Source organism: Parasteatoda tepidariorum, chromosome 7, assembly GCF_982258835.1.
Source record: "Parasteatoda tepidariorum strain Cologne lab strain chromosome 7, Ptep-v5.0, whole genome shotgun sequence".
Taxonomy (NCBI): domain Eukaryota; kingdom Metazoa; phylum Arthropoda; class Arachnida; order Araneae; family Theridiidae; genus Parasteatoda; species Parasteatoda tepidariorum.
Window position 1 is genome coordinate 49,507,464 of NC_141761.1, and position 72,089 is coordinate 49,579,552.

General features: G+C 27.2%; 3 protein-coding genes across 7 annotated transcripts in view; 1 reads left to right on the top strand and 2 right to left on the bottom strand.

The window, feature by feature from the left end:
• Positions 1-510: 510 nt before the first annotated feature.
• On the bottom strand, positions 511-23,532 carry PhKgamma (phosphorylase kinase gamma). Of its 4 annotated transcripts, none has more exons than XM_016051892.4 (15): positions 23,304-23,532; positions 18,161-18,199; positions 17,771-17,929; positions 17,043-17,212; positions 16,572-16,626; positions 16,006-16,071; positions 14,167-14,239; positions 12,395-12,485; positions 11,387-11,477; positions 10,521-10,550; positions 9,249-9,372; positions 7,490-7,576; positions 5,166-5,207; positions 2,280-2,396; positions 511-1,291 (listed from the first exon to the last, which is right to left on the bottom strand). In XM_016051892.4, exons 3-15 carry the CDS (start codon positions 17,863-17,865, stop codon positions 1,145-1,147), a joined length of 1,188 nt encoding a protein of 395 aa, XP_015907378.1. In that variant the 5' UTR covers positions 17,866-17,929; positions 18,161-18,199; positions 23,304-23,532; the 3' UTR covers positions 511-1,144. The 4 variants fall into 4 exon arrangements, with proteins under 4 accessions (XP_015907378.1, XP_071039587.1, XP_015907380.1 ...); XM_071183486.2 differs by having other exon boundaries at positions 7,496-7,576; positions 23,328-23,509; XM_016051894.5 differs by having other exon boundaries at positions 7,496-7,576; positions 23,304-23,494.
• A 3-nt stretch (positions 23,533-23,535) lies between these two features.
• On the top strand, positions 23,536-53,889 carry LOC107439333 (TOM1-like protein 2). Its single transcript, XM_016051891.5, has 16 exons — positions 23,536-23,895; positions 27,387-27,471; positions 28,667-28,751; positions 29,830-29,976; positions 31,776-31,910; positions 33,886-33,939; positions 35,604-35,756; positions 37,432-37,510; positions 38,625-38,737; positions 39,631-39,715; positions 42,011-42,104; positions 42,429-42,486; positions 44,618-44,668; positions 46,961-47,000; positions 48,630-48,750; positions 52,261-53,889. Exons 1-16 carry the CDS (start codon positions 23,826-23,828, stop codon positions 52,262-52,264), a joined length of 1,374 nt encoding a protein of 457 aa, XP_015907377.1. The 5' UTR covers positions 23,536-23,825; the 3' UTR covers positions 52,265-53,889.
• Positions 53,890-61,569: 7,680 nt separating this feature from the next.
• The window catches only part of LOC107439331 (fatty acyl-CoA reductase 1), a 34,066-nt gene continuing 23,546 nt past the window's right edge, over positions 61,570-72,089 (bottom strand). For both annotated transcript variants that reach the window (XM_043040131.3, XM_087167824.1), the window contains exons 8-12: positions 70,862-70,980; positions 67,149-67,388; positions 64,922-65,051; positions 63,718-63,842; positions 61,570-61,702 (exon numbers count right to left, since the gene is read on the bottom strand). In XM_043040131.3, the coding sequence (XP_042896065.1) occupies positions 61,612-61,702; positions 63,718-63,842; positions 64,922-65,051; positions 67,149-67,388; positions 70,862-70,980 (705 nt within the window). In that variant the 3' untranslated portion in view covers positions 61,570-61,611. The remainder of the gene's footprint in view (positions 61,703-63,717; positions 63,843-64,921; positions 65,052-67,148; positions 67,389-70,861; positions 70,981-72,089) is intronic.

Sequence of the window (72,089 nt, forward strand, 5' to 3'; positions counted from 1 at the left end):
CAAGGTCAACAGTCAACAAAAGGTGCAAAAAGTGGTCTTAGGAAACATCTCCTTGATTTGAGTTATGATCCTTTATTTTCAACATGAATTATTATTAATTTGGAACACTGATGATGAAATTTGTGTTGATCAATTATTCAATAGTAACACTGATGAAGAAATTTGAACTGTTCAATTGAATATTTCAATGATTTTTTTAGTTCAAATATATTACTCTTACAAAAAAAGAAAACAGTAGTAATTATATTTCAGACTTATGAGCTGATAAGGGCACTATGATCACAGAAGGTTACATCAAAGAAAGCTTTAAAAAAAAAAAAAAAAAAAAAAAAAAAAAAAAAAAAAAAAAAAAAAACTCATAGAATTTAAATAGTTTGTAACATTTGATTTATAACAGAAGCATGTGTTGCAAATAGAAAACAATGAAAAAGTACTTTATTTTTCATTTTATAAAATGTGTAAACATTCAACAATAAGAAAAATTACATTTATAAGTATTTTTGTTTCAAGTTTTAAAAGATTATTTAATTACTTTTATGTAATAGAATCTTAATCATCATATTTTATAAAAATGTGTGTTTGTGTAAACCATTCTGAAACAGAATTTATGTCTAGTGATAAATTCCACCTCAGAGAGAGTTTATTGCATATGATATCTAATAAAATGCAACACTTGAAAAAATGAAGAAATTTTTTTTGTGCAATTCAAATTTTCCTTTATGTTGGAAATGAGTTTGTCCATTATATAAAGCTGAAATATATTAATTTGACTTCAAAACATATGCAAAAATAAATTAATGAAAGAACTTTCAATGGAATTGAATCAGAAAAGTGAAAGAATATTGGGAATAGTAAAATTCCTACTATTTACACTATAAACATTCAGTTGATATTTACAAATACATGAAAATAAGGAAAACAATACATATAGCAATTTGATTTAAGATGTAGTGATAACTACACAAAGTTTGTTCAAGAAAAGGTATCACACTATTCTTTACTAATACTTTATTTTAAGAATAAATTAATAAATATGAACAGAGAAAATTAATAAACACCCCATTTTAAAAGGGATCTAAAACTTTACTTGAAAAATTTAGCTTTCATGGTTCAGTAAATAACGATTCCCTTTTTTTAAGTAGTATCAATTGGCAGCAGCAAGTTTTAAAGCTTCGTTGATCAAAGTTTTCATTTCTGTACGAGGTCTGTTTTCAAAAAGAGCTGCTCTATTCTGCATTTCTCCCTTCTTTACCCAATGACAGTACACTCTAAATGCACAACCATCAATTACCTATAAATAGGTCAAAAATATTTTCACTTATAGACCAAAGGATTTCACATTTATATTTACATAAAAAAGCAATAAAAATTTAGTCATTCATGAAATTTCAAAGCACTAAATTAAAAATGGCTGACAGTATTTTAGCTTATTTGAAGAAACTTTTAACTTAGCAAAAAGTAGACAAACATTCCGAGTTTGAGCAGTACATGGATATATTCTTCATGATTAAATAATAGATAGTTGCTGGAAATATTTTATATATTTTGCATAATTAATGCTTATGATTGATGTAAATCCTTCTATCAGTAATCACATATTCACTTGCTCCTGAGCAATACTCATATAATTGGTTAAGTGATGGAGAATAATCAGACTCAGTAAACACATCCAAGCATCCACGAAGACAAAAAAGTCAGTATAATCATGAACTACAAAAAACGTTTGGAAAATATAAAGAACATTATAGGTATTGAAAATTGCCCACTAGATGCCTTTCCTTCTGCTCGCCTGATTCTGGAAGCCTTAATGCCTTTCTTTGCAGATATCTTAAAGCTTTTAGGCGCTGTGAGCAAGCTTAGTTTGTAATAAACCTCATAGCAAGAATAGCTAAAAGCAAAGAAATTGGTGTGTTTGACTATGTCCGGCATGCATAGTCTTTATGCTACGGTGCAACCTTCGGGCATGTGTTGTAATATTACAAAACTACATTCACTTAGAATGCCATATGTATTACGATGACCAACATAAATTTTCAACTAATCATTCTATTGTCTGTTTTAATTATCTACTCCAGCTACCTTTTTCCTGATGCTTACAGTCATGGATCACTATGCAATCCCTAATCTCTACATGATGTACTCTATCTTAAAAATTTGTTGCAGCATTTTTTTTAATCACTTATGATTAGTAATAAAATTCATTTATATTCATTATAAAGTTATGTTTTTTTTAAAAAATTCTAAAAGAACGATTGAAAGTGAGGAGCAACAATATATACCTTGCGAAGTGTCTTCAATCGGTATGGATCACCTTTGGCAATATCTACAGATAGTGGTTCAGGAGTATATTTCAATCTCTTTAAACGTATCACAGCACGTACACAAAGAATTCCAAACTAAAAATATGAATAAGAAAATATTTCATTGTATTATGTATATTAAACTAAAGAAATAGTATAGTATAAAAGAAATAAACTAAATAAGACCAAAGAATTTTATGTTCAGTAAAAAAAAAAAAAAAAAAAAAACTTTTTTGGTGCACTTGATTAAAATAAATAAATATTTAATACGCACAGAAATTAAAGCTACAATTTCAAATTGTGGCTATCTTACCATAAAATAATACTTTGGAAGTTTTCTATGGTGACCAATAAGTTTTCAAATACAACACAACAAAATTAACACGAGAAGTCAATTTGAACACTATTTTGATCAATGACAAAATATTTGCATGGGACTAAATATGCGAACTCCTTCATCCCTTCCATTAAAAAAAAATTAAGTGTATTACATCATGCATAAAATAATAAGGATAAACCTCTAACTTTTGACATTTAACTCAATTTAGGAATAAGATATTTGGTTGCTTAAATGGAAAATAAACTGGAGTGCATTTTACTAAAAAGAAAAACTCTGTTCTGCAAGAAACTCCACGAAAAAATTTTGATCATTAAAGGATTAAGTAGGCAAATTAATACATCACAAAAAATATTTTTATCATTTGATTCTTTACATAAAATTCAAACTATTCAAATTAATAAAGTTGAACTTAATAAACAAGATTTATCGGACAAACTTCAGCCACTTTTTTTGGCATATGTAAAGTAGTTTTCCTTTTATGAGAGTAGAAATAATGAAGTAAAGAGTATATAATAAATAGAAATAATGATTTGCAGAATTTTATTTTATAGTACAAATAGCATAATAGTTCAAATAAGAGTGTAAGTAAGATGTTTTGATTAATAACTAAATGTTATGAGCTGAAGGCTAAGAGTTTTTAAATTGATAATCAAAATTCCTTTTTTAAAATTTGTCTGCAAATTTTTTTTTCTTAAATTTGTATTCAAAATAATTAAGGAAAATAAAATGATATATTCCATAATGGTTTATTTGAATAATAGCAGCCTTCATAATTTCTGGATTGTAAAGTCGAACAAAAATTTTTAAGATGTTAAAAAAAAGAGAAAAAAAGAAACAAAAAAACCAGAAAATTAACAAAATTAGTAAATGAACTTGTTTGAAAAATTTTTGAACAAGTAACTCATGAAATCCATATACAAATACAAATTTAAGATTATTATCGTTACTTATAGTTTATGTGAACAAAGCTGTTATTTTAAGTAAACATTTTGCAATCAAAATAACTTATGAATATCTGATTAATAAATTAACATTGATTTCAAACAATAATTCAAGACAGTCAACAGTAACATATTTAAACAGAAGAGCACTTTCACAACAATGTTATAAACGTATAATAAATATAGACGAAAACATTAGGCAAAAATAATATCAATATATCAAGTTTAGAAAAATTTCAAAATTTTTATATGCACTATTGAGACAAGTCAGTTTACAAAATACATGACTGAATGAAACTCTTATTTAAAAGTATATGAATGTGCCTAAATGAAGGGCAACGATTCATTTAAAGAAACATCAGGGGTGATTGTGAAGGGAAGTTAAAAACCCTGAAAATTTTATGAGCATAAACTTGATAAGAGGATATCAATTTATTTACTATTCATATTTAATATAATTTATGGAGCTGAGATTTATAATTAAATTACCTTTCAATAAAACAATCTTATAGTAACTAATTTAAGAAAAATTTAGATTGAATTTAGATTAAAATTGAAATATCAGATTTTTAACGCGTAAATACAAATCGGGAATATGATTTTTAGATCCTGTGAATACAACTACCGACATTGGATTTTAAATTTGTGTGAATACAAATTGCAATATTGATTTTAAAAACGTGTAAATACAAATTGCGATGTTGGATATTTAAATCCTGTGAATACAAATCGAGATGTAAGATTTTTCAATAGCCTGAATACGATTCACAATGAATAATTTAAATAAGGTGAACACGAAAATCGATGTTTGATATTAAGATTGCATGAATATGAATCACGATATTAGCGGATTCCAGCGTAGTTTCAAATATTAAAAACAATGAAAATCTGATAAACCAAAAAAAAAAAAAAAAAATTGCGGAAGAGTCACTTGGTTTGTTAACGTGATTTAGCGAAGGTTTCAAAATTTAAATTTTAGGTTGCGGTGAAAATTTCGTTGGATTATAAGTTTTTATTTGCTGAAGTCCAAAACATTTTATTGTCTAATTTTTCTCTCTTAAAAGACAAAACAGTAAAAGGAAACACGAATATTATAGGAACTAATTTAAAATAAACTTCTTTAAATCTTTCTGCTCCACATTAAAACAAATATAAAGTAATTTCTGTCATAGGCAAAATATTTAAACTTGCATGAACTCTATTTGTTTAAACAAAAAGCTAGCCATGTAAAGCAAAAAGTTTTTTTTTTCATTTTTAATTTTACTATTTCTGCTTAATACAAAGCCACTAAACAATTTTCAATCGACAAAAATATCATTTATAGAAACAAGTATTTTAATTAGTTAATAAAACTTCCACTTATTTCAAATAAACTCTAAATTTTTAATTTCAATGTACTATTTATTGCTATTTTTAAGTCAAATAAAATACCATGCATACAAATGTTATGAATAAATTATTTTCAACAGAAAATTTTGAAACATTGGCTTAGTTTTACAAAATAAGGGGGCAGTAAAGTTTTGAATAAATGTACCCAAACCACAATATGTAATATTTACAAAAGAAAAAAAAAAAAGAACTTACTTGAAAAGTCTTTCTTGCATTGAATACTCTGCCTTTTGCAGTCTAAGAATAAAAGATTAATAGTTATGAAATAGAAAAGAATATATACAAAAAATAGTGAAAAAAATAAGATGCCTTCATAATTCAAAATAATACACAAAAAGTATTTAATTGGCTTTTACTTAATAATTATGGAATTTTATGTGATTTGTTAAAACACACATATATTTGAAGGTATAACCTAATTTACTGTCTCATATATTTGCAAAATAAGGTTAGAATTAAGAAGTGGAAAGTTTAGTGCCAAGATGACTTATGACTTAATTAGAGAAAGAATGATAAATTTAAAGGTTAATTTTATATCAATATAGCATTTTTAAAAAATATATCACCGAATGCAAAAATAGCTTCAGTAATGCATATTAATTTTTGAGAAAGCTAAAATGATATAGGGAGCATTTTTTGTGCCAAATGAAATCAAGTGTAGCTAAATTTTCATTTTGATGAGTTGAACTCTTAAAAGCGTGTTTTGTTTAATCTAATAATGCAAAAATATTGGGAAGTATAACTAATAAGTACAAAAAAAAAGGAAACCATCAAAACCTTTTTTTTGCTTTTCAGTTTTGTGCATGATTGTGTAGTGTTAATTCATAGAATTTCAATAATTATGAATAATTTTTTAATTTCCCCATGTGAAATAAGTATTTTCAGCTAGTATAAAATAACAACTAATACATTTACTCGCAATATCTAAGTGCATTATGCTATAGAGCAACTCTGAAAAAAAATTGCACAAACTGCTTTTGTTTGTTTACTAAAAAGTAGCATTACCTTTATTCTAGTAGAACAGCAATGTAAGAAAAAATAACATAAGTAAAAATATATAGGTATTTATATAAAAAAAAAAAATATTTTAGTAATCAATTAAGTAACTCTCATAATATTCTGTGGATCAATTAAATCAAAATTTTAAAATAGGCTGACACTATCCGGCAAATTAGAGTATGTTCACTTCAGACCTTATCTTTATTTACCATTTAGTGGTACTTCATGTTTGGTTAGATAACAAAGTGCAGCTATCTACTTGGTAGCTACTGCAATATAAAGTCTCACTTAGTTACACACATTTTATTTATAATTCTTCAACCATAAATTAAACTTGATTAACATTGAGTACATTGATATTGCTTGAGATATATCAAATCTGTATATCAGTACATGTAGCCAAAGACATTTTTTGAAACATCTTAGATACCAAACTACTTTTGAAAAAGGCAGATGATCAAGAAAAATAACATATAATTTGCATTGTTTAAGGTATAATTTAATCATATAAAGGGCAAATTTATCGTAAAAGAATACTACAAAATACTATTTACAATATCAAAATTACTGTTTCGAACAAAAAGTTTTAAAAGTTCCCAGTATAATTTTATCACTGAAGTACTAAACAACTGAGATTAGTTTGAAACTAAACACAATTTTTTAAAAAAAATATTTTTGCATTAAAAGAAAACAGTTAGTTAATATTCACTCAAACTAATATTTAATTAAAACTAGAAATCTGTCATCATTAAAATCAAATTTATAGAATTCACTATTTCATGAAATCAAATGAAACAGACACATTAATAATTGCTTGAAATAATAAATGAGCACACAGCTAAAGAATTCAATACCATAAAAATTATGAAAAATTGTTTATTGAGTTTCTTCTTCATAAAATGACTGAATTGTCAAAAAGTTGTGAAATAGTAAATCAGAGTCATATAAAGATTTAGGAGATAATTTTACATAGATCATTTCACAATTTACACACAATGCCAGAAAAGTCTTTTTTATATTTCAAACCCCTATTAGTACTAAAAATACAATTACTGTTTTTTTTTTTTTTTTTTTTTTTTTTTTTTTTTTTAACAAAAGTTATGCGGGTAGTTAATGAAAGTAAAAATTATTAATTCAGCTGCTTCTCTAATCAATTATTACCTTTTGTATTTTGTTTCCTTTATAACCAATTAATTTTGGTTTCTTCCGTTTGATATTTTTATATCGAATTTCAAAATAAAATTGAATAACTCAATTGCCAACCAAATGAATATTCTCATAGTGATGTACTTCCCACCACCAAATCAGGAATGAATGGGCTAATTTATTAAACTTAAAATAGTTACAAACTACAAGTGGTTGTCTGTCAGAATGACAGTGTCAAAAGGGCTCATTGTCACAAAAGTTTGCAAAACCCTGCTTTAGAATAATGAATAAATATAATCATTAAAATAACTATAATAATTTTTATAAGGAAATGAAAATATTTTTTTAAATTATAATAATGAATAAGGACTTACACTTACTACTATTTTGAAAAAGTCATGCATTAAAGCTTCAGAAGCTGTTATTCTTTTCTTTGGATCCAAGACTAAAAGTTTTTTGATCTGAAATTAATAAAGAAAAAGAAGCTCAAAAAATAAAAAAAATACACAAAAAATGAATTCAGAGGTAAATTAAAACTTACAGATTTACACAGAAAAAGCATTACAAAGGCATATAATTTAATTGATCAATTCTACATGAGATAGCGATAATAAGTAATAATTAGTAGTAACATAGTTGCGTCAAATCAAATCAAATAATATTTTGACAATGCCACACAACTCTAAGCCTACTGCAATTTTAGGTTTTGTGTTATTATTCAAAAACATGATGAATATACATTGCCTGTTTGATAAGTGATGAGATTGACAAAAAGGTATAATGCAACATAATAAAGATGTAAGCAAAAACACGAATATACATCGCCTGTTTGATAAGTGATGAGATTGACAAAAAGGTAAAAAAGGTATAATGCAACATAATAAAGATGTAAGCAAAAACACGAATATACATCGCCTGTTTGATAAGTGATGAGATTGACAAAAAGGTAAAAAAGGTATAATGCAACATAATAAAGATGTAAGCAAAAACACGAATATACATTGCCTGTTTGATAAGTGATGAGATTGACAAAAAGGTAAAAAAGGTATAATGCAACATAATAAAGATGTAAGCAAAAACACGAATATACATTGCCTGTTTGATAAGTGATGAGATTGACAAAAAGGTAAAAAAAAGCTGAAATTCTCAGTGGGTTATAATATAGGAGTAACAAACAAAATAAAGTTTAAAAAAAGAAATCTTAATTATATGTTACAACTTTGCATGAAAATAATAAATAATTATGAGCTATGTATATAAAAGAGAAATAAGTGATGCTAAAATACAAAAATAAAAACAAAAATTTTGTGTTGAAATTCACTGCACTAATACTGACTCTTAATAAAAATAAACATCTGTAACTCATTTTCTGTGAACTGGAATAAATGTTAACATTAGTCACATCAAGAACAATCCTTAGTATACCACTGTAAGCATTTACAAAACATTTCTCACCCTCTCTTCTTTTTAAAGAAAAAAGGTACAGAAAAAAAAACATATAGAAAATAAAGACTGATTTTTTTTTAAAATTTAATATAATAGTTATTTAAAGTCAACTACAAAAATTGCATTTTTAAAAACTTGAAAAATTTAAGTAGAATTTTTTTAAAGGAAAAGAGCAATAGAATATCTATTAACTTTTAGCAAAATTATTTATTTCAAAGAAAATCTCACCCACTCCCAATGAAAAAACTACTCATCCTTCCTCAAATGTTTAAATGTAGTTTTATATGTATTAACTAAGTAAAAAAATTTGTTTTATCAAAGAAATTTTTTTCATCGTCCAAAACCATTCTGGACAACAAAATTTATATTTTTTTATCCATGGTACTTAACATAATTAGCAAAAGTTTAATTCAAATATAGTAAAATTTTGGGGGAAGGATTCTTATGCAAGGTGGATTACAAGATTGCATTTTAGTAAACTAAAAAAATAAGAATAAAGTAGATAAATGTTAACCTTCAACAAAATATTATTTAGGTACAAAATTATTTTCATAAAAAATATAATCAATCTTTTTTTGTTTTAAAAATTTAAGTACAGTTTTCAACCTATTATAGTAACTGTCACACAATATATTACAATATTTGGAACAAAAATTGAAATAATGTTAATTATTACAATCAACTTACTAAATCCTTTGGTAAATTTGTAATGTCATCCCATTCCGGACTGCAGAATTCATACTTTCCATCCATAATATTTCTTAACATTATCATCTGTTTTTTATGCCAAAATGGTGGAAAACCAACAAGACTATAAAAATAACACATGCCTCAATAAAAAATAAATTATATTGATGGTAAAATGAAAAAGTGAAAATTGTGAATAAGTTTTAAAAAAAAAGGAATATGAGGGGAAAACATAACTAAAAACTATTTTAATTAACATAAAGAAACACACAACAACAAATTATTATAATGAAGAACATTTTAAAATAAAAATTATCTGTTCTTTTTAAAAATGGGTAAATGTTCTCAAGGAAATAATTTCAAACTGGTATCTCTAAATATTACATGGGAAAGATAGTACAGTAAAACCTTGATTACGCCAGTTTCCGTCTTAACTAAGCAATCAAATATTTCTTGAATTTTGTTTCTTTTTCTGTTCAACATTTATCTTTATTAAAACTCCCAAAAGAAATCTGAACTTTATTTCTTATTTATTAAAAAAAATCTAAAACTACCTTTCTTAACTTTTCCTTGTTTCACACAGTTCTCTTTCTCATCAAAGGGGAAAGATATAACATGATGAATTGCAAGTGTATAACTTTAGTACTTGTTAAAATGTACATTTGAACATGCACAATTTATTCAAATAAAACTTCTTGGTTATCTGAGTAAGTTTTGATTCATTTTAACTTAGATAATTACATCTCTACTGTAATTACACAGAGGTATTTAAACAGCACAAATGTTTAAAAACAAGGAATAATAGTATTAAACAAAAAAAAAAGAAAAAGAAAAAAAAAAGAAAGAAAGAATTCCAAATTGAACCATGCAGAAATTAAATAATTTATTTATAACAATAATTTTAATTGTTTTCCTTGTGTTCTTATAGTTTATATTCATAAAAGATCAATTTTTAACAATTGCTCATTATGATTTTACTAGGTAACTAAATAATTTACCTTAAATCAAACAATATTTACAGTCAAAACTGATCTAATGTTTCATGCAAGTAATTTTCTAACCAATATATTTCAACATAACCTGTATTTAAAATTCATTCATTTAAATTCAATGCCAAATTTCAATTGCATTATTTATTATTTTTAAAATAAAATATAACAAACATAAAATTCTGTATATTGATGTTCTAATGTTTTTGAGATTTAATATAGAAAATTCAAATGAAAGCATTTAGTGTTTAGAAAAGAGAAATAATGTTGGGAATTTACTTACAGAGTATACATGATGACACCACATGCCCATCTGTAAATAAATGCAAAGTTTTAAAGTGCAAGTATTTTTTTGTGCACAATCACAAAATTTAATAAATAAATCAAGAAAATTACCAATTATTTATTTAGACAAACTGCTTTTGAAAAGTTCCTTTTAAGTTATTATTTTTTTGATAAATAATTTCTAATTTTTTTAATAATGGACTTATAATATTTTAATTATAATCTAACAATAAAAAAAAATCAATAAAATTTATGCTGCCTTTCATAATTGTGTGTAAATATAGTATTGGGAGTATTTAACTTTTTTTCTGAATAAGCTTTGCTTTGGGGATAAATATATAATTTATATTGTTCATTAATGGTATTTTCCACTGCAAAAATCTCTACATTAGATAAGTTGATTTCATTATTCCAAGTTTGAATTTTTGCATATTTGGTAGTTGAAAAATTTTATGCATATTTGGTAAATAAGTGTACCTCCAACCTGGCACTTATTTAAAATAAAAAGTTATATACATTTGATATTTTGTCATATTTGTGAAGAATCCAAATGTGTCAAAAAAGGCATATTTATTAAAAGTATGGTTTTGTGTCTGCTTTCTTAATTTAATAGTTAACAGTAATCAATTAGTATACTTAAGGGTAGCTTTTTATACAGTTGTACGTGAAAATTCAATCCTTAAAATCGAAGCCATATTAAGTGTACTTTTTATTTTTATTTCATTGTACATGTCAAACAAAATAATATGTATGATCATGAGAACTAGCATTAAAATGAATAATTTATACTAATTTGTTTATGTTTTGTATCAGCATTATTAGAGATAAGTATTACTTTTTTTTCTTCACATATAAAATACTCACATGTCGATTTCCTTGCCATAGCCATCAGCATTTTCATACATGGAAGAGCGGAGTAATTCAGGTGCTAAATAGCCAGGTGTCCCGCATAGTTCTAAAGAATAAGAAAAATATTGTTTAAAAAATTACATAGTAAAATAAAATTATGCATTCATACAACAACAGTTTAAGAGTGCACTATAAAAATATAAAAAAAGCATAGTATAAATGAATAACAAAAAGCTTATTATTAATAAATAAACAATTGAGTTTATAGAGCTCCGAATCCTCTTAATTATACAGATCCAAACAAATATAAAACAGCAAAAACTAAATGCAATCGCTAAATTAAAAAAAAAGATAATATTAAATTAAATAGATATTATTTTATTTTAAAATAGATAGTTTATTTCTTCATATTTTGGCACAACTTTCTTCTTAAAATATAATAAAGGAATTATGTCAGTATGCAAAAAAAGATGGTCAGTTTAGTAAAAAAGGAGTTCATTTGTTTCGACTTACAAATACTTTGAAATAGATTTGCGAGACAGTTAGATGTTAGAGCGGTGAAAAAGTCAATAATTGAGATTAGTAGTCACAGAAAATTGTGGGATTAAAAATAAAATAAAAACCCATTCTTTGTTGTATGCCAAATTTTACACTTAGAAATGATTCACTAATTTTTATGACACATAAATATTAGCAGAATTAAAGTTCATGTCATTATGCTCTACAAGTAAATATTATCACAATTAGTTTTTGAAATAATTGTAGTATTTAACTTTATTAACTGCAATTAAAACTAACTTAAAGTGAATTTTTTTAAAAAAAATCGAATTTTTTTTTTATTACTAAATTGTGCCCAGCTTCGAAAAGAAATTAACTGAATCAAAACACTAAAGACTGCTATTGATTAATATTTTTCTACCATATTCAGATTTAAAATAAATAAGCTAAAATAATCATACCCAAAGTCTTAACTTTTAACACAATAGGGATCATTCTGTTGTTAAAAAAATATTTATCACTTACCATATAATCTTTCATCAGGAGATAGAACTTGTGCAAAGCCAAAGTCTGTCAACTTTACATTAAAAGAATCATCTAATAAAATGTTTTCAGGCTAAAATATAAACATATCAAAAAGATAATTATAATATTACACATAAGTATTAAGAAAATTGTAGAGATCCAGAAATTGTATAGTCATGGGCAGTTTGAGCACTTTTAAATGTAAAATATGTGCTACACCTGTATAATATGCATGCACATTGTGCAAAAAAAAAAAAAAAAAAAAAAAGACCACCCCAAATAACATTTGATCTAATGTTCTGGTCTTCACATTCTAGGACTCAATTTTAACAGCTCGAGAGAGAGAGACTGCAAATATGGCAATTAATAAGTGCAGATGATATTTTAAGTTAGAAAATCAGACACAAAAACGTACTTTTTCAGAATAAACAACCCATTTTTCCCCGACCCATTCGTATTTCTGACCCTCATAATATAGGGAGGGAGTAGCCACAATCTGGTAATTATGGTCCCAATAGTTTGAACAGGAGAGCGCCCCAAAATTTGGATCCTTTAATGTTAATTTTACTTTCTGTATATTTCGCTATATCTTAAGAACTTTGCAAGCAAATTGAAACATTTTTGCACACAATTATAAAATTCATTAAACCACACATAATTCAATGCAAAAAAAATTTTTTTTAAGTAAATATTTATTATTATTTAATTTAAATATTGTCTAAAAACTTTTGAATTGTAAGGTATACAATTTTTGTATTATTTTAAAGAATATAATTTTATACAGTACAAAATTTCAGCAAAATTAGTCGAATAGTTTCTGAGAAATCGAATTCTAAATATCTGACTTTTAATTCAATTTCAAGGGAACTTTTCAACCGATTTCGCTCAAAATTCCTATTGTGCACTCTCCAGATCAAACTATTGGGACCTTATTTTGAGAGTCAGAAGTCCGAATCCCTTGAAAAAAAATGTATGTTTATTCAGAGAAAGTATGTTTTTATGCTTGATTTCGTAACTTAAAATATCGTATGCACTTATTAATTAGCATATTTGAGGTTATCCCTTTGAGCTATTGAGTCCTAGAACGTGAAGATTTGATCATTAGAATAAAAGTTGTTCATTGTGGTCCGTTTTCTTTTTGGCACACTGTACATAATTATAATTCTTTACAGTACTGACTCATTATTTAACCTAATATAATTTTGCGACAAATTTAAAATTCTCTAAAATAATAATAATAATAATATTTTCAAACATTTTTCATATCTTTACTATTTTTTATCACAAAAATAAATAATGTTAACTGAGTATTCCTTTCATTTTTAGAAGAATAAACTTAGTTTACAGTCAGTTCAATTTTAATTTTTAAAGTACTTTTTAACTTTTCCTCAAATACTAAGGTCATGTGAGAAAAAAAATGAAACAGCTGGTTCAGATAATCAAAGTTTCAATTCAAATGATTTAAAATACATCTTTTGTAATAACTGAGAAATACCCAGACAACTTTTTAATATCTTTTAGAATTCTTAAGTTTTGTAATGAAATAATATGCCTTATTTTAAGATATTAAATTTTTTTTTTTATGTATATTAACTGAAAATTATAAAAATTTGCAATTTGGGATATAAAGTGTTCCATAACTGCTCTTTTATCTGGGAACAATACCTTGATTATTTTTTAATTTAAGTTTAAGCATAATATGATGTACAACATAATCCAACATACAACTATTTATAAAGCTGATAAAATATAAATGGGCAAAGGTAAATTACCTTTAAATCTCGATGAACAACATTTTTATCATGAATGAATTCGACTGCTTCAAAAAGCTGCTTCATAACAGTTCTGTAACGAAATTGATAATGTATAAAAACAAAATTTTACAATCATTACATTTTCATTAAATACAAATATATATGACTGTGGAAGAAATAAGAACAAATATAATCACAAATAAAAATTTGTAATCAGTAAACAACTATTGCAGACTTTAAAAAAGAGGAGGGAGTGAGTCAAAAATATTTTCAACTCTGCAATTTTTCTTTTTTTAATATTAAGAATTGTGAATTTTTTAATGTGACATTTTTTAAGGCTTAAGGCTAACAAATTTAAAAATATTATGAATTATTTGTATATAAAGTTTCATACTGAAAATATATATTAAAAACTTTCTTTTCATCAAAAACTTCAAAGTTTCCCCAAAGATAAACTGTAGAAACTACACATACATAACATAATTATACATAAAAGCTCATAAATTGTAGAAAACAAGATAAATATAACACTTTATCTTAATTTAGAAAGAAAATTATCTCAAATTATTAAAAAGTTTTATAGTACACTTTCTTGAGACCTATTTGTTGAAGAAGCATAATACTTTGCTACTAACTACTTTACAGAAAATATTATTCTTTAAAATATAACAATTCTATAATTATCTCTTTTTTGGTTTTATATAAGTTTGAAATGTAATTTGTTTCAATTTTGATCAGTAGAGAGCCGTATATCATTGATAATGTAAGATTTCAGAAAATTAGACCATTATAATTTTCCTTATTTGGTTTATTTAAGATTTTAAATTAGCTCATCAATAAATTTTTTTAATGCATATCAGATAAAAATTTCATTCAGGGTGGATTTTTTTCTATAAATCAAAATGATGACACAGTGAACAAAATGCTCAGTCTCAAAAACGGCAGTTGGCTTTTACCTGACTAAAAGCTATAAAAATCTTTCCTATAACAAAAACTAAATCTGTTATATATTTGCAAAATTTATTTCAAGTAAATGGGACTGTACTAAAATAGCAGCTATCCTTTATATGTTATAGTGTTTTGAGAAAAAGCATTTAAAATTAACAAATGCATATTGTATCCAAACTATAACGAATAAAAATTGCACAGAATCTTGGTAATTTCTAAATGAGCTGTTTAAATAAAAAAGCTGAAAAAAATATTTCTAAAAATGCATACTGTTGTATGTAGAGTAAAAAAATAATAATTTACATACTTAAGAGTGGAAGTTTTCTGATTTTTTAAAAATTAAATGAATCAGACCGTGCAGATAAATTTTATTTTCATTCAAAAGTATATATTTTAAAATATTCTATTATCTGAACATTTCTATTACAATTAAGCTTTGTACCAACAAGTATTATTTTCACAAATCCTTCCATGATAGATGCTGAGCCAATTAACACAAAACTATTAATAATAAACAACCAAGCATTTGCATCTTCATAAATCACATCTTAAGCTACCACAAATTAATTGTTTAAAGAAAAACAAACCTACAGTCACACTCAGGAGTGACAAATACTGTAGTTAGACATTCATAGCATGCTATTATACATTTATTCATAATCATAAATTAGTTGAATAGAGAGATTTTGCATATAATTAGTTTTATATTAAATACAGCACTTATCTTATTTTCTTCATTTTAAAAAATGACATTTTAGAGGAAAATATTCAACCAAGTGCTGTGAAGCTCAAATAGCATTAGCAAGAAACCGTAACCATAATGGAAAATTTCTCAATGCTTGAGAAAGAAATGAGGGAATTTTAAACAGAACAAATGCATGCAGTATTAGTTTATTAACTAATAATTACTTGGTCTTCTTTTCAGATAAGGCAACTACGTTAGTAAGGTAGTCAAAAAGCTCTCCATTTTTGCATCTAAAAAGAAACTAAATTTAATATCTTTCTCAAAATTATAAGTCAAATAATGTTAATAGTTTAGATTAGAGGTGCACAACTATTATTTTCAAAGTATGATCAATTTAGGCAAAGTCACAAAGTTCAATTTTCTGCCGTCATTTAATAATCATTTATTAATTTATTGCATTAATAAGAACATATCATTTTGATTATATGTTCTAAATGATTTTTGTTTCATTAAATGAACTATAGCCTATTTTTTTAATTTTTCTCAACACAAAAGTGAATGTATTTACTTAAATTTTAATTAAAAACCAATTTTCCTAAACTCTTTGGACAAGTAACTCCCTTAAAATGTTATAATTTAAAAGTCATAATGTATTATAATTAATAATATCTATTAGTTCTAATCTATCATTATCTATTCAATAACAACAATTCTATTCAATAAAAACTTTTGGTCTATGGGCTACAAGTTCTGCACCCCTACAATAGGCAGTTTAAAGTTAAAAACTTACATTTCAAAAACTAGGAAAATGAAAGTTGATGACTCAAATACATCATGTAGTTCAACTAAAAACAAAAGAAGAACAATAATATTTTAAATGCAAAAAATTCTAAACTAAATTAAAATGTAAAGTTAGCTAAATGTAAAGTCAATCTTAAGAAACTAACTTTTCCATACAATAGAAACAAAATTTCAAGACATATTTTTAGTTTCATATTTACTACTTTTTAAAATTTATCTTTTTAATCCTGTGTTATACGCTTTCCTAGTCCTTTTGTAAACTGAATAGAACTAATGTGTAAATTGTTAAATATTATTTACTAAAAAAGTATTATTTTCACTTAAAAAAAAAGATATGATCATGTAAATTTGATTTTTGCTGAAAATGACCAGTCTTGTATTGCTAGTTTTTTTTAAAAAAAAATAAAAGTAATTAAAAATGCTATTTCAATAAAAAAATGAATAATTATAAATATTTTACTTATGTAAGGATGTCCAGCTACTAATTTTAAAACTGATATTTCTCTAAGAGTCGCTTCTTTTAAACTACCAGAAGAATCATCCATATCTGCGCTGATGTCAATAATTTTAGCCGCAAATTCTCGTCCAGTATCTTTTTCCACACATCTTCTTACTGTGCTACTCACGCCTCTGCAAGAAAATATCTTCAATTGAAACCTCATTTGCAGTTCAAAATTACAATAAATTGATTCTGACACAAAATAACAAATAACTGCACTTAAAATATCCAGGGTTGAGAGTTCTTTCAGAAAAAAAGAAACTACGGGGGGGGGGGGGACTAAAAATGACAATTAATAAATTTAATTTATCTTTTTTCTTTTAAAAAAGCTGATTTTATTTAAGTTTTGTAAAGAATTTAAAAATCTAACACCCTTTAGGTTTATGCATAAAATATGTCAGATTTTAAATTAATACATAAAATTGCGTATATTTTTTCAAAAGCAGTTCATATAATCGAAATATGCTCCATTTGCTTAAATACACTGTACCCTGTGAGATTTTAATGCATAGATGGCTTCAAACCCAATAATAAAGTCAGCTTCACCAACAAGAAATGTAACTGAGAAGACAGCTCTTCTAGCATATATAATTTATCATTATATATCCATTTAAAGCATAGGTAAATATGATAAATTAAAAACAAAAAATATTTTTTCAGGTTAAATACTAAACAATAAAAAAACATACCTTCCAAGAACTTCTTTGGGTTCATATTTTGCATAGAAATCTCTAGCAACATTCTTGTCCGGCAACTCATCATCTTCTTTGTGTGAAGAAACCATGTTGAAAAACTGATTATTGTATTTTTCTCAGTGCCCAAAGAAGCTCCCTAACTGATGGTGTTATCTGCAAAATTATTAAAAGAAATTTTCTTATTTCTGTTTCTCTTTTGACTTTTATTTATTAACTTTTCTTTTTATCAGTGAATTTTAACCAATTCTGTCTGTATCTATTATGACAGAATTTTTTAAAGAGCATTTCTAATAAATCATTTCAGACATGAAAAACACAGTTAAAATTTTAATGTTTTATCAACGTATCTGTAATTAAAAAAAAAAAAAAAATTATATAACTTACTGTTTATCACAGCCAGCACATTTTCTGATAATTTCAAAACTGAAAAAAGAAAAATATAAATTAGTGATCAAACAAAATTATTAAAATGATTATCAGCAATTAATCAAGAGTAGCATCTAAGTTATTTTATGGTAAACCAAGGAAAATACAATTTGTTTATACCTCTACCTAAAATCAATTTAAGAAATATAGAGAATTCTGGCAGAAATTAATCATTAATCTAAAAATAATTAAAATAAAAAGATGTTCAGCACAAATAATAATCTAAATCTGACTAATAATCTGAAGGAAAAAAAATTAAAAATAAAAATCAAATTTGCAATATACCCTTTAATAATAGACTAATTCCTTATCACAGTAATACTTAGAAAATTTTAGCAAGAAATTTGGAAAAGAATGAACCTTAGAGCATAGATTTTATCTTCGTAAAAATTTTTTGAAAAGGCAAAATAAGTGAGAGATTTTTTATCTTTATATTATGTTATTACATTTAATATCATGAGAAACCTAGTTTTGCACTTTGTGGAGAAAAAATGCAGTTCAAAATAAGACTTTCAATAAGTAGAATTGTCAGAGGGTTAATTTACTACAAGTGTACACAACAAATAATAGACCGATAATTAATAATTTTCCTCAATGTTAACTTTTTAATATTATTTATAAAAACTCAAGATGCAACATTGAATTACTTGACTCCCAAAATACTTCAAATGCAGAATCTTCAATTCACTAACCTATTTTTTCTTCTTTTTAACTGATCAGCATGAAAGAGGCTGTTAGTGGTAATTTATACTTGTACAATTGATGTGAAAATAAAAACTAGTAAAATAAAGAAAGAGATTGATTGATAGAATCATGCAAAAAGGTGAACAAATGATGTTGCAATGTTGAAACTGAAGGAACAAAATAGAAAATCTTATTTTATCTGCTGCAAGGTTCAACTGCCCATTCACTGGAATAAAAATCTTTCTTAGCAGTTTGCTTTGGACTCTAAGTGTGAATTTCGAGCAACAGGGCTGAAACTGTCCAATTTTTACTGAGCCTTAATAGCCATGTGTGTTTTGTCTTCATATAAATTTTTGTAACATTAGAATTATTCTTCTCTGAATGTTTTATTCATCTAATGTTTTATCTACTAAACTAAAACACACTTTTAGTTATTACTGCAATTATGAACTATTCAAAAGTTGATAGACAAAATAACCTCTCTCTATAGCGTTTTTATCTACCGTATTATCACAGCTCAGGATATCATGAAGTTTTAAAATATAATTTCCTAAATGCTTGTTAAAAGTATAACTTTTAGGTTTTTTAACAGTTAATTTGAATGTTTAGAGATTACTTATTATTGCAGCCTAATTTGCTTTCCATTTATACTGTTAAAATATTAAACATGTTAACTTCTAATAAACTTCCTTTTTTACTATAACCTCATAGATATCAACTCTTTGATGTTTTTTTATTAATGTAGGATCAGTTTATTTATTGTACCTTTTGTCCTGAATGAGTTTTCATTTCAATTAGAAACTACCAGGCCTAATTAATCATATGCATAATTAAAGGGCAAAATTAGCAGTGACCACTCACCAACTAAATAAAATAAAGTGGCAACCAAATAAATTATCATCACACACTCACTCGACACCGCCTCTTTTATTCATTTGACATTCCATCCTCACTACTCCTTAGTTCCAGGAAATTCACCCAAAAACGTTTATTTTTATTAACATCTATTTATTTTTTAATTAAATGTTTGACAAGTTGCAATGAATTTTATTTAAGAAATATTCAAATAGGCTAAATTTAAGCACAATAAAGTTTTAACTTTCATTTCAACTTTCAATCAATTCAACTTCCATTAATTCTAACTTTAATTTTAATATATTTGAATGAAAGGATTTTATTTTTTCATTGTCGTCTAATATGATGTTCTTTAATGATCTTTTCTACCCTTTTCTATTGACAGTTTGTATCCATATATTTTCAAAACTGGCTAACTTTATTTTTTATTGAGGTCATAAAGTAGAAATAATCACTGATGAAAAGAAACTCCTCAAAGAGTAGGCTGATATTTTATTTTGTTTCTTTGCTGAAAAATAAAATATTAAAAAAAAAGGTAGGTACTATATTTTGTCTAAAACCCAAACAAAATGACAATAAGGTGGGAAGAGAAATGGCAAAAATAGTTAATACAGTCAATTCGCTATAACTCGAAGTACGATGACTCGAATATTACTATAACTCGATTTTTTTTATGTGGTCCCACCCTTTTATCTTCAATTCCATGTTAATTATTCTCGATTACTCGAATTTTACTCCCTTTAACTCGATTTTTTTTGGATCTTTTAAACAAAGAAAAGAAACCTAGGAGCTGATATCTTGCTCCTTCCCTTGCAACACACACACAATGTCTTTCGCACTCTTCATGGAGAAGCTAAAGCTGTCCCTCTTGAAGTATGTGAACAGTGGTTAAATGAAACGTTACCAAATTTATTTCAAGGATACAGTTAAAATGATGTTTTCAATATTGATGAAATGGGTTTATTTTTTAAATGTCTTCCAAATAAGACTATGATGTTTTAGGATGAAAACTGCTCAGGGGGTAAAATGAGCAAGGAACGTTTGACTGTCCTAGTTAGAGGACAGTCAAGGAACCTAGGATGACATCAGTTTTATTTCAAGACTATGTAAGAAAATTGGATCGGAAATTCTTCGCCAAAAAAAGAAAAGTGATACTCTTTATGGATAAATGCACAGCGTATAGTGATCTACCGAATTTGAAAGCAGTAAACTTGCAATTTCTCCCGCCAAACACAACAGCAAAGTTGCAGCCGATGGACCAGGATATTAGAAAGTGCTTCAAACAGTCTTATCGTAAATGACTTGTCAGAAAAATGATCTTAAATATTGTAAGCATTTAGAAGATTTGTAATTAATAAGAAATAATTAAATAATCCGACAATATTTTGAAAGTCCAAAACCAAAACTAACGGTAAGTCGAACTTCCAATATGTCGAAGTTTTTCGTCAGTCCAGATTCGAGTTATTGCGAATTCACTGTATAAACCACTAAAAGTAATATTTCCAAAAAAAAAAAAGGTTTAAAAATAAAATTAAAAAAAAAAAACAAAACATGACAATAACTGAAGGAGAAGATTAATCTGAAAAGAAAATAGAAATTGAAAAAGGTAAAAAAAAAAAACAAATGCAAAAGAAAGAAATTAAAGATAAAATGAAAGAAACAATGAAAGAATACAGAAATGAAAATGACAGCAGCAGTTGCCGAAAATTTATTCTTAATAATCAAGGTTTAATTGGCCTAATTTCAAGAGCTAGTTATTATATTTATTTTGATACAAAAATTTAAAATTAATTATGAAAAAAAAAGTCTAAAATCGAGTCTACTTTATATTCTTCTTCTTAAAATTAATATTTTTCTTTGAAACATATATTATAAATACAATAAATAATATTCCGTGGAAATGATATCATATAATATTAATAAAGTTTTTTAAATGAAGCATGCGATAATAACTGATACTTACCGCAAAGCACGCGGTAAGCAGAGTTCATTCTAGGCAGGGTAAACAGGGCGCAGCACCCTGCTGCCCTTTCAGTCAAAAGAATCCACCCTGTTGCGCCCCTGAAGTAAATTAGTGCCCTGATATAATAGACTCCATACCCTTTTTTTCCTCAACCCTTCTCTGTTTTTTCCCCAAACTCTACTATGGATTTCTTAAATTTTTGTTATTTTCAACTCTTTTTATTTAGTTTGTCATTGCTGTCAATACATAGATTTACATTGGAAAGGAAAAATAGCCATCACACCCCCTTGTTGCACTTGTCTTTGAAAGTTTGCAGTTACTTCCACTATCATTAAATCATAATTATTTAGAATGTGTAAAGACCATAGAAAGAAATTGCCTTTTTAGAATAATAATGCCCTTTTTTTAAACTTCTGCACCCTGCCCTTTTTTCTGCCTAGAATGAGCTCTGTGGTAAGTATCAGTTATTATAAATTGTTTACCATTTCTTTGAAAGAAAAAAAAAACTTTCCTGAAGTAATTTTTATTTTTATCAGTAGGTATCAATAAAAAGTTAAAATTTTTCATACTAGTTCTCCCTCCCCATATTTTTTAAGATCTTCTATTGTCAACTTCTTTAAGTACATGTTCTCTTTTTTTGTTTTAAATATTCCTTTCTGATCTTTTGACTTATAACTTTATTTTCTCAATACTTTGGGCCATTTGACCTTCTGCAAGAAGTACAATATTTAAAAATGCTATTTTTATTCTAAAGATGAATTTGGCACAATGCATAAATAATCTCATTGATACATGCTTTTTCAAAGATTATTTTGTAACATAACAAAAAGTATTTAAGGTATAACATAATCACAATTTGAAGAAAGCGGAATCTTTGACACCTATGTAGTAACATAGTATGAATAATATTAGTTTGCATACTATATAATGTTACATATTATTTTTTTAATATTAAGATTTTAAAAAAATATAATGAGCTTATATATATTTGTGCTTAATAATTTATCATTTCTGAAGCACATGTAGTACTAAGACGTTTTTACACATATATAATTTATGTTTATGTGATTTATTACACATATTTATAGTCTTAACTGTTCAAAAAGTTATATTAACTTATCTTTAAGACAAATGAAGTTTTCTTTTTTAGTTTCAGATGATGCTTGTGAAATATTGAATTGGAATTGAAAATAATTATAAAATTATGGCTTTGCTCTTTAGAAGTTATTATAGAATAATCGCTAAATTCTACCAAAATGTATGTGCTATTAGATAATAGCTAATTCATATTATTTTTAAAAACTACTAGTAAAAAGTTATTACAAATTTGTATTGTTTGAGAAAAAACTCGAAAATGTCAACTTATCGACATACGTATATTTTTAAACCATAAGTAAAAACAAGATTCAAAGCATTTTAAATGTTAATTTGATGAATATCTCAAAAACTACATTAACAAAGATCTCAAAATACATGCTACAAATATAAACACATTCAGTTCTGTTCAATGAGTAAGAAATTTTTGATCACAATTAGCAATAAATGTACCTGTACAAAACAGGTCAAAATAAAAGTTAAATACAGTAATGGCTTTCTTACGGAAATTGAATTGTAAGTAATTACTTCAGTCTTTTCATATTTGTAGTGAACTACTTTCCTCAATTTAATACGATTAAAAAATAGAATTAAATGTGGTTATAACTACTGAACACTATAAATACATTTGACTTTGAATGTTTTGTTTGTTTATTTCATACGGAACGTTTATGGCTGTCTGTTTCTGTTTGTTTGAAACCTTTTCAACTAACAGCGATTTATAAAATTCTGCACTGGATCAGTTTGCGATGACAGTGACATATACGGAGTATTTTCAAACATAAATTTATTCTTCTTGTATGTCAAATGTTATGTGTTTTTATAGATCTAATACACTATAAACAAAAATTTGACAGTCACACCTGTTTGCGCTTCCGGTTATGACTAATATTAAAGGATGAATTTATAATAATATGACTATTTATGTTTACATGATCGTTATATAACTTTTTCTGTAGTCTCTTCTAGTGATGATATTATAATCTCGTTTTTAATTAGTTCCTTTCATCATTTTTTTAAACAATAATGGCTACTTTGTTATCACAATTAGGTGTGGGAGTTAATCCTTTTAGTACTGCAGTTGGACAGAGAATTGGTAAATTTTTGATTTGGAAATCTGATTTGTTTCAATTATATGTTTTTAGGACCTACTAACGTACTCATGATCTGCCGTTTTATACTCTGCTAGGAAACCAATTTTAACTTAAATAATTAGTATCATTTTATGTATACACCTATATATATCTATTACCTATTTATAGTATCTATAGGTTCTCTTTTTGAAACAAAAATTAGCTATATGGAAATATTATCTACACTATATTATTAATTCATTATCGATTTCATTCTACCTAAAAGGTTTAATTGGAGATAAGTTTATGTACAAGAATTATGATGAAAAGTACAATGTTTAACGTTTGCATAGTTTATTAAAGTGCTAAAATACTGTCTACAATTAAATATGATTAATAGTAGAGCACATGCATTATGTCTAATCTTTTTGCTGTATAAAATTAGGAGAATGCTTCCTTGTTTTTAACTTTTTCTTCCTTGATCCTATTTTTTAAATATTATATTTTCATTTTTGAAATATCAAAAAGTTAATACTCTTATCTCTCACTTGCATGAGTTTATGTTAGTTTCTTTGCAAGTTTTAAGTTTATATGACACCTTGGTTGTACCTGGTGTTCAAAATAAGATGTATGTTGAAAATAAAATGAGTGCATCTACAGTGGGGAGGATATCCTATTCTATTATCAGGGGTCTGTCCAGACCAGGGTTGGCAGGTTTTTGACATGTGACAGTTTTTGACAGTTTAAACCATGGTTTAAACCGTCATGTCAAAAACCTCACTGTCAAAAATGTCGAAAATGTCAAAAACCTATATTCATATGTGAAATTTAATTAATACATAAAATTTATATATTTTTTATAAAGGATAGTGTTTCTAAATATGTTCTAGAAAAAATAAATTTAAAATTTTGAAGAAACACTTATATTTTGAATAGTAACCAAAATCTTGTACTTTTGAAAGCTCACATCTTTTGTAATATTATGTATTCATTTTCATGTGTTATTGAAAATCTGCAGTGATATTATTAAGAAATTTATTTATAACCAAATTTAGTGTATAGTATAGATTATACTAAAAATTAGACATTTTTAAAGATAAACATTAGCAGTTTTGTACATTAGACATCTTTTAAAGAAAAATCTTTTTAATATTCTTTTAAATCTTCTTAATAATCTATTTAACATAAGACAATACAAATTTAAGTGCTTTCTGTTAAATACACAGAGTAGTTAGTGTCGATTTACAGTATATTTAGCCTATTCATTTACTATGCTGAAAATTTAGTCAATCCAAATACTTGTGAATTTCATTTTGCTGAATACTATATAGTTTTGTTGAATATCTAAATATTCAGCTGTTGAATAATTACTTCTTGCTTTCAAGATATGCATTATTTGTATTCTTAATACAAGTGGGGGAAAAAAATTAAGAGGTAAAAATTGTTTTAAAATGATAAGTGTAATAATTATAAATAAATATAATAAACAATATGAGTTATATTTATCATTATTCCCAAATATAACTACTTTTAAATTCAAGTTAACATACTGGATAATAAAGATATTCGGTATAACATTAAGTTTTTTTTTCATACACTTGTATCAAGTTTGTATTTATACAACATAACTTGTAAGTTCCTTATAAATATTAGTTATATGTTCCTTATATGTCAAAAATGCATAGTAATAAACTTTTAATTTTCTTAAGTATCAAAAAAAAAAACTTTTTTTTTCAAAATATAAATATTTAAAAAAATTTTGGGCAAAATTTTTCTGCACATGCATTTGAATATAAATTTCTGAGATTTTAAATCTGTTATTTTACCTTAATTTTAATTAAAAAATATTTTAAAACCTGCTGATTACCTATAGTATAATTAAATTTCAATATAATGCATGGCAACTGTTGGTAGTTTTGAAGTTTATATATTTTCTTGGCAAACTTTAGTTTTTGACATTTTTGACGGGTTTTTGACGGTTTAAACCATTATTATACCCTTGTCATGTCAAAAACCCAACCCTGGTCCAGACATTTTGTAAAAGGTCCGTTTTTGTAAAATTGTGAAAAAATTACTCATAATTTGTGAATATAAAATAAACGTTTAATCACATTTTTTCAACCAGGGTCTGCTTTTGTGAATTTATGCAAATGGGGTCCATTATTTCAAAAAAACTTTTTTAATGAGTTTTTAAATTGTAAAGACATACAAGATTATGCTCAACACTGTAAAATTATAATTATAAAAGTTAAATTTTAAAAAATAATCAGCAATTGCAGCCAGAGCTCATTCTAGGCAGAAAAAAGGGCCGAGTCCAAAAGTTTAAAAAAAGGGCATTATTATTCTAAAAAGGCAATAATTTCTTTCTATGGGCTTTACACATTCTATTAAAAAACATTGTCAATTAGTAAAAGAATTTTTTGTACTTTACTAAAAGTAGCAAAGCAATCATACTAATTACTAATTTTTATAAATAAATTAACTTATATATCGAGTTAATGAGCTAATTAGCTTTTTAATTTGTTTAAAATGCATGCATATATTAATAAAATAATAAATGTATGTTTTTAAGTGTCTGTAGTTATGATTTAATAATTAAAATGATTAATAATAATTATGATTTAATGATAGTGGAAGTAACTGCAAGCTTTCAAAGACAAGTGCAACAGGGGAGTGTGATGGCTATTTTTCCTTTCCCATATAAATCTATGTATTGACAGCAATGACAAACTAAATAAAAAGAGTTGAAAATAACAAAAATTTAAGAAATCCATTGTAGAGTTTGAGGGAAAAATAAAGAAGGGTTGAGGAAAGGAAGGGCAAAAAGGCTATGGAGTGGGAGTCTGTTAAATCAGGGCACTAATTTACTTCAGGGACAACAGGGTCTATTCTTTTGACTAAAAGGGCAGCAGGGTGCTGAGCCCTGTTTACCCTGCCTGGAATGAGCTCTGATTGCAGCTACTAAATTAGCGATGCAACATATAAATATTTGGTATTTAGCCAAAATTAGCAATTATCTGAACGCAGAATATTCATTTCGGATGAATAAAGGAAGAAGCGTCTACCAGAGGCAAAATTTAGTTCGTTTTCATCTGTCTTTCTTCCCCCCCTTCCTGGGAAGGGTTTATTCGATTAATAAAACAATAATGAAGATAAACAAATTTGTGAAGGGTCCGATTAAAAGATATATTGTTTTGCGAAGGGTCCATTTTTAAGTTAAAATATTTTGTGAAGGGTCCGTTTTTGTGAAAAGATATTTTGTGAAGGGTCCGTTAACAGACCCAATTTCTCCTAAACAGACCCCTGATTATGTAATTTAAGAAGTTCATTGTATTAAAAGAGGTATATACACATTTTGGAACAGAGCCTTGCGAAATTTAATATTGTCACTATCCTGTTGTAGAACATAAACAATAATATAATAAAAATTTAATTTAAATAATCTTTATTTTTATAATCATTTAAGTGATAACTCTAATAGCTCTCAATATAAATCCTATTTGTTTGTTTTTAGAGCAAGCCACTGATGCCTCACTTGCTTCAGAAAATTGGGCACTAAATATGGAAATATGTGATATCATCAATGAGACTGATGAAGGGTGAGTATTATTTCATTTATAACTTGTATAAAGTTTATTTCTTTTACATTGAGGTTAGTACCTTTTAAAATTTTATTGAAATTATATTTTTATATATAGTCATTTTAGATCCATACCTTCATAAGTTATGGTCTTTGAATTTATCTATCATAACTAATTTCACATTATGTAATAAAAAACTTACTTTTTTAAAATCATATTAGAAATAATTACAAAAAAAAATAAAGTTAAAAGAAATTAATCTTAAGTGTTAGTGCATTTCATGTTTTTCTTACTTATTTCAAATTTTTTTTATCAGTCTGAAGTAGACTTCTTACTTTTGCCAGTTCCGCAAAGTCAGGATGTTACTATAATGCAGAGTTGTATTTGGATTGTGACTAATTTTAACCATTCAATGCTAGATCAATTTCAACCATTGAAATTCACTATATAATTTATTGGATAGTATACAAATTTGATCTGCATTTAGTCTTTAGGAATTTAAAAATTAGGTATGTAAAGAATATTTGACCACTATTCTGTATTCAGCCTTTTTGCCGAATATTTGACCAAATATTCGGCTGAGTATTAATCGGATAAGTATTTTTGACAACATTTTTCGGGGGGGGAGTCAACTTGAATAGATTTAACTAAGGATAATCTATAAGCTTTAACATATATTTGTTAAGGTCTAAAATTTGTTAATTTATGTTATGTGAGACAAATTGAGAAGAGAAAGTTGACGAATTGTAACTAGATTACTTAACACTGAACTATGAGTTTTGTAATGCTCTTATATTTAGATAAGTCAATTTCGTCTATTTTTCAACACTTTAAGTTTTAAAAATTGAGAATTGTTTTAAAATGTTATTTTCTTATTTTTGCTCGTGTTTCTGTTTTAACTATAGCAAAGCATTTTAACAGAGCATCTATAATAGACTTTATTCTTTTATTGTCACTTTTTTCTTGTATGGTAAGGCAGATAATTAGTAACAGAGAAAACTGTGATTTTCAATGGAGTTATATTTTAGAACTAAGAACAATTTTTTATTCTGTTTTTTTTTTTTAAAAAATTATCTTTCCTATCTATCAGTGTTTTTACTATGACAGCATTTTTTAAAGAGTGTTTCTAAGAAATTTAATTCTTTTATGAACTTTTCTTTTTATATTTTTTCTTCAAAAATTTATGGAAATATATTTTTATTTCATTTATTAGGCCTAAAGATGCATTGAGAGCTATACGAAAACGACTATTGCAAAATGCTGGCAAAAACTACACAGTAGTGATGTATACACTTACAGTAAGTGTTTAAAAATATGGTTGTTACATGTATTCTTTCCGCCAAATCTGCATCATATTCTGAGTTAATGTTTGGCGTGATAAAATAGAAAGAAAAATAACAGTATTTTCTTCCCAAAAAATTAATCTATGCCTTATTATCTTTCAATCATTTTGTAATAGTAAATATCATTTTTACTCAATATTTATGCACGGCCTATTTTATTACCATATTTTTAGGTGTACAAATTGACTTTTTGGACCCCTAAATTGCAATGAAATTTGGGGGAGGGGTCTTACACATTAGTAAAACTTTTGGTTTCTAAGATTTTTATCCAAAAAGTAAACCCAATCTATAGGTTATACACAAATATAATAAAGTAATATAACATAATCAACCTTTTTAGATAAACTTTTCAAAACTTTTTTTTTAAGAATTTTATTTTACCTGTATAACTTCATCTTTCTTTCCTAGTCTTGAGTACCACAAAATATTATTTTAGTTACCAACCAACGGATTGTAAATAGCAAATTTCTTATAAAAGAATTCGTTATTGTGTTTTCGTCATAATTTTTCCATGCGCCCAGAAAGATTTGGCATGAAGTGTCAATCTTTTGAAATTGCGTTAAATATGAATCTGAAGAATTCGTCAGAATAGAAAAGATCAGGGCATCAAAAGATGAGACATCATTATTTGAGTGTGAAAGAGCAAAACTTAATGGGCATTCTTAGGGATACATACCTATTATTCACTCTTTTGTATTGAGATATTTTGCTTTGGCTATATTTATACAATATTAGAAAGCATTCTAATTGGAGGTATAATTATGTGATGAGATTGTATTTTTTCGTTATTTAAGTTTTTGGCTTTTTAATTTTTTTTAAAAAATTTAAAAAAAGGAATTATTTTCTTTTTAAAAAAAAAATTTTTTTTTTTGTATTTTTATCTTATTTTACAGGTTCTATGTACTTGCAGATTATGTGTAGTTAATAAAACATTTTTTTCCTTCTTAATTTTCATTATTAATTTCTCTTTTCTCTACTTTTTTTTTTTTTGCCTCCTTATTTTGTGATATATATATGTATGTATATTTTTTAGGTACTAGAAACTTGTGTTAAAAATTGTGGAAAAAGATTTCAACTGCAAGCTACTCAGAAAGATTTTATTCAAGATTTGGTTAAATTAATTGGACCAAAGAATGATCCTCCTACAGCTGTGCAAGAAAAAGTTCTTAGTCTGATACAGGTTTTACCATTAAAATACCTTTTATTTCATTCACTATTTATGTGCTAATAATTTATGTTTACATCATAATAAATTCTTTGTAGTTTTTTTCAATACTGCGGCTGTCACTACTTTATCTGCATCTCTCTTTAAATTTAACTTTGATTTTTTTTTCTGTCCTCCAATACAAATCATTCAATTTCAGAGATATACAGGAAAAGAAGTGTTTGAGGGCCTTTGGCAAACTCCATAATTAGATGCTCATAAAAAATTAGCATATTCCCGACTTGGGAAAAAAATCAATTAAAAAAAAAAGTAGCATTTAAGGCAAAATTATAAATCTATATTTTGAGTTTCTCTTTTTATAACATAAAGGAAAGTTATACTGAGGTTAAAATGTTTATTAATTCTGATATGTTTTGTTTTTAATAAGGTAGCAAAGTTTTAAGGATTGTTTTTATAAATAATAAATTATATAGTGACAGTGGTATTAAACACTCGAACAACCAGCTTTTTTAACTACCTAGAGCTTGCAGTCATTTTGACATCAATAAGAAAACAAAAATAAATATTTGATTTTTTTTAAATTCAATTATCAATATAAGAAGTTAAAAAAAGTCATTTACTAACTTTATCACTTTGCTGTAGGTATTTTTATTATCTAAAATATTTTTTTTTGTCTTCATGAAAAATAATAGAAATGAAAATTTCTTAACATTTTCCACAAATAAGTTTTAGGTATACCAATATAAATTTAAAAAATATCTATACCCATCTGCATCTTCAGTGTTATACGTAATTAGGGAAATGTCAACATAGTTTATAATTCTTATAATCTCCCTAAAATTGTAAATAAATTGAAATTATTATAGTATTTTTCAAAGAAAGAACCTGCATGCCCTGCTGACTTTTCTGAAATTACAACTAATAAATGATGCCAATACTCTTTCGATTGAAATGAAACATAATTATTCAACATAATAGTTACTGTGAATTCAAGAGCAGCTACAATCTTGGCCACCTTTGTGTTGTCCATGGCCTAAAAGCTACTATACTTTTCTTACCCTATTCCTTATAAATTATTTACATAAAATTAAACATATTTTATATAAGATAAAATAACAAAAATTTCATCAAATTTTTCAAAAGTTACTTATTGCAAATCCCAAAATTAAATTAAGGTCATTGACTGTTCTGAAACGGTCTACTTTCATTATTCAAATGAAAAAATTCTAAATCAAATTTAAAGTATACTGTACTTATTACGATATTTCAATTATGTTAATTGTACCAAAAGTTATGTGGGCTTGAATTTGGATTAAAACGTGTGTGAGATTATAGTGAAATAAATCGGAACTTATCAATAATGTACCATATTTTTAGGAATGTACCATATTATGGATATGAATTTAATGTACCATATTATGGAACTAGCTGGTTTAAGTTCATTTTTTTATTTATTTCATAGTATGAACTTGTTTGTTTCAATCAAGTTCATCTTTATGTAAAAAGTTTTCCAGGTACTTTGAAAATATTCTGCTTTAACCTTTTGCTTACAGTTCTTAGCCTGAGATAATGCCTGTTACTTTGGTCTATCAGTTGTACCAGCTGTAAATAAAAAGTTAAAGAAATAAGTTATTATAATAATAAGAATGATTTTGTTATAAATTGTTTTGTCATACCTTGGAGATTATTTCTCCTTTTAAGATACTGTTATAAGTATATATATTTGTAATTTTTACTTTAGATTGTTATTCTTCAGCTGAATATATGCTGAGGTATTTACATATTTTTATATTTTATTGTCTTGTGATTTTCAGAATTGGGCTGAAGTTTTTAAATCAAACCCTGAAATGCAGGGAGTTGTGCAAGTTTTTGTGGATTTGAAACAGAAGGGTATTGAATTCCCTTCTCCTGATTTGGATACTGCTGCTCCAATCCACACACCTGCAAGAGTAAGTATAGAAAAACTTAAAGGTTGAAAACCACTTTTCTTTGTATATTTAGCTAATATAAAAAAAATATGTATATAAATTTCAACTTAAATTGTTTTTGTTCTAATAATCGGATTTTTGCATATTGGACTTAAATCTTTATGGTTTGAATTGTTTCCTTCAAACCATAATGATTTGAGTCGAATCTGCAAAATTGCTAATTAGTTTGTCTGAACTATTAATTAAGTTATTATATCAGGTCTAAAAAGGAAAATGCTTTCATAATATGTACTAATAAAAATTTTCTTGATACTGCATATTCAAAGATCCCTAAAATTGTATAAAACTAGGTGTATGTGTAAACAAGAAATCATTATAATAATTATGCCCGTTTGAAAAGCTTTTCAGCAATTATAAACTACAAACATAATCTCACTCATTAAACAAACCTAATGTCCGGCTATCACATGAACTCTTCTAGACGTCAGACTCACATGCTGGCAGTTACTTTAGGTATGAGAATTTTAACTTTTAATATGAAGGAGGATTAGTTTTTTTTGCTTAAGATTAGGTTGGCACAGCCAATAAAAGGAAATAAGCCTTTAATTAAAGAGTCCAAAAAACAGTGCCGAAAAGAAATTGAACAAATATTTTTGTATTGATAGATGATTTTTCAATTCTTTTATTGTGATATATTATCATGAAATATCATTATATCACAATATAATGCAGACGTTTTCCTGATATATCTAATTTACGTATATAAATATTTTTATTACCTAAGTGAAGTTTATCAATACTCCAGATAAAGTTGTTGTCAATAAATTCTATTATCTGTATTTGCAATATTATTGTTAATAATGGTCGCTATCAGGGCCTGATCTAGAAATAAGGGGCCCCCCGGTCGTTACTTTAAGCCAAATTTACATGTTGTTGAATTAAGTGTTTTTAAATTATTTATAACATTAGTAAATTACAATATATCTTTAAATATGAGCATTTATTTATTTAAATGTTTGTAAACTCAGAATTCTTGTAGACAATTCTTAAGGAAAAATGCAAAAAGAAATTATTTGTAACATTTAGTGGGCCCTAGGCTTAGGCCTGTCAAGCGTTATGATAAATCAGGTACTATGTTATCATATCTGATGATAATGATGAATATGTATCATAATTGATGATACTGATATATTATCATATTCAATATAATATCCACGACAATGTCAATGTTTAATATTTATCATAAAAAATGGCATTCATAATGCGTTGTGAAAGTAAATTTTCAAATGTTGTTATTTTAATATTTAAGAAATATCAATATGTCATGATATTATTATTCAACTAAATAACCTATCTCGGTTGTTTCTTTATTTCTCCATCATTACAAAAAAGTTTACTCTTTCTTCATTACAAACAGACAATTTCAGATCTTCTATCTGGAGATGTTCTTGTGAGGGTCGAATAGTACATCACTCTAAATCAAGGGTTGACAAGTAAATTTAAACAGGAGTCTGTATACTTTTGAAAATGTTTGTTTTGGGAAGGAAAAAAATAATCCCTACTATTTTTTACTCATTGCTATTGGCAGCAAAATATTTTCAAATAATTTGAGTACAAATAACTTTTGGTAGTCCAATTTTTGACTTTCTACAGCTTGCCAGTTGCTGAAAAATAATGAGTATATCTATCTTTCCTTTTTTTTTTTTTTTAGTTGGTTTGATTAATATAGTTAAAAAATTCCTTTTTTTCTCTTTTGTTTTCAAATATTGACTCTCTGTTACATGAATGTAAAATCTTTTATTTTTCAGTGTTTTTAAAATTAAATAAATAAATTAATTTCATGGAATAATAAATTGTAATTTAAATTTTAAGCATGTACATTGAAAGATTTAAAAATTTATTGAGTTGTATTAGTTTGTTTTAATATTAACTTATTCTATGAAAATCATTTTTTAAGCTTGTTAACACAAATTTTATATTTAATTTTTGTTTGTAGACTGTACCAGTGCAACCTCCGGCTCAACATCAAGTTCAAAATACTATACCCCAAGTAAATATATAATGTTTTTTGTAATTGAGTATTGACTTAACTCTTTCGTTACATTTATCCGAAGTCAGTGTAGAAACAGTTTGATAACCAACCCAATCTGCTTTGAATTGCCACTGGCTACTATTCCATTGTCCTATATTGAATTAATACTACTGAAGGTATATTGTGAATGTGCTTAATACATTTTGTAAATCGAAACAAGTTTCCGTGTTTTAAATTTTGTTAAGTAAAGAAGTTAATATAGCAAGAAATCTATCCTGAAGCATCACAAGATGTTGGTGAACAGTTATTATTTTTCGAGGTTTGCAATATTTAATTAAAAATTCTATTTGAACTTTATTTAGTTTGTTCTATAAAGTATTTTTACATCCTTATCAGAATGCTACAGGGAAGTTCAAAAATAATTATATTTTCCTTCTAAGAATATTTTGAATTATCCTAAATTGCATTTTTGTTTGAAATACTTACAAAATATCCAAATATATTGTTATGTAACTCTTAAATAAGAAAATCCGAAACTCGGTTTACTAACATTCAATGTGCACACTTTGTTCAGTGGCGTCGCTTCAGTTATACTTCAGTTCGCTTCAGTTACATATTAAATTCAAGCAGATTAACTGTTTACTCCAACTTGCAAATTTGCTAATATATTTCTTTGTGGAGCAATGTTTCTTAATTGATTAACCCTCAAATATTTTAACAACTGGGCCAGTTATGGGGACTTTGCTCTTTCCTTAACTATTTTGCTATTGAATAAAATGAAGAGTGCTGATTTGCTGCATAATTCAGGATAAAACATGACTTTCTCTGTCAAAAATATCATTTACATGTAGTGCGCCATCAAATGAGCAGGTTATGCTTTATTTAAGTTGTTAATAAATATATTTGTATACATAGATCTCTTGCTCTCGTTTCTTTCTTTTTTTTTGTTTATTTATATACCGTATATTCCGGCGCATAACGCGCCCCCGTAATTTCTAATAACTTTTCTTAAATTTTAAGATATACTCTTCGTATAACGCGCATGAAAATTTGGATTGTACATGTGCAATATCTCGTCTAGTGTCTATAGAAAACCAGAAAGCCTTTTAGTGTGGGACATGTTTAGGTCCCACCTTACAGATAATGCAGAAAAAATTGTTGAAAGAATGTAACACCGATGTGGCAGTTATTACGGGCGGATTGACACCATTAGTTCAGCCATTGGACTTCTGCTTTTAAAGCCAATTTAAAAAAACAGTGGAACACTTGGATGTTGGAGGGTGAGAAAACCTTTACGAAAGGAAGACATATGCGTCATGCAAGTTTGGAAACAGTGTGCGAATGGATATTAAAAGCATGAGATGAAATTAAGCCTGAGATGGTTAGAAAATAATTATGTAATAAAGAAAATCAATAAAGTATATAGGTATGTTATTTCTTTAAAATAAAAGTATTTTTCTATATTAAAATTTTTTTAATCTATAATTTTTTATATTCGGCATATACCGCGCACCCGTAAATTCCAATGTTATTTTTTGCATTAAAAGTGCGTGTTATACGCCGGAATATACAGTATATATATTTGAAATAATATTTTTTTATTTTATTTACTTTTTAGTAGAGTACATGAAATGTTTTGTTCCAAAAACTTATTATTTGCTTAATAATTTGCATTTATTCAGGAGAGTTCCTCTGCATCTTCCCTTGAGCCACATCAAGTGGAGAAATTGAAGAATGAGCTTGAAATTGTTCAGGGCAACATGCGTGTATTTGGGGAAATGCTAACAGAGCTTACTCCTGGAAAGGAACATCAGAGTGATTTGGAACTTCTCCGGGTACTCATCATTAATTCACATATCCAAATAAAAAAAATCTTGTTTAAAAATATACAGTAGGGAACCGATTATCCAGAACGATCGGGACCATCGCTATTCCGGATAACTGATTTTTCCGGTTTTCTGAATCGCTACAAAAAGCCATTTTTTTAATGTTAAACCCAACTAAAAAAAAAAAAAAATATTTGGAAATAATCTTAAAAAGAGGAAAAAACGATGAAGTAATATACTTATGATTATTTCCAAAATGATGGTAAGGTAAACATCTTTAAACAAAGAAAGAAAAATCGTAAAATCTTTTGAGGAAATTTTTTTTTTTTTTTTAAAAATGGCGAGAAAATGTATTGAATTTTGTTCCGGTTTTTTGGTTTTCCGGTTTTCTGATTTCCGGATAACGGGTTCTGTACTGTACTATTTTTTAGATTGAGATTAAATTTTTTTTTAAATGCTCGCAATTTTAGATTTAAAGGAACTTTTTATTAGAAGAAAATTTCAAAATGCTATTATTTTATTAAATTTTATTCATACATATCTTTACCTCTAGTATTTTAACTTATTATAAATGTATACTTACACAGATTATAGTAGTTTAAAAAAGTAAAATGATTATCTTTTCAAGTAATCTAAATCTTATTAAAGTGTAAGAAAATAGATTTTATTCAGATTTCATCTTTTTTGTGCATAATATGTTTTCTTTTTTTTTGTAATTTGACAATAATTTTAAATATACATATGTACACATTGCATTATAACATCTAAGAAGCAACAGCCCAAGTTAAAAACTAATGAATTTCTAATATCATGTTAAAAATGTTGCCACTGTAACATTTGATTTATTAACTGTTATTTATCACTTCTGAATCAGAGTTAATATTTTTCAAACTAAAAAAAGTTAATTAAAAGTACTAATACTTAAAATTTTTAATAACAGTGAAATATACTATATCAAACCTAACAGAAAAACTATACGCCAGTACTATGACGTAGCGTGCCACAATTTGGTGACAAGAGTCATCCTGGCATGTAATGACATGTGTCAATGTAGAGAATGCTCTAAATTTCTTCAAGATGTAAACAATTGTTTGAATGCCAACTTTTCTAACAATCTAGTTTGAAATTTTTGTGTACCATAATTCTATTTGTAAGAATAATTCTTTTATAGTTATTTCAAATACTTCTGCAAAAAAAAAGCTATTACTAAAATTATTAAAATTTTAGTGAATAATAATATATTCTAATAATAATTCTTCATTTTCAGAAACTTACAGGAAAATTATTACAGGATCTGGTGTGACAAATTAGTCTAAATTCAACCAATCAGATTATCAATTTCACAGTGCACATTTAAAAAGTAAAGTTAGAAAAAACAGTGGGTACAATGCTAGAAAACATTCCCAATTTGAAATTAATATTGGTTATTGAAATAATTTATGTAACATTAAATTGTTTGTTTTCACAAAAAAAGAAAAGAAAAAAATATCTCAACTCAGTTGTCTAAAGTGTACAACAATTGAATTTTTACAACTTTTTAACTGAGGCAATGATCTTGAAATTTCACAATATTACTACATTTTATTAAATACTTTATATTATGTGCTTATAATTGAATCTCAACAAAAACAAAATGTTTATTTTGTTTGTATGCACATGGAAATGACTGGGGTATTTTTCTTAGGATCTTTGTAAAACTTGTCAAAACATGCAAGGCAGACTTGTAGAGTTATTGGATAAAGTTGGAAATGAAAAAATTACAGGTATTACATTTTATTTACTATAAGCTTTATGATTTAAAATATATTTTTTAACTTGCTGCTTTATTTTATTTAGCATTTTTTTAAAAAAAAAATATTGATAGTGCTTTTTTTTTTTGGAATAATAATTTTGAGCTTATGAGTACTTTTAATTTAACATATGGATAGGATGCAAATCAATATTATTTGCATAAGAAAAAGGAATTTTAGACTGAAAAAATTAAGTTTAAAAATCTTCAACTAATGCGTACAAATTTATTTTATGCTGTACAGCAGTGGTCACCAACCCCTGCGAATCTAATGGTGCCATGCCGCCGAGGGAACATTAAATTATTTCCATTTTATTTACTGTGGTGTATTTCTGCCGAGTTTGTGCGGCATGATGAAATGGATGAAAGAAGAAATTTATAGGGCTCGCCAGAGCAATAAAGGAGAATGCAATGAAAGCATATTAAGTGGCTAACCGTATTACTAATGCTAGCTAACAGTATTCCTAAGGCTAAAGGCAAATCACTACAAAAATTGATTTTGCTCCACACTGGCCATGCATGACCTTATATGCGAGGCTGCTGTGGAAAAAGATAGCTCATGTACCTTTGTGGGCTAGCACTGTGACTAGGCATATTGAAAAAAATTGCCAATATCATTCAGACACAATTGTTAGAAAGAATCAATACATCAAAGTGGTACAAACTTCAGATTAACGAAGCTTCAGATATCAACAACAAATAGTTAAAACAATATAACAATATAAGTAAGACATGTAAGTGACTACAGAACCGAATATGTATTATAAAGGAAAAAAGTACAGACTAGAGAAAAAGAGCTGATTGATTAACACAACAAACAGGTTGGAGAGCCCCTTTACTTTGAATATATATATATATATATATATATATATATCTAAATATATATATACACACACACATATGTATGTATGTATGTATTGTATTGTATTGTAAAAAATGTACAGAAAAAGCACTTTTTCTTCTTCTTTTGCTTAGCTTTTTATTCAGTTAATTAAAAAAAAAAAAAAGCAATTGTCATAGAAAAATAATTCAGATTTAACCTTGGTTTCACTTATATATACATTTAGCTTTTTGTATCTTTTTTTCAGAGGATTTACTTCTTGTAAATGATGAGCTTAATAATTTATTCATGCGTTATGATAGATTTGAAAAAAAGCGTGCTGCCATGAGCAAAGCTAATTCTCAAGAAGCTCCTTCTAATGTATGTATGCTTGTTTTAAGCATTTCATGCTGTATTTCTTAATGACATTGTTTGATTCTTTTTTTAAATATTTCTTTCTACCAGTATTCCCAAGTATTTTATTATTGCTTACAATAATTTTATATCTGTTTGAAACCTTAAAGAAATTATCTTAATTTAAAATTTATTTCAATTTGAAACAGAGTTGACATTTTCAAATATAAGAATTTTCTTCTTCTTTTAAACAATTGCATTTTTGTAATGTAAAACAATTCTTACTATATTTTAAAAATTAAAGGCCCATCCAATAGAAATATAATGAATAAAACCACATTTAAGGATTTGACGGTCAGATGACTGAGCGGTCAGATTTTTTAAACTTTTTTGCAAACATCAGTAATTTTCTGTGGCTACTCATCTCAAACTATTAAAAAAACTTTTTTTGAGCACAATTTTGACAATTTATGCAGTTATATTTAGATTCAATTAAATAATTCGGCATTTGCCTTGTTATATTTTTGATTTTTTGTAGTGGCCAATGTTATGTGATATTCTTATTGCTAATTTTTTCAATCACTTGTTCTCCCATAGTATCATTAAAAAAACTGTTTCAATTACAATAGTAGAACATTAACTCATTTTGTCAGTGCTAAATTACTGTGCTTAAAGAAATGTTTGATAGATTTGAATGTGAAATTAAGACTAGTATTTTCAAAATTTTTTATTCTTCCAAATATTTATGGAAAAATTTGTAAGTATTAAATAAAACAAAAGAAAAAAATCAACAGAAATTCTGTTTATGTTTACAAAGCTATCAAGTTCTTTTTTTTTTGTATATTTTCCCATGATTTTACTATTTTATTTTATGTAATTACTATCATTAATATTTTGCAATTTATTTTATCAATATTTAGATTTCTATTGAAAATAAACCATTGATTGATTTGGAGGAAAGTGCATCGGCAGTTGCAGCTACTAGTGATCAGCTTAAGGATTTAAGTATGAAATTTGTTATATTTCTGCTATGAAATTTCAATTATGGTCAGCAAATGACTCCTAACAACTTTTGATCTAATGATCTTATTTTCATGCATTGGATTCAGACTTATTAATTTATAAATCAGCTTATAGGGGAGAGAGATGCCAGTGTAGACAGGCTAAAGTGAAAATCTTAAATAACTTCTTTATTTATAGGTCAAATCTTCTCGGTGAGATATCATAAATTGGCAATACTCGTCTACATTTTCATGTGTAGTTGCATAATCACACTGTGAATGCTTAATTAAAAATTTGAAAAGAATGGTTTTAAGGTGCGGAAGTAATTTTTAAATGTTCTCTTTATGCTTTTATGAAAATATTTTCCGAATTTCATCTGAAGTTGATAATGTTATAAGCATTACTTTTATTTTATTATTAACTTTTGCTTTATATAGTTTCAATTAATCAGCATTTCGCTATGTCTTTGTGGGGTTGGTGTGCTATTTAATGTAAACACATGGTGGTGGGGTTAGTGTGTACATACTTTTAGTGGATTTTTTTATATTTTAGGTCAGCAAATTTATATATTTATTATATATTTTATACATATAAATATGTGAATAAATTGAAACTTCTCGACTACACTGACTAAAAACAAGTGAAAGACTTATGAAATAAAAAATGTGATCTGCATTATGTTGGTAGAGTGAAGATAATGATTTTAAATTAAGAAAAGAAAGATGGATGTAGTTCTTCGAATCACAAATCAATTTTTCATTCAATCAATTTTGATTTTCATTTCAATTTTTTGATAAAAAAAAAAGCAATTTCAAAATATTTATCAAATGAATTCAAATATGAAATCGTTCAAAATCTCTTTTTTTAGTATGATGAAATGCTCTGTTACAAATTAGTATTTTAATTAAAACATGTCAATATTCATTCTCTAATAAGACCTAGATTAAAATTAATTTCATTCTGACTTTAGATGTATCTTTGTGAGTTTTAATAAAGGACAATTTAACAAGTTATTCTGATTATCCACACTAGCTTTGTGGAGTAAAGCTAGTGAAGACAAAAAGCCTATTTTTTGAAAAAAAAATTGTTATAGAAATACTAAATAACTTTTTAGGCCATTCATTTACCAGAATGCAATAAAACATCCAAATTTTTGCTAGGTTGACAAGTTAAAAATTATATTTAATAAGGTTATTTGGTAAATTTGTAAAAATTCTGTATAATTGAAAATCTTGTGGTCAGTTGCTAAGTAGTGTCATGGATACTGGTATTGAAGAAAACGTCCTTCCGCTTTCGATTTATGTCTGAATTGTGTTAGTAATTGTGTAAAGTGCTGCCATGTATCCTGAGAGTTCTGATCTAAGTCCTAAATTGCACTTTTATCCTAGCATTGCTCTCTTATGAAACAAAAGACGCTCTTTCCTGACTTAATTTGCAAGGCCAAGAGCTGACGAGCTTTGCTTGTCATTAGAAACAACCTACATAAAACAATTATTTCAAATTATTTTCAAAATGAAATTTTCTTCAGGTAAGCTAATTTTGAAATTACCTGGAAAAATTTATTTTTATTATTACTTTCAGAGATTTAGCCAAAACAAATGAATTAATGAAAATAAAATTGACCTTAATGTGCCTGAACGTAGGTGTTCTCCTAACTCAACTATTGGGACTTTATTGCAACTATTTTACACATGAATCCAATTTAATCAAAGCAAGATATGTTTATTCAGAAGAAGCACATTTTCATGTTTAATTTTATTACTTTAAGTATTGTCTACAAGTTTTAGTTGCCATTGTGTCTGAAAAGTAGCGTATGTTCAATATTTAAGTAAAATCCAATTTGTTTTTTCTTAAAAGACCCTTTAATTCAGACTATTTTCTAAGAAAAAAAGATGTTTCTAAACATTTATTAAAATAAAAGATACATTTAAATATTATTGAGGTATGTTATTAGCTTATATAACCCCATCTATACATTGAATTTGAATGCTATGTGTATGACACATTTATTTATTTCTAAATTATAATACATTAAAAATTATAATTGTCTGCCTATAATTTCATCAAAGTAAAAATTTATTAACTACTTTTCAAACCCTTAATAGTTTATCTATCCCTAGTCTACACTAATTAATTAAATTTTTATCTTTTTAAATCATTTAGACTGCTTCAGAAAATAGGATAATTAGGTCTAAAGTTATTTGTGAGATTTGTTTTTACATTGTTAAAATTATTTTATCGAAAATTATTTAATATATAAGTAGTTTTTAAATTTTTTTTTATCTTGATGTCTTTTAGAGCTCAGTGGAAATGCTCCAGTTGAAGGCGGTGATGGTTTTGATGAATTTGATATGTTAGCCCAATCAAGGAAAACAGAAACTTTACCAAAACTGTAATTTCTTATATTATATTGTATACAATAATTTTATTAAGTGTTTATTTATTTCTGTTTAAATTTACATAAATTATGTTAGTTGTTAGCTTTTAAAATTAAAGCTCCTTAATTTTTTCTTAATTCTGCTATATTTAAACTTTGTAATTATTGCAATCTATAATTTGTCATTATTTATTTACTGAATTAGAATCAAGACTTAACATCATTATAAATTTTGAAAGACATGTGAGTTTAATATAGATGTCTTAATTTAATTTAAAAAAGCTTCACATTTAGTCCTTATTTTTATGATTCTTCATAAGTCTTATTTTCTCTCTTTAGAAACACTTCTTTGAATCAAAACACTTCTTCAGTTACTGAATCATTTCAAGAACAGGAAGTAAGCCCTATTTTCTGAAGTCATTCTAAGCCTTAAAGAAGCTTGCTTTCAATAATTAAATGTTAGCTTAGTTAGTGCATTGATTACTCTCTCTTCTATGGTTTGTAACAGGCATTATAATTCATTATAATTGTTCTCACTTCATTCTACACCAGTTCAATATTGTATTGTTTTTTACTTAAGTAATAATAATGGTGCATTTTGTAATAAAGTTAGGTGATTGAAGATGAGTTTTATAATTGTTAGTAATAGTAGTAGTTAGTTGGAAAAAAAGTTTTTGGGAATTCCTTTCTAATTTTTATTGTAGCTGTGGGGGAATGCTATAGAGAATTCCCTATGGCATGCTTTTTTGAGTCATTCACCACATTATATTCTCATTGAATAATGGTAATATTGAATAATGATATATATTCATTGAATAATGATAATTTTTACACATTCATATTTAAATGGCTATGTGTTTATATATTTATTTTTAAAAATAAAGGGGTTAGGAAAATTTTTATTTATTTTACCTCATACTGCATGTATTTATATACTCAACACTCAATATAACGTCCCTGCAGCCAAAAGAAAAATTATGTAATAATGTGAGTACTCAAAACTACTTTAAATATTTAAGTAATAATGGACTAATTTTGATAGAATCCACTACCAATCCATTAAATACTTCTTTCAAAATTTTTAATAATTCAATTTTTAATTCAATGAAGTCTTCGAATCATATGGCGTTATGCTGTTTACAAGCAACCATTTTCTCTAAATAACATGCTGAAAAAACTGAAAAGTCTAAGTAAAAATAAAATCAGGAAGAATATGAATACTGCATGTTTTATCTCCAAAATTAATTACTATTACATCACTTCTTGAAAAGGGGAAGATAGTTTTTAGACGAGAAAAATATGATTAATCAATCTATTGAAACCTTTGAAAATAAATTTACAGAGGCTACGAATGCATACCCGAGACTCCATCTTCCTGGCAAGGATTCATTATACACCTCTAATTCTCAATGATGAAAGTAATCTATATTTCACTAGTTTTTTGATCATGGATAATGACGAAGACTGCCTAGTATAAAAATGGGAGGTCCTGACACTATTTCTTCATTCATACAAAATTAAGTGTTTCGCCTGTATTGAGTGGTAACATCAAAGGCATAGCTGCCAACTGTTCAGAATTTTTCGGATTTGTACCAAATTTTTAAATCAAATCTGATATTTTTATAAAAAAAATCCGAATTTTTGTACAATTGCAGTATTTTTGCTTCTAAACCAATCCCTTGCTCTGATTGCTGCAATCGCGATTCCTGTGATTATTGTGCAGAAGTAATTTTTAGTAGCTTTTTTATTGCAAAATACTATTCCAATAGCTGTTGCTGATCATTTCACTAAATTGAGTCTTAAACAACTATTATTATTTTTTTAAAAATTCAGAAATATTTGTTTATGATTTAGTTTAATTTTTACCTGTGTTTTATAATTTGGAGAAGAAAAATTATATATTAATAGGTAATGGTTGTTTTCTTAAACTATTATACCGGTATTCCTAATTATAAAATATTAATATTATAAATTTTCCTCAAAAGATAGTGTTTATAATTTTTTTTACTAATTTTCATAAGGTATTTAAATATATGTCTATTAATGTTATTATTTAATAGTTAAATGTTTGTCTTACTCTCGTAATTGGTGCGTATAATTTTGTCGCATATAGTGCTCCTAATTTTTTATTCTTAAGGTTGGCAGCTATGTCAAAGGAAATAATAGCTTAAATGCTTTCCTGGAGACTTTTTACTCATTGATTCATTGTCAATATAAATTTTTTTTTATTTATGAAGCTCAAAAATTTTTAACACTGTTTTTTGGGGGGGATTTAAAAAATGTCTTTTGTAGTAATTAAATTATTAGATCAGATGCATGCAGTTTGATTTTGAATCTTTAGTTTAATTTCAGACATTTGATGGGTGTAAAAACAAGTATGACTTTAACTCTTTTATGTTCTACCTTATTAAAATCAACAGATAAAAAACTGAATGTCTTTTATATTAAATTTTTGTATTGAAAATTGTTGATAGTATGTGTATTAAAATTATGTATTAATCTATGTTTTTTTTTATCATGCTTTAAAGTTTACACGAGAGCAAGAATTTAAGGAAATGGAGAGGTGGCTAGAAGAGCAGGTAATTTATTTATTTTTTTGTTTCAAGATATGACATTACAAAACGTTCACCTTCGCGAGATAAATTGTTCCCATTTTTTTCATTCTTTAACAAACTGAGCTGCGGTGGATCAGGAGATAGAACATTAGCCTCCCACTTCGGTAACAGAGGTTCGAATCACAGTAATGACTGGTTGATTCAAATTCTGCTCTCCACTTGCACCAACCACAGTGCTGACATCCTCAGGGGAAGATGAATCAGCAGTTTGAGTCCCCTCGTGGTATAGAGCAAAATAAATGGTCACTCTGGGCCGCAGTGCCATTATATATAACAAATAGCGATTAAAATGTTGTCTCAAAATCTGCACTTTTCTTGTCAAAAATGCATTTTATTGTTTTTTTAATAAATATGGAATTATGAATATTTTATGATATTCTTAATATTACTTTGTCATGTTTGTTTCTTAAAACGTTTCTTCATTTTGTCAATGAATCTTGTAATTTTTTTAATATTTTGAGAAATGCTTCAATTGATACGGCTTACATTATAAATATCAACTGTTTTTTTGTTTTTGTAATTCTATAAATTTTTAATTTTTGAAAAAGTGACCACACTCTATAAGTGGAAACTTTAAAAATGCTGCCAATAGCTTCTGGTCAGTAGCAAAATTTCGTAGTTTTGCAAGATACCTTACCTTTGCACTAACTGTGAAAGGTTTACCTGGTTTTTTTTTCTCTATAGATATGTGTTAGTTACATCAAAATTGCTCCATGGAAAGCTAGTTTGCACCAGTGCTTGCCCCAGAAATTCTCTTGTCTTCTGGGTTAGGTTTAAAGTTACAACGCTTTGAAGTTGAACATTGATAATCCTAAACACAAAAAAATGAGCAGGTTATAAAATAAGCAGAGGAAGAAATGAAAAAAATTAGGACACTGGTTCTAAGGAAGAGTAACTAAAATTATTACTAGTCAGTACGCATTTATTACTGGTTTGTTTACATGTTTTGATTATACGCAAAGATACTTGACTTATACTTCTTAAGCAAAGTTTAAAAAGTAACTTTAAATAAATTTAAAAAAATTAATCGAGTGTTCTCATCTATGATAAAATATGCTGCTTAAGGCAAATATTTTTAAATATAATTTTAAAAATTATTTAGCCCTTTGACGGTTAGAGAAATGAGCAGTTTTCACTTACTTAATTCGTGCAGTGTGACGAGTAAACAGTATTCAAAAGTGGCAGCTGTTTTCCCCCGCCATTCTTCTGAAAATGTCACCCTTCTCCGGCAATGCAGTAGATAGCTTGCCTCACGTGTTTTAAAAATTTCTTACAGTATTTGTAGTACATAAATAACAGTTTTTACGCACTTTGAAATAATTAATAAATGATAATTATTAAATAATAAATTGTAAATGATTATAATCAATTATATAAATAATAATAGTTAATTAGAAATATAAAGCAAATATTAAATTGAAAGGACTAAGTAAATACAACTGATGTAAAACTTTATGAAGCATTTAAATACAATAATTACCTAAATACTGTGAACGAAGTCTTCATCAGACTCAAAACTTAATAAATTTTCTGTATCATAATCATCATCATAATTATCTAACTTTCGCTTTTGAGTCATTTTATTTTACAAACACCCTAAAAAACGCTCCAAAATACGCATAAAAAGAACAAAATAAAAAAAAAAAAATTCTCCCCTCATTATGAAAAGAAATTCATGGAACCCATACTGCCATCTGTAGACAGTAAAACTAACTAACTTTTACAAGTAGGATTCGTTTGTAACATAATCAATGCAGAATAATAATGGCGAACGAGCTCGGCTCGTCAGCACGTTTTTGGGGAAAATTTCACTAGGCGAGTAGTGCTCATTTCTAACCAATTCGGTCTAAATCTTGCTCCCGAGTGGAACTCTTTTGCGCTTAGTATGAAGCGCGATTCGATTGCGAGCTGGACCTGTTCATAACCATCAAAGGGTTAATTTTATTATAACCTTTTTTGTGTACAATATAGTCCATTTTGAATTTTCATTTGTTCAAAGTAATTTGTAAGATGAAAAAGACTCACTATTCTAAGCATAAGAGATATTTTTTATACTCACATTTTGAAGAATAATAACAGTGATAGACTGTGCTTCTCATTGAGTGCATAAATCAGTTAATTTTTATTTAAGTTTTAGAAAATAAAGTGTTTTAAATTATTTTATTATTTACATTAATGTTATTTTTATTTGTTTGCTACTTATGTTTTAGTTGGTTTTTCGCATGCTACATTATTTATTTGTTTCTTTGTTTTTAGCCTGAAAATGCTCCTTCAATTGAACCCGGTGCAAATTCAGGTATCATTCTTATTTTTAGATCAATATAATACTAAATGTACTTATTTAAATTTAAAATAATATTTATAATATTTGTTGCAAAATACTTGATCTTTTCTCTCTCCTTTTTACGTGCTTTACAAGCTTATTTATAAGTTGTAATTTTTACCTATGAAATGATTTTTTTTTACATATTAAATTATTTATACATAATGTATGTATAGCTTGTTGAACCCTAACCTTCTAGTCATTTCATAAGCTTCATATAAAATGGCAGCTTATGAGACCTCAACAGGCTGTTTTGCAAGTTACATGAATTATAAACGAATGTTTTTAAAAACACTTCTAAATGATTCTCAAATAATTTTTTTCACACTTCCTCAACATCTGGAACAGCAAATAAAAAGATTTCTTACTATTTATAAGCATAGCTTTCAAATTATTGCAAGCATTCTATGAATGTTTAACAACTTAAAAATTTTCTGGCACTTTCTTAGTCAATCAGAAAAGCATGAATATCATAAAAGTTAACAAACCTAACAAGCATCTTCAGCACAGGACAAGAGTTTAAAGTTTTAATTTGTAACAGTAAAATTTTACTTTTTTTGTGAAAACATTTGTTCCATAATAGTAAAGAGAATATAAATAATGTAATATCTATCATATTTTTTAAAATTTATCATTAACTTTTTTTATTACATTTCAACAAAAATTGTCAAATTTAAGAACTGGAACAAACTTGATCCATAAAAAAAAAAATCTATATTCTTTGACAACATATACAGCTTTAAAACATTGCATAGTCCTTGATAAACTATTTGAGGTACTAGAATAGGAAAGATCCAGACATCATTTTATAGGAAAGTGTGCTGAAAAAGAATTAATACAAACAAAAAGGGTTTCCATTTTTTCCCTCTACAAAATTGATTTTCATAAATATATTAATACATTTACAACCATGTTACTTAGTTACACAAGAAGAATAAGTGCAAAATTAAACGATGTATTTAAGTATAATAGCTAATAAAAAATATTCTTATTAATATGTTTTTGCTAGAAGTGTTCCGAAAAATGAGTATATAATGAAGCATTTGGTAGCTAAAAGCAGACAAGATATTAAAATATTTCACAGTATTATATAGATTTTATTAGATCTCTGTAAAATAATATTTCCATGCATTTTGCTCTTAATTACTTATAAATATAAACAGGGGTAGACTTCATAGAAGATCAAATGATAAATTCAAAAGTGTGAAATGTTTAATACCTATTGTTTTAGATCTACCTAATATAATTTTTAGCTACTTCTCTTGTAGTTATTTAAGTCTTTAATTCGGTAATATACTTTTCAGTTGAGAATGTTTTTTAAAAGTTGTTTCCTGGGATGTAAAATAAATCTTGGAGATGTTTTATGAAATTCGATTGAGTTTTACAGCAACTAGGCTCTAAACAAATAGGTTTTTTTAATAATCGCATAATATATTATTTTAATATAACCGTGACACAAAGAATTTTTTTAATTATAAATACAAGATTATGTAAAATTATCCAACTTTGACATGGAACAGCAGATGTAAGTTTTAAGTTTTGCTGCTTGTTCATATGGGGACAGAAAAAAAAACTAACACATTTTTTATATTATTCATGCAGAAGAATTTGATCGTTTTCTTGCCACAAGAGCTGCTGCTGCCGAAAGATTACCAACCATTAATCCATCTGCTGCTGCATTAAATACGGAGACACAAGATGCTAAACCAGCACTTTTTAAGAGGTATTGAAAGGTTTTAAATGAATAATTTTCTATTTATTAATTAATCTTGAGAAAATGAAAACATTTAATTTTAATGTAATTAGTTTTGTTTCCAGTATTTCTTATGAATTGTTGTTATTTGTAGTTATACAAAACTGATTTGTTCTGTTCATTTTACTTAGAAATAATTTTAAGTTAAGAAGAATGTGATGTTAGGAAATATTTGTTAAATTCTTGCTGTGTAGTGAGCAGAAGTGAGCGTTCAAAACTACACCATAAAGTAGGGTTGATTGTCTTTTGAGTTTTTTATATCCTTCCATGTCTAAAACTAAGAATAGGGCTTGTGATTTTTCTATGAATCAAAAGCTTATGCTTAGAGGAAATTTTCCCGGAGTTGCTCAATCCAAAATGTGAATTTTGAAACTTTTTCTAAATTTCATTTACGAGACGTTTACAGGCATGCGATTTTTCGACCATTTGGCGATACTTCAACGATTTAATTAGTTTGGTTTAGCTAGTTTTTGCCATCTTGAATATTTGGAACTGCAATGAGATGCTCTAATATCGCGGTTCTAATTCGCGAAATTTTAATATCAAACATCGATTTTCTTTTAATTCCCTGATTTTAAAGTTATACCTTGAGATTCTTATTCAGGCAATCAAAAAACCATGCATTGCAATTTGTATATTGTAAAATCTATTATCGTAAATAATATTTGTGCAATTTTAAAATCTAATGTCTCAATTCTTGTAAGAACTAAGTTTCTTCTTAAATTAGTTTATAGTTACAATAAACATATCTTCATGGATAGGTATTTTTCATTGGTAAGTAATTTAATTATAAATCTTAGTTCAAAACATTATGTTGAATATGAAACATGTATGGTATGTAAATCAGTATCAATTTTTTGTACATAAAATGTTTGTCATAATCACCCCTGATAAGATTACGAAAATGCTGGAATTGCTGTAAATTGACTATGATGTTTTGATTAATAGCTGAGGTTAGTTCTCTAAGCTTACATCGATTACAGTTAGGATTGCGTATATGCAATCTAACCCAGTTATCCGGATCTGTTGGCATAAGTTCAGCAAGGTTGTGAGAATCGTATGATATGTAAATCAGTATAAATTTTTTGCACATAAAATTTTTGTCATAATCACCCCTGATAAGATTACAAAAATGCTGGAATTGCTGTAAATTGACTGTGATGTTTTGATTAATATCTGAAGTTAGTTTCGTAATAATTAAACTTTATAAAACAGCTGTAACAATGTTTTTAGGTAACTTCCCTTCACTCTTATATAAAACTTCTGGCTATTACGAAAATGCATATTTTAGCATATTTCAAATTGTGTGTTTAAAAAATAATTTAACTTATTTTTCAATATAGTATAATATTTTCTACAAAATTGTTTTGGTACAGGTAATATCTTGAAGATCACATAAAAATTATTATCTGTATATACTCTATACAGTTCCTATTGAAATAATTTATTGGGATAGGGCAAAGATTTTTTTATTGCATTCTGCCTCGCAGTTTTAAATTTTTTTTAAAAAATCTTTGCACCTATATCCCTTAATATTTTTGAATCTGGGAATTAAACAGAATTGATTAAATCTTGCGGCTGTAGTCATTCCATTGCGACTATTGTGCACATTTGTTTTCCACAATATTGACCATACAGGATAAGAGTAATAAAGCAAATGAAATTGGAGACCTAGTAAATACAAAAGGATTGCACACAGGGTTGACTTGATTCAAATCATGATTAAAATCGCAGTTGAAATCATTTGATTTTTTAAAATTGATTTAAACAACTCTGATTTTTTCTAAGAAAATCATCAATTTAAGCCAATAGATTTTTTATAATAAATCTAAAATTAAAATAGTCTTATGCATTATTATTTATATACATATATATATATATATATATATATATATATATATATATATATATATATATATATATATATATATATATATATATATATATATTCTTTAGGATGATTATTTTTAAAGCCTTATTTCAATGATAATGACAGTTTTATCCAAGGAAATAATGAAAAGAAAATGTGTGTAAATAATATGTCAAAATAGACTAATAAGTAAATAAGAATGATGTGTAATTGTTACATTATAATGCCCCATTAACTCAATTTAAAATAATTTGCTTTTAAGAAACATAAATTCAATTATACCCATTTAGTGTTTTGTTTATTTCAATACAAGTGCTAATAAAACTTATGAATTTCGTAGTTATAGTATATCAATAATGAAAAAGACTTATTCTTCCCAGAGAATCTTAAATTTTTTTTAACGGTTTCAGATCAAAGCTGAGTAACTTTTCATTGGAAATTTAATGGACGAATTGCCTCCATGTCTTTAAAATTTAGGATGCTTAGCTTCATCAAACATAACTATGATTTTATTTTTCCGTGATTTGTTTGTAATAATTAAGTAATTTTGTTAACATTAGAAAACATGGTTGAAATTTTTAAGAATTCATGATTTTTGCCAACCTTGATTGCACAAGGATTTTGTGTTTTTTCTTCCTTTCTTTATTTGGTCGTTGTGCAATGTTTAGAAACAATGAGCATTATCGTTGCTTACAATCCATTATTGAAAATCTGTTATAAAGTTTTCTCAGTGAGTTTCTCTATCGCCCTCTTGCATGGATACCCAAATTAAAAATATTTTTTCAGGATATTTTTATGATAGAAAGTTTTACTAGATTTCAAGCATCATGCAACATTCTTTCGAATCAGTTTGCTTTGTGTTAAGAGTTATCATCATTGTCCTCTAAAGCCTTCACTGATTCCTTTATAACCTGGTTTCTAGTTGTTGTTACTTGTTCTTTTACTGAAGAAAACTGATTCTTGCATTTTAGCTTTTACACCCTTATTCAAACTGTGCAAAATAAGCACAAATGGTGAAGGGATCTCTTTTTTCAAAGACGTAAAAATTTTTTGACTCCCTTCAAAGAATCTGAAGGTTAAGATAGAATTTTATGACTGAAGAAAATAATATATAATGAAGGTGGGGTGGGGGAATGCATATTAATTGACCTATTAAGATAATTGGACAATTCTGCAAATTGGCATGGCATCCAGGTAAACTGTGCTGTACTGTATTTGCTAATTTGTAAAGCAGGGGGAAATGAGGGGTCTTTGATTGATTGGATTAATTAGACAATTCTATCAATCAGCGTCCAGATATACCACTCTGCTGTATTTGCAAATCAGTTTCCCTAATCTTATTGCACTTAAAAATGTGGAGTTTTTGTTTGTAAAGTTAAATATTAAGTCAAATGTCTTAATCAAATTTTCCAAATTACTGTTTCGTGTGCATATTAAGCTTAAGCTTTAATCAAATATTGAACAAAAATTTTTTTAAACAAGATTTTAATGGGAAAGTATTTTTCATACACATTCTAAATCTCATTTTTATTAAATATTGAATTCTCACTTTTTGTTGCCATTCATATTTTTTTCTAACTTAATTTATTTATTTATTATTTTTTTTACAGCTAACATCTTGAAACCAAAAAAATATATATTTTTCATTGGACCAGTTTATGAGTATATTTCCTTTGTTCTGTAGATTTGTGATTTGAAGATTTGTAAATAAGACAGTGCAACTCATTTGTTTATATTTTGAATTTGTTTTATTTCTATTCTTTTAAATTTTATAGTGTTTTAAATAAACTTTATATTTAAGAGAAATTTAATTCTGAGCTTTGCAATTTTATTTTTCGATAATGTGATATTTCATGCATTGATGAATTGTTCAGAAAATATATCCCAGTGAAATGGTTAGGGTTTATATATAGTGCATAATCCAAGGTTTTCTGTATGTGTAAAATTTGTATGTGAACATATGTTTGTAGTGATCAAAATAGAATATGGTGGCCAATTTTTTGCAGTCATTATTTGTTCTTTAGTTAATTTATCACAGTTTAGAAAATTATGTCATTAATTAAGTTTTTGGCTTTGAACTTTATTTTTTAATTTTAATATTTGAAATATGTTGAATAGGCTTTAACAAGAATAAGTATAACATATAAAATTACTTATAGGCGAGTTAAGAGTATAAAAAATGATATATCATTGTTAGGACAACCACACAAATCTATGATTATGTGTTGATGATTATATGTCACATATGATACAAAAACAACCATCTTTATTCCGTTAAATACACTATTTATATTATAGCAACACCAAATTTTGAATTCAAGCAATAAAATGCCCTACAGATTTAATTACTCCAGACAGCAAAAATTAGAGTCAAGAATCTTTTGAATTCAGTGACTCTGGAAAATTTTATATTGAATTCTTCAGCAATCTTAATTTTGCTCAATATAGAAAAAAAAAATTGCCAAATTATGAATAACATCATGTAAAAAGTGAATTGCTACTAGGAAATTAAGATTATCTATTTGGAAAATCACACTTCAAGTTTTATTTCGATTTGTTTTACACTTTTTTCTCTAAATTTTATTACTTAAAATTTTAGTCAGTAATCTAGTTATTATTTTATTCTTATACTTATTGCATTTATGAATTTAAAAAAGTAGTTATAATGGTATTATGTATAATGGTGTATTGTCTCAGCCCTTATCTTTTCAATTTTTTCAATATTTTTCTTTCCACCTCTATATATTTAAAATGATTCAAGAACAAAAATATTCTCTTCTTAATTGATGTTATGTTACAATATGTTGTGTTGTTGAAAAATGATTATTACCATTTTTTCATGATTTCTATAAAATATTAAAAAATTAATTTTTCCTGAATCATACAAGTTAGGAGGGTGGTTTTTAATTGAGAATTTTGTCAAAAAATTATCTATAATTAATTATTCATTAGGATTAAATGAATTTTTCTAACCCTAATTTTTGTTGGCATTACTACCTTTTATATTTACCCTAATATCTATTATTATATGTATTAAACCTATTGTCATTCTGCATTACAACCTATTAAAGAGCAGTGATCTTATGTATAGTTGAAACTTTTAAAGCAATTTTTTCTCTTAATTTTACTTAAAGGACTTGAGTGTTGTTTGATCTGATTTTAAAATGTTGTGTTATAGAAAATGTTTATTTATAAAATTATGCTCAGTTTTAAAAGATGTTAATATAGTTGGTAATAAATTTTTAAAAAAAATTATTAAAGAGGTTCTAGATCTGAATAGAAAAAAACCTGGAGAATTGAACAATATATATTTGAGGTTGTCAAATATTATTTTATGGTTGAACCACAAATGAGTCTCTAATCAGAGAATTAGCTGGAATAGAGCGTAGCTGTTTGCTTCTTCAATACTTTGATTTTTTAAACATAAAATTTAACTGTTTTGAAACATATTGTAATATTGACTGAAAGTTTTTACGAATTCTTTCGGTGATAAAAAAACTCACTTCTTAAATTTAATATATATATATATATATATATATATATATATATATATATATATATATATATATATATATATATATATATATATATATATATATATATATATAATAAATAAATAAGTACAAGAAAACACAAAGAAAGTTAAGAAAAACAATAAGTTTCAATAACAAGAAAGTTAAGTTAAAACAATAAGGGGGGAAACTTATTATTCCCCCCCCCTTTTTTTTCCATATGTCTATAATTTTTCTTTGTTTAATCTTCATTTTGAACTTATATATATATATATATATATATATATGTATATATATAAAGTTTTAAAGAATTTTTTCTGTATTTCAAATGCTGACAAAAGTACAAAGGAAAATTATTAGAGTGTTTTTATTTAAGATTATTTTTCAACTGAATTGGTTGATAAGAAAAATGCTAAAAATAATTTTGAACTAAATTTATATGTTCTGAGTTTTGGTGCTAAAATATGTTTAAGAAACATACTACATTTGCATGCTAATTTTTTGAAGATATGTACAGTGCGTTGTAAATTAGAGTGTATCCCCACAAAAAATTTAAATCAATAAAAAGTCATATGTATATAAAAAATAAATAAATAAAAGAAATCTTTTAATTAAATCAAAAAATATTTAATGTTCTAAAAGTGACCTGAAATTTTCTTTATTGGGTCAAAAATGCATTTTCCATTTTTTGTTTAAAAAAAAGAATAACTGTAATATAAATTTTAGGTTTTAATTTTAAAATGTCGAATAACAGTTAAAAGAATGTAATAAATATTCTAGCATATGTCTCTTGTAATCTATGTGGAAACCTTAATCAAGTTTAGGAATTTAAATAATAACTTAACCTTAAGAAGAAGTGAAAAGTTGAAATATGCATATTAGTTAATGAAAATTAAGGTACTTGTGTAGTACATTTCATATATAATTTTTTTACTGTTACTTTAACTTTTTGATTTTAAAAACTAACATTTTTTTTATGTTTAAGCTTCAAAAAATTTATGGTTTTCACCCACACAGAGGAAATTTATTACCCTATTTTGAAGACCAAAAATTTTTTTAATTTTTGATAGATATGTGAAATTTTTAATGAATTATAATTTTGAATTTCAAATTTTTTTTCGTTGTATAACCTTTTGAATATGTATGAAATAATTATTCAATATTAAATATCAGTGCTTTGAAAACTGTATGATTTCTATAAAGTAATATGAGCATTTTTTTTTATGCATTTTTCTTTTTAATACTTAGACACTACAAGTATAATCAAATCTTTGATTCAATAATGCATTTTAAATCTTGCAAAAATGATGAAGTTTGTAAAGTCAGATTCTGAAATTGAATTCAATATACTATTAGTTGTTGTTATGCATTTCTGTTGGAAAAATTTAATGTTTGCTGTATTAAACCCTGTATAAATAAATTAAATTTGTACTTTGACACCCTTACAAAATAAAAATAAATTTCTTGTTTGCATTTCAATATTTCGTACCAGCCCCGTTTCAAACATATCCTTTAAAACTTTGCTTAAGTTTATAATAGTAGCCTGTTTTGTTTAATTCTTATTATTCAGATATTGTAAATTTTATCTTTTGTACATAGTCGATAAAATCCTAATTTTATTCCTTCATTTTGAATCATTTTTCAGCTAGTCATATTGTATATTAACTTGAGTTTTAAAGAGAAAATATATATTACTGCGATCAAAAAGCGCTTAAAATAGTGTCATAAAACAAAAGGTATAAGAATCATATTCATAATTGGGTGTCATTTGCTTTCCATATGGAAAGTATTTTTTTAAAAGTTCTAAGATACTTTAAATGATTTTTCTTTGTGTCATATTAATTAGCAGACAGTTTCTTGTACAGGAAGTATGTTTTAGGGCCTTAATTCAGAAATAATAATATTTTTAGGTCATTAAATGAAAGGAAAATGAAAATGCTGCTGTCCAAAACATTAAAATTTTATTACAAGAATTACATTTCAATGACTATACTTTCCACTCTGTCATACATTGCAATCGTGTAAAATTGCTAAAATTAGATTCTAATAAGATTATAAATAAGTAAATAATGAATATTTAATATTAATAAAACACAACTATCCAGAAATTAATGTCATCTCTGCTACTATACATATATTTCTATTTTTCTAATTATGCAATTGGAATGTCTTAAAGATAACACTTGTATACCAGTGAGGAACCTGTAGGTAAGAAATAGTAACAGCCATTTTGTAAGTTCTGTGTTTTTTAAAGAAACAGAAGCCTTTTTGTAATAAGTATTTTTTTTTATTATGTCATGTTGTCTGTTACATTTATTAGTTGTATAAAATAAATTTATTTCTTAATTCTTTCAGCAAGATAATTTAATTTTGCGAGATTTTATTCTAAATTAAGTATAATATTTAACATTTTATAGAACTATTTAGCCACAAGAATTTTTTTTCCTTTGAAAGGTCATTTCTGTTACCATATTTAGTAACAGACATGACAAATACAATTTTATTTTTTTTAAAAAATCAAAATGATTTTTAAATTTAGTAATCTTCATTTATGTACAGTAGGCTTCAAAAGTTGCAAAAAATTCCAATATTTATTATTGTGTGCTGAAGTTTGAGTGGTTTAATTTTATTAAATATATCTGGTGACAAAATTGACAATTTTTAGCATGCCTGACCAAAAATATATCAAGTAAAATATAAAAGTACAAAATAAGAAACGTCAAAATAACATGTAAAATTTATGTATGTTAAGTTATTTTTAAAAATTATACTTGTTTAAAATTTTTTTATTTATATTTCAATTTCTCAAATGGCACTCCATTTTCAAAAGTATCATATAAACGTATTAGTTAATATTTAATTTATTCTCTTCAAGATACTCTCCATGACTTCAATGTTTTCCTTCTAAAGCTTTTTCGATCATCAAAACATGCCTTAAAATCGTTATTATATATGCTTTTCAGAGTTCATAGCGAAATTTTCTGTAATGGACTCAAAATGGAGACATTTGTCAATTTCGACTATATAAATAAGAAAAACACAGTGTTGTATTAGAAAAAAAATGGTGCTTGTGGGTCATATTTGTTGAGTATTTTTCAAAAAATTTAAAAAAGCATGAGAAAGTGTGTTATCGTGGTGCTAAGCCTAAGAGTTTTCTTCAAATTTCATTTTTTGATGAATTGTTTCATGCAAATGCTGCAAAGCACTTAAAGATTGTTATTGACTATTTGGCCTGTCAATAAATATTTATAATGTTCAAAAATTGCAACAATGACAGTGAACATTCTGCATTAATTTGATTTTTGAGCAACTTTGACTTGGTCATCTTCACCATTCAGTTGATTGCTGAGTTGTTTCTTTGTCAAAAGCTTAAGTTTTTGTAACAATTAGATGTATTATGACTCATAACCTTAAATCGTTCTTTTAAAATTACTTGACATGAATCAAATGTTATAGGAACTTGTTCAATGGTGTGTCTTATTGTCAGAGGACGATCTCTAATTTGATTGATCATTAATCGAAGCAGCCGCTGTTCATTTTTAACAGATTCTCTACCATCTTTAAACTTTTTAATACCTATCAAACACTGTTGTTTTAGATAAACAGTCGTCTTTAATTGTATTTGCAACATTTTAAAAACTTGTAAAGCTAAAATTTCATTGCAAAATTAAAATTTAAAATTATTATAAAATTTATTTAATTTTAATTTTTATTAATAATTTTTCTCCTTTCGTAACAACGATAAAATGAAAATTCTTTTTTATTTAAAGCTAATTAATTTTTAGTCTATTAAATTAAATATCTTTCTGACTGTTCCCAATTGTTTATAGATGCCTTAAAAATATTTAATAAATAAAAGTGCTGTCTATATCTATGAATTATAAAGGACTTTTGAACAAAGCATTCTGTGTACTTTTTGATCACAGTAAAATTTTTAAAAACTGAGATAATTGCAATTCTTTTTTAATACTTTTGTTAGAAAAAAGTCTACTTCATGTTCTGTCCCTTGGTCTTACAATTTTAATTTGATTATGTTTTTGAATTGAGATCTGGAAGTCCATCAATTCTCCCTGTCTTGGTCATCCCTAAATTGACCTTTCCACTCAATTGTGCTAGTCAATAAACTGCTTCTGCTTTTTACAGTTTATTTGTGTAACAAGATTTTCTTTCAAGTAATCTGTTTTTTTTTTGTTTTTTTTTGTACCAAGTGAGAAAAGTAAGTACTGCTACGATTCTATGTTATCTTTTTTATGTTTAGCTGTTAAAATGTCTATACCCTACTTGGTACATTTCATTGACCAATATTAATAAAAAACTGTTCTTGTAATTTTAGGCAAGACAAGATTCGTTCTAAAGGTCAGCTTGAATGTTAATATTACTTTTACATCTGATCTAAAATATACATTAGCTGATTCTCGTTGATCTAAAACTTTGTGGGCTTCAAGCCACCACATGAGATCCAACCTCCGTTCTTTACAATGACAGTTCAGTGCCTTAACTACTGTCCTTAACCATCGTGGCTTACGTTATCTATCTATAAACATCAATGAGGTGGGTATTTTTGTTGCATTCAGAAAGTTGTTAGGTTCGTTAATTTTGTCACGAGCTTTGTTGCACAAATAAACAGCAAATGACTGTAGCGGCTCGTAATTAGAATTAGACTAACGTGAACAATTGAGAATGTCAATGACAAAGCATTAAGCAGTGTTCTCCCTAAGCATTTTCAAAAAGGGCGGTCCGCCTTGACAGCCCTTTGATCCCTATAAATTCGCCCTCTTTGTCCTTTTTGTAAAAATAAGCCTCCCATCCATCAAAAACACTGCCTTTTTTTCATATTCCTTTATTTTAAAAATTAATTCTGTTTAAATAATAATTACATACTGGTAAAATTATCTGTGTTTATGAATTTATTTCTGATTACCATTACAAATATTTATTTTGTTAGGATTATTCTCAACTAGTTAGATTTTTATAAGTATCTCGTTTTCCAGGGGGGGGGGGATATTAATAAATTTTTTAAATATTTTAATTTTAAAAACTATTTTTTAAAAATTTTTTTTAACAAAAGAAATGCAACTTAAAATTTTTTTTTCTTCATAATTTTCAGTATAAATTATGTAACTATCTTTCAAGTTGTTTGTCAATTAATACTTTTTTTAATTAGTTTACTTTTTTTTAAGAAAAATGATGCCCGTAGATTATCTAATAGCATGCCTTTAATCATTTTTATAAACTGCAAATACTTCTCTTATTCTGATAATGATTTTTTGAAATATACACGTAAAATAGTGTAAGAGGGTAATATAAAAATTGTTGAAGATCATATTCAGAATATTATACATTTTGAAAAATGTTTACGATGTCGAATGAGTGCCCTTTTAAAACTTTTTTGAGAGGCAGCCTTTGCCCTTTTTTATTCCTAGGGAGAACTATAGAATTTTAAGAATTTTGGAGCATTTGCATTGTCTGGATAGATTTTTTTGCATTTAGATTTACCCTTTTATGACCAAGATTTTCAATGCCTAATTTTCATTAAGTAAGATCAATTTAATAGCTTAGAAAGAAATTATTTCAAAGTTAAATATGTAATGCTTATTTACTCATGCACAATCGATTAGAAATTTATTAGTGCTTTACTTATTTAAATAGTTTTTGCTTTGTAGGGGCAGTTAATATTTTCTATTCAGAAGCTAAAACTGTTGAAAAATTCTTTTGTAGCATTAAGATATATTATATGTAAATCAAATTTGAATAGTTTTTAATTCTTAAAATGAGTTGTTCATGAGTACCATATTTAAATAGATGAATGAATAATACATGTGACAAATATATGTTAAAAATATATAAAATATAGTTATTTGTAACATGTTGTGTTGGTAATTTAGAATATTTGTAACAAGTCACGTTATTAAAATATAAATAAATATTTCCATACAAACAATTGGAAATGCTTGATTTTATTACGGATATTTTGTTGGATCAAAATATTAAGCTGATGGTTGATTAAATTTGTAGTGGAAATTAATTGCTGATTAAATTTCATGTAAGGTGTACAGTGCTCGAAAAAAATAAAAACGGACCAGCCTGAATAACTTTGAATCTAACGATCGGATCTTTACGTTCTAAGACTCAATCTTAATGGCTCGAGGGGTTGACCTCAAATATGCTGATCAATAAATGCAGACGATATTTTAAGTTACGAATTCAGACGAATTCAGACACAAAAATGTACTTTCTCTGAATAAGCATACCTTTTTTTCGACGGATTCGGATTTCTGACTTCTAAGATGTAGGGGGCAGTCGCAATCTGGGAAATATGGTTCCAATAGTTGGAACCCTTAATGTTAATTTTACTTTTTGCGTATTTCGCTATATCTCGGGAACTTTTTAAGCGAATTGAAAAAGTTTTGCACACAATTAAAAGATTCCTGTATCCAAAGATAATCCATTGCAAATAATAACTTTTAGTAAATATTTATTATTTTATTTAATAATGAATGAAAAATTTTTTAATTGTAAGGTATACAATTTTGGTATCATTTTAAAGCATATAATTTTACATGGTAAAATACAAAATTTGAGCAAAATCGGTCCTGAGAAATTGGAATTTCAAAAAAGTCGAATTTTTAACCAACCGATTTCGCTCAAATTTTGTATTATGCCATGTAAAATTATATATTTTTCAAAATGATGCAAAAAATTATACACCTAACAGTTCAAAATTTTTTCGACCATTATTAAAAAAGTAATAAATATTTACTAAAAGTTATTTTCTGCATGACATCTTTGGATAAACGAATTTTATAACTCGGGGCAAAATTTTTTCAATTCTCTTGAAAAAAAAATCAATGTGGTTCGTTTTTTATTTTGCACACTGTAAATGAAATATGCTATGATTTAATAGAGTTCCGTAGTGCGGATTGTTAGGAAAAAGTAGCTCCAGCTGTTTGCCAGCTGCCTGGTTATCCCTAAAGATTTCACTGTATTTAACAAAAAGCAAGATAAAAATTGTATAGTCCCTTTCTTTAAAATTGAAACAAATCAGTAAATCTGTTTCATATTTTAAGTCTTATATGAAAATTGTTTCTGGTTCATAAATAATAACAAAAAATTCTTAAAATTTATTGGGGGAAATTACTTAACTCATTAATTTTTGTTGCCATTAATTTACATTGGAAGCTAAAGATTAAAATCACGTTTTATGTGTATCCTATTTGCCTCTCGTACACAAGGTAGTCACTCGTCTAAATTAAATTTATTTGTTATGGAATTTGAATATGCCACGTATATGTGATTCATTTTTGTGGCATAATCTATAAAATATTTTAATTAAATATGCCTGGGTAATTTAGTGTATTTTATTAAAAAGTTCATAGGGCATTCATAGACTACAATTAAAATTAGATAAACATTGAAAGTAATTTATTTTCAAACACAAAAAACTGACAATTAAAAAAATAGTTTGGAAATGAGAAAATAAATGAGAAGGATGAATAACAGAAGGGTGAATCTTTTGGTAAATGTGACCAGCATGGTGCGCCTGAAATATAAAAACGATTTTAATATATTTGTATTATATTTCTCACGATAATAATATAAATCTATGTTAACTTTTTGAAATATTATGAACATAATTGGAGCCGTGGTGGCTCACGGGATTGAGCCTTTGCCTTCTAATGAGGTGAACCGGGTTTAACCGCACCCAGCTCGCACCGGACACAGTGCTGACCTAAAATATCCTCAGTGGTAGACGGATCATGGGTTAGAGTGCCTTGCCGTCAGGCTAACCGTGGAAGGTTTTCTTTTCCATGTAACACAAGTGTGGGTTAGTTTCATCAAAAAGTCCTCACGAAAGCAAACCTTCTCCCAATACTTGATCCAGAAGTTTCCTTATCTTCTGAATTGGGTTCTACATTACAAGGCTACGGAGTTGAACATGGGCAGTCGGAAACCCAAAATTGAGTCTGTTGTAACACCTAAAATCTTTTCCCCGCACCATCTTGAATTAGGTGATAATTTTTTCTCTCTCGTTATCTCGTGTTATTAAAAAACTGTTTAAAATAGAATAGCATTCAACAGCATGGTTTTATATTTAAACAAAGTGGAAAATAAAATCGCTGCTTTATTATATTAGGAGAAATAAGAGTTCGATAACTTTTAGAAATCCTATGAATTTTTTTCAAGTAAAGCTATAGAATGAATCGATTAGTGGTTTTGGTTATATAACTTACAGCTGTGCATATATATATGCATATATATATTCTGAAAAATTAACTTTTATTTATTTTACTGGCATAAATAATGCAAAACAACATCGATAAAAATCTGAAAATAGACAAATTTTAATGCTAAATTAAATTTTTATTTCAGCTGATGGCATTGGCATAATAAAATTGGAAATATCTGTTAAAAGTTTCATGTAAACGCCTAGCTATTTTCTCATATGAAATTGCGACTGGGTAATGTTTTTACTTGTTTCAAAAACTAATGCGAAGTGGGGAAAATATCTAGCATTATTTTATTTCTGAAAATAAAATAAAGGGGATTAAAAACATAGGGGAATTTCCCACTTCGCTAACACGCCTTTAGCAAATGCAAAGAGTGACTTTAAAAGAGATTTAAATAAGCAAATTTTCATAGTACATATTGTTTTCCATTTAATTGAAAGTGAATACAAAGAATGATTTTGCTTTCAATATGAATAATTTGAAATGTAAGTCATAGTGGTAATAGCGATTTAATAATTAAAGAGATAATAAATGAATAAAAATGTATTGCTTTTCTACCACTTTTTTTCAATTTCAGTCGCCTATATCATCCTTGTTGCGTGGTTTTCTCTTGCATCTTTAAATAGGGTAGTTTTCAATGGAAAAACAAGTTTTGCAAGTAGCTTCTTGTTATTTTTTATACATTCCAATGTAAATTATCTCAAACTCACTAATACGTACACCGAAGAGCCATTACATTATGACCACCCTCCATCTATAACAATGGGCTCGCCCAGGAACAATGTTTTCATGGGGCACATTAGGACCCACAATCCTCATAGAACAATCCCTGACGTCTGTAAGCTACTTGAACATAGTAGGAGACCAGGTTCATCCATTCATGGCAACAGTTTTTCCTGAGGGGGATGGCGTTTACCAACAGGATAATGCACCATGTCATAAGGGTCGAATCGTCGAGGAACATTCCAGTGACTTTGAAGTCATGTCTTGGCCCCCAAATTCACTTGACCTTAATCCAATAGAGCATTTATGGTCCTATTTGGAAAACCAAATTCGTGCTGCTACGCTACCCCCTCGAAATGTGAGGGAATTGCAGGACCAGTTGGTGAGCGCTTGGTACCAGATACCTCAGACTACCTATCAGCACCTTGTGGAATCAATGCCACGGCGGGTGCTAGCAGTTTTGAGAGCTAAAGGTGGTCCTACATGTTATTAGCAGGGTGGTCATAATGTAATGGCTCTTCGGTGTATATGATCGCTCTTTAATTCTCTTCTATAAACTAAACTAGGACAAAATTTAAAATGAAATAAAACTTTGAGTACTTACTGTAAAACAACTTCCCTCCTCCTATTTGTAGTCAAATTGTCCAATTCCCAGTCAAATATTTCAGATCCTTTTGGTACATTTTCGGCTAACTCATCAAATGTACACGTAAGGTCTGTATAAATTATCTATAAAAATTAAAAACATTCGAAAATTACTATCAAAAAGAGTTACTGTTTAAAAATGTATTACTCTTAGAAAGAAATCAATATTTCAATAAGAGTTATTATAAAATTTATTATTATAAACATAATAGTTATTGAAACAGAATTGCAGAGGTGATTCTTAGTAAAAATCGGGTCTTTATTTTTAAGTATTGATATTTATCCTTTTCTGATTTTTCGGATACTTATTAAAAAAATAAAGAATAAAACAAGCTTTATTAGTGTTATTTTTATTTTTAAGTATTGATATTTATCCTTTTCTGATTTTTCGGATACTTATTAAAAAAATAAAGAATAAAACAAGCTTTATTAGTGTTTTTTTAATCAATATTAGGTCCCATCAAAGCATTAACATCTCAAGCTTACTGTGTTACAGAAATTGAATGTATAGATACAAAAATAACGTTTTAAAAATTAAAATTAAAAATGTTTGAACAAAAATAATAAAATAATGTTTAAACAAAAATACTAAGTTCTCTTAATCTAAGATGTGGAAATTTCATCGAATCATTTTATATTCAATGAACATGCCTTAGGAGGGATAAGCATATTTCTGTGCTTTTATTTATTTTTTTGAGTAGTTAGTAACTGGCATTTTAAGTTTAGGAAGCAATCGAAAATCAAGTTAATTTAAAATGTATTATTTTGTTAAATTAAGTTTAAGAATAGAAACTCCGTATTCCTACATTATTGAGATTGCTGTCACAAGAGAGCTGCAGTTACCAAGACGGTGGCGTATCACTACTTAATCTACATATCTTTAGGCTATCTTAATCTTTAGGTGAGATCACTGCGACAATTATCTGTCTCATTGTGGGCTTGTGTTCACGTCTGGGTAACTGCATTTCACTGCATTATTAATTTAAAAAGAAAAAAATGTGTCTTGTCTGTTTTCTTATTATATGAGTATGTTTGTATGGAAAGACCTTATAAAAATTATTACATATTAGAAAATATTAACTTTTTTATGAATAAATGCAATCGATTTAATTTATTGCCCTATTCGGAACCTATTGTGAACCTATAGTGTGTTTATGGTATACCTCTCTTTCCTCTGGATTTAGCAGCTTAGAAAGACCATGAAAATTATCAGTTTGAAATGTAAAGGATGTGGACAAAAATGGATGTAATTCCTTCATCATGCGGTCGAAAAATCGATACAGCTTCATCAACCTATAAAAAATACATATTTTTTTTTTTAAATGTGATTTGATTTGCAGATTAACAATGGAATCTAGTCAGTATGAGCATTATTATTCTTTTTTTTTCTATACACAAGTTTCAAAGTTCTGTTACATTGATTGATGTTTCACTTAATTTAAAGTATTACGTTATGCCTATCATTTAAATAAAGATTTAGAAACTAAAAATAGCAAAACGAAAAGATATGTATGTTAACAAAGTTTTCAAGTTTTTTTTAAAGGGGTTTGCACTATATTTTTTAAATTTGTAAAGATCTGGCAATATATTTTATTTGGTTATTCTAACTGTAATATTTCATATGAGAAAACGTGACCTTATTAATGTGTTCTCAGTGTACTTTTGACTTGTGTTTTTTGTGTATCATTGGATTTTCATCTTTATTTCGATACTTGAATTTTTGAGGTATCGCATTTTCTTATTTAGTTTTTCCATTATGGGGCCTAGGGGCACAGTCTGCTTTTGGTTTGACCACTGACTAGGGAAAGGCTCCTGCGTGTTAACAGACAGTGTGTCCCCTGATGAAGTACCGTTTTTGTTGCAAAAATTGAATATGTATGCATCCTGATGAAAACTGAATATGTATCTGCATTGGTCCCACCAAAGCTGCAATGCAGCTTAGTAAGAAGACAATTACATTCAAAGCTTAACAAAGGTTTTACGTGCCCCTCCTTCAAAACACAAAAATCCTTATTTTTATATTTTGTAGAAATTTTGAAAACCCTTTATTCAAAATCATAGTTTTTATATAGATATAAAGAAACTCTAATTAATGTTCACTATATTTTTTGTAATCAATTTTGGTTGGGTCCTCAGTAGTCCGTGAACAGTTGTCCCTCTCTCTGCCCTCTTCAGTACGGCCTTGACTACATCACATGAACTACACACACTTTTTTACTGAAATTCTGGTATTTCTAAATTTCCTAAAGAGTTAACTTCTGTACCCGGTTTTATCCCACTAGTAGGGTAATAAGACCTGGTGATTTGACTTTTTCGGGAGAAAAAAAATAATTTAAAAAAAAGAAATATACTTTTTTGACTTTTCATGAATGATATATTGCACACTACTCAGCAATGAATATCTGGATTAAATCTGACAATTTTTAGTTAGGCTTCAACGAGCCTTCGAATCTTACCCTACTTTTCCATACTACTTTTACCTACTTTTTCGGTATTACCCTACTTTTCCATAGATATTTTTTATTTACATATTTTATTTGCGTAACTTTTAATTTATTTTACACAATTTTTTTAGTATTTAACTATCATTGAATAACTTCGACGTAAGGGGGTGGAGAGATTCTTATTAATAACAATTACAATTAAATTGTGAACAATAGTAATTTCACTTAAATGAAATTGTTGTAAGATTTTTGTAAACAAATATCATAGTATATTAGAAGGGAATATTTCAATTTAAAGAGCCATAAAAACAGAAGCATTTTAATTACAATAGAAAATTAAAAAATTGGAAAAATTTGCCTTTGCTGATATGGAAAGGCCGTCCTTGAATAGTCTCTATACTTTGTCAGAATCTTTTTTGATTGCTATGAACGCTACGTAATCTGATAGCTTAGGAATAATGCTCCATTACTCCTATCATCGAAACAATACTTTATTTTTCCTAAGAAGCAAGCGCGCTAATTTTTCTAAGGAGCATGGCAGCGCAATTGGAAGAGATTGCGCAGCGTTTCATTTAGACATGACCACTTCTTTCGAAAGGACTATCGGTATTTGCAGTGCTAGCCGAAATCCACATACTATGAGAGATCGTTTAATTTTAAAATATTTTATATTAGTGGCATTCTACAGAAAATTCAGTGGAGGAGCTATGAAAATTCAGGTTAATTTGGGAAACGAATTAGCTATGTTTTGACCTTGTAACAATAAGTTCCTCTTTGAAGTACACGTACACACTGCAGTACAAAATACTTATAATAGCAGCGAAGATACTTTACTCTTCCTCCATACATTCGTCGTGTGTAACCTCTTATATGTATATGGTTGGATCACTTATAGTATAAAGTATTTTTCGAAATCGCTACAAAAATGTACGATGAAATATCTTACCTGAGTTTACTTCCCTTGGAACGCAAGTATATATCTAGTATTACTGCTGGTATATAATGATGATAAGTTGAAAGTATAGTATACATTAGTTTGCTCTTCACCGTTCTTACATCTGCCTCTTGAAACGTTTTTGGAAGAGGATTTTCCATAGTGACTTTAAACATGACATCCAAGTACTTTCCGAACTTAAGCTTCAGAGTGTCGCCGCTAGTGCAGTTGACAATAAACATCGAAGGACTTCTAAAGAAATTGAGCAATATATACATGGCTAATTTTCTGAAAACGTGTACATTTGATGTCCCATTATATATAATTTTAATTACTTAAATAAAATTCCAAATAAAACTTTTAAGCATTCAATTTAATTTACTATGTGATTTTAGTAAATGTAGATGCATGGAAATTAGTATTTATAAATAATGGAGGTGTAATACTGTTTCGTCAAATACAACTAAATTACTATCGTCCTTCGAGCCTTCTTTGCCGATTATTTAATTGCAATTAAATGTTAATTGAAAATCATTTTAATTTTTCTAGTTGTCACGTTGTGTTACATGCAATATACTATATGACTTATCTAATATACAGTTTTAAAACTATTTTGAATAAAAATCAAACCCAAGATAATCCTAGGATTTTTTCGCACTCTGTTACCATAATTATTGTATTAAATTATATCTGTTGAGATGGCAAAATGGGTCCCAAAGCTCCTGGGTGTATTATTTTTATAAAAATAACCCATTTAAAAATTTTTATTATATTTTCTCTATTCTAACAAAATAAATTTTAAAGAACCAAAGCATTTTTATTAACTCCCCCCCCATGCTTTTAGTATAATTGTTTTAAATTTATTGTTTTCATATTCAGTTGATTTTTCAATGGTAGGGTCAAATTATGCTTTTCAATTTTGCATAGATACTACTTCTTATATATAGAACCTCTACACGTAAATTGACTTGCAGTTTGTTCTTTTCCTTTCAGTTATTTTACCTCTGAGTTACCATGCCCATAGTAGTTAGTTGCAAATATCCCAGATAGCAAGCAACCTTATAGCAAACGTTGTATTTTCATTTTTATTTGATTTTCATTAAAAAAATTTATTAATTAATTTTTTTAAAGTTTAGTAGAAATATTAGTATGCAAAGCTTGTTTCCTTAAAGGTTGAATAAAGCTATGCAAAAACCTTTTCCAAAAAATCTCATTTTTTAGCTTTTATTTACAAGTATTATAAACCTTGCTTTTGTCGTTTCTAGCTTTATCTAGGCTCTGAAATGCAACAAATTTTGTTTGTTGTGAAGACTTAATGATCAGGTCAATCTTAACTTTTAAATTGTAAAAGAAAATACATAAAAGCCTACGCAAATACATAAAATAATCATAATCATAAAATCTGAATTATAATCATAATCTGAATAATCATAAAACATGAAATAAATCTTGAGAATGTGATTTTAGCATTGGTTTGACTTTGAGAACGCTTTCTACTCTTGATTTGGTTGTAATGCAAACATCATAGAGCGTAAACTAACATATTTAAATTTAACATTGTTTTAAGCTTGCATGGTTTATTTGCTAATCATTTATAAACCTTGTGGTGCTTTGTGATAAAGATTGTTGATCTTGAAAGCTTTGTGATGAAAGTTTGATGTCTTTGAGATATTGTGGATTCTATTCACTTGGGTGTAAGATAATTTTAAAATCATTGCATTGCCTCTGAAGGAAATACTATAAGACAATTCCTGGTACCCAAAATTTACCTTGATGTTATAGATTGATAAAAATGAAATAATTTTTTATTACAATTTCCGGTTGTTTCCTTGCTTAGAGCTACTAAGAATGAGATTGGTATAATATTAATTCTGACAGTGCTCATTAATTCTGCCTGGCTGCTAGCATCAAAAAGTCTCCAAAGTTGGCGAGATGTTTACATTTTTTGGGGTATTTAAGGGTATTTGTGTTTATAAATCCTTTAAAAGTATATTATAAAATAATGGTTAAGGCACTGAACAGTCATTTTATTTTATAACCGTCGTTGAAAAGCCGACCCAATTTTGAGTTTGCGACTACCAATGTTCACCTCCGTAGGCTTGTAGTTTTGAACCTAATCCAGAAGACATGGGAACTCCTAGATCAAGTGTTGGTAGAAATTTGCCTTCGCGGAGGATCTTTTGATGGAACTAATTCGCATTTGCGTTACACGGAGAGGAAAACCACGAAAACTCCCCCTTCCCTGTTAGCCTGATAGCAACGGGACTCTAACCCATGATTCTTCTACCAAAGAGAATATTTTACTTCAGCACTATGGTCGGTGCAAGCCGGATGTGGAATTCGTATCAACCAGTCATTGCTGGGATTCGACCCCGGTTCACCTCCCTGTAGGGCGAATGCTCTATCCCCTGAGCAATCATTGCTTTTACCAGTTATTTCATTTATTTTATTTTATTTTATTTTATAACCGTCTTTGAACAACCAACCCAATTTTTTGGGTTTACTTCTACTAATGTTCAACTTCGTAGCCTTGTTCTTTGATCCCAATCCAGAAGACGAGGAAACTCCTGGATCGAGTATCGCGAGAAATTTGCCTTCGTGGAGGACTTTTTGATGGAGCTAACCCACATTTGCGTTACATGGAGAAGAAGACCACGAGAACCTCCCACGGTTAGCCTGACGGCAAGGGGACTCTAACCCATGATCCGTCTACCTTTGAAGATATTTCACGTCAGCACTATGCGAAATTCGTATCGACTGGGATTCGAACCCGGTTCGCCTCATTGGAAGGCGACCGCTCTATCCCCTGAGCCATCGCGGCTCCTGGTCAGTCATTTTTTTAAGTTTTATAACCGTCGTTGAACAGCCGACCCAATTTCATGGGTTTACGACTACTTACGTTCAACTCCGTAGCCTTGTAATTTTGAACCAATCCAGAAGACAAGGAAACTCCTGGATCAGTACCCCCAGAGGTATTGATTTGTTGTGGAAACATGGAGGACTTTGAGACTCGACAGATTTAACGTGCATCAGTCACCATTTACTACACGGGGAGTCTTCGGCCGGCGAGGATCGAACCCACGACCTCTTGGATATGGGCCCGGCGCCCTACCGACCAGGCTATCCCGGCCCCTCTGGTCAGTCATTGTAAAGACTGGCGTTTGATACACAGAGGCGGTTTGATGCTCTCTCATCTTCAGATCGTTGGGTACTAGTTTGGGAAATAAAGGCGGCCTGTGCGCATTGATGTCAAAATCACCACAATCATGTTATTGTGAAATTGTGCATCGAAATAAATTGTGAAGCCTTAACCACCACGACCACCTAGATCACAATGAGCTGCTGCAGGTATGCTTTACAATACTGTTTCAACAAAACAATCCCTAGTATTTTTAAAAAAAAAATTATTTTAAGTAAAGCTTATGTTAAAGCTTCAAGGGTAGCTAATAAAAAATTGAAACACGCGAGGAGCAAAATGAAATCAGAATTAGAAATTAGAATGCCTCGTAACAATAAAAAATACTTACATATTCAGAATAAGCAATATAATTGTCATAATATCTTTAGACCCTATTTTATTGATTAAAATCTTAATTCGAAATTTTAAATTTAATTTCACATATTAAACAATGAGTAACGTTTAGAGAATTTATTACAGAACACCCTTTATAACCAGTTTCATTGCTTAGTTAATTACGTTTCATGACTAGGAAAATAATCATTACCTGCCAGTAGCCACGCTCCAGGCAGTGATAATATGTGCGTTTACTACTACATCTACTGGTATGACATCGAATATACAATCCCTGTCAGCGTGAATAACTTTAACGAACCCTTTTCCAACCTAGGAATAAAATTCAAAAAATTCCTATAAAATGTAATTTTTATCATAATATTTGTATTAAAAAAAATGATTTTTTTCTGCTTTAGATTTTTCAGCCTTAATCTATTAATGTTTAAGTCGCAATGTTTAATCATATTAAATGTAGTGAAATAAAAAAAATTACTTTAAACAAATCTTTTAACCTCTTGTTTAATTTGAAAAATCCGTAAAATTCTAAGACACGAATCAGGACACAAAGTATCAAAATGAGAACAAATCTAAAGGTAAAGGGTGTAGTGCAATATTTAAAGGAAAATTTTCATATCGCTCAGGAGAGCGTTTTTTGGTGAAAACATCAATATTTCCATATAGGCAAAGATGTTTTTGTGTATTTTGTTGCGATGCTGTGGAAAATTGTGAAGTACTGGAGAGTGGGGTTGATTGTAACAGGGTACGATTGTAACAGAGCAAAAATTTCGAGTGTCGGGTTCTAGATTTGGTTCCTAGGTGGCACACAAGGTGTATTTAATAAATCTACATGTACACCCTTGCTGGCAACCATTTTTAAGTACTTTTGAAAGAGATACATCACAAAAGATATTTTCACGCTACGTAAGTACTTTTTTTGGTATTAGAATATTATATTGTAACAAAGTAATTTTGTTTAAGCAAATAAAAATTACTAACCGAATATGTAAGTGGACACCTCAATTAACATTTCAATAAAAAAAATTAGTTTTGTTAATTAACTAGCATTATTTTTAACAAATGAAGATGAAATGGCTCCTTGGGGACGATTGTAACAGCTGAAAATAAATAATCTTATGTTTACAAACCATTACTTAACTCTTTAAGAACCACCAATAGTTTCCTATATCATTTATATTATGTTGCATGTGCATTATTTTATTTGTCACCTTTCACAGCAAAAATTAAAATTTTTAACCTCTTAAAGTTAAAAGTTTAATCCTTTAGGTCTCTGCTCATTATTATTTTTACTCCTAAAATATCACTATTTTGATGAATTAAAAAATATATCGCAACTATGATAATATGTATAATTAACTATGTTTTAGTTCAATTTATGAACTGTTACAATTGACCCCGTTAGTGGGGACAATTGTAACAAG

Excerpts from the sequence above, each read along its gene's own strand:
- PhKgamma (XM_016051892.4), bottom strand. The coding sequence starts at position 17,865 with ATGGTTTCTTCACACAAAGAAGATGATGAGTTGCCGGACAAGAATGTT. Across the intron at positions 16,072-16,571 it reads ATTTTCCTAGTTTTTGAAAT|ATGCAAAAATGGAGAGCTTT; the intron begins GTAAGTTTTTAA and ends GTTTCTTTTTAG. Across the intron at positions 11,478-12,394 it reads TCCTGATGAAAGATTATATG|AACTATGCGGGACACCTGGC; the intron begins GTAAGTGATAAA and ends CTTATTCTTTAG.
- LOC107439333 (XM_016051891.5), top strand. The coding sequence starts at position 23,826 with ATGGCTACTTTGTTATCACAATTAGGTGTGGGAGTTAATCCTTTTAGT. Across the intron at positions 27,472-28,666 it reads ATCAATGAGACTGATGAAGG|GCCTAAAGATGCATTGAGAG; the intron begins GTGAGTATTATT and ends TTCATTTATTAG. Across the intron at positions 42,487-44,617 it reads AATCATTTCAAGAACAGGAA|TTTACACGAGAGCAAGAATT; the intron begins GTAAGCCCTATT and ends CATGCTTTAAAG.